Source organism: Hydra vulgaris, chromosome 06 (assembly GCF_038396675.1).
Source record: "Hydra vulgaris chromosome 06, alternate assembly HydraT2T_AEP".
In the NCBI taxonomy this organism is placed as follows: Eukaryota; Metazoa; Cnidaria; class Hydrozoa; order Anthoathecata; family Hydridae; genus Hydra; species Hydra vulgaris.
The window spans coordinates 2,451,209-2,523,297 of NC_088925.1; the positions used below are offsets into that span (position 1 = coordinate 2,451,209).

Consider the following 72,089-nt stretch of genomic DNA (forward strand, 5'->3'; position numbering starts at 1 on the left):
AAAAAAAGTTCAGTGAAATAATGAATTGTAAATTTATCAAATTAGTTGTCCATCTTGAACTTTTTTAATTAGAGATTTATTTAATGACACCTTTATTATATATATTGGTAATATGTTGTTTTGTATATAGGAAAAGTATATTACCCGGTGGAGAAAAATAACAGCAGAGGTTAATCATTTCACATCATATTCAAGCAGTTTTAATAGTTGTAGCAGTCAGGAAGGTAGACTGATTTTATTTGATACCCACCTTGAAAAAGAGGATAATGAAGATTCTGTATCTATCATATCATTCAGAAGTGGTTCACTCAGATTGTATTTTAGTTCTTCAGAATCAACTTCTGACATTGATGAAGTAAATAGTAGTCTACCTACTTTGAGTGAACAGCTTGTATCATAGGCTACTAGAAAAAAATGTAGGCATGACTGTGCTAATGAAGTTTTGAATATTTTAAGACATAATGTTCACTCTTCCTCTCCCAAAGATCGTTGCACCCTACTTCAAACTTCAAAATCTACATTATAGATTTAGAAATGTGGTGGCACATACCCTTACTTTGGGATTGAAAGTGGAATTATGAAAACCATATTTAACAACATTTTATTTTTAAAACAAAATAAAGATATTGATTTAATAATTAATATTGATGGTCTTCCCATTTTAAGTCTTCAAATTTACAGATGTGGCCTATTTTTGGCTAAATTTGATAAGTATGATGTATTTATTGTGGCAATTTTTTGTGGAAGCTCAAAGCCAACATCTTTAAATGACTGTTTGCATGATTTTAAAATGGAAGTTATTAATCTTTTTCAAAATGGATTCTATTTAAATCAAAAAAGTTAATTTAAAATTTTTTGCCTGTGATTCTCCTGCCAGATCATTCCTTAAGTCAATTGTAAATCATTCAGCATATCATTCATGCAAAAGATGCGTGATAAAAGGATCTTGGAGTGGGAGGGTTGTTTTTGATTCTAAAGCTACACGAGATTCGGACAAATCTGAAATTTTCTGCCATTGGTTATCCGGATCATCAGATAGCCTCAACACCTTAGATAGATTGTGGCATAAACTTTTTGATTTGATGATTAATAATAAGCATACACACATAGAACATAAACAAAGTAAACATACAAAAATCATACTCTGATGATAATGATAAAAAATAAACAAACAAGAAGTTAATGATAATAGTTGTATTAATCATAATTAAAAAAAAAAAAGAGTATATTTTAAATATTTCGTGGAAATCATGTCAATAAGTTAGAATAAAATTGCTCTCAGAATTTTTTTAAATTGATTTTGTTTTAAATTAAGAAAAGTTGATAAAGGTGGTTGGAGTGGTAGTTTTTTGAACTCATTCACTATGCATACAAGACTCTTGTTCCATTCACAAATGCACTCATAAACAACAGAATGTTTACCATACTTCTGAGTTTTAAATGATGGTGCACTAAGTTTTCCATTATATATGTTTCTAGTAGAGTATGTATGAACTATTCTACTTTCTGTAAAAAAAGTCTGTAATAGAAGAGGGTAAATTTTTATTTAGTAAGTCAAAAACAAAAAGAAGATTAGCAAATTTTGCAAGCGCTGGATCAGTAGGAATTTTTAATTTTGATGTTTCTGACTTAAAAGGTTGGAAGTTTATAATTCTTATGGATTGACGTTGAGAGGACATCAATTTTTTGATGTGATAGTTGTCATTTTGACCCCAAATTTGACAACAGTAACTAAGATGGGATAAAAATAATGCACAGTAATTATTCTTTAGTGTGAATTTATAGACGTAATAACGAATTATTGAAAGTGCTCCGTTAGCTCGAGTTAGTTTCTTGTGTAGCTCATCAATATGAAAATTCCACGAGTGATTGCACTCAATTAAAACACCGAGATGTTTAATAACTTTTGTAGGATATAACCGTTTATTATTAATTTTAATTTGAATTTTACCTTTTAGATCCGAATTTATATTTTTACACAAAGAATTATACGATTTGTTAATATGCAATAGGTTTGTGTCTTCAGCAAAAAGATGAATTGACGAGAAGCGAATAGAGTTGTTTATGTCATTAACATAAATTAAGAACAAAAGAGGATCTGAACCTTGAGGAACACCGCACTCAACAGATTTATTAGTAGAATTATAACCATTAATACTTACAAATTGTTTCCGATCTGTAAGATAAGAGCGAAATCAGTCACTTACAACACCACGAATACCATAGTGTTCTAATTTAGAAATCAAAATGTTATGTAAATCTATAAAAATACCAAAAACAATATAACCAGCGTCGAGAGCTTTCCTGATTTTTTCAGTTATACTTATATCAATGCATGGCAGGTAGAATGTTTTGAACAAAAAACCAAATTGAAATTCATTTAAACAGTAAAAAGAGTTAAGAAAAGAGTATACTCTAGAATACATAAATTTTTTAAGAGAAATAGGTCTGTAGTTAGTACATAAAAGTTTAGAGCCGTTTTTAAATATTGGAACAACACAAGATAATTTTAGAACATTCGGAAAAGTTCCATTTACGAATGATATATTAAAATAGTTTAGAAAGAATATTTGAAAATTCATAGTTAAAATCGATAAGAATGTTTTGTGGAATGCTATTTGGCCTATTGATTTTCTCTGCTTCAAATTAGATATAAAAGATAAAACCTCAGGAATATTTGTTGGAGTTTATAGATTTACATAGGAGTAGACTATGTAAATTTGGATATTTAAGATATTTTGTATAGTTTATATAAGACGAATGAATATTGGATTTAAGTTTTTGTGCGAAGTTCGTAAAAAAAGTGTTAAACTTTTCACAGAACATTTGGTTCAGTTATATATGTTTCATTATCTTGTAAACAGTTGGGAGATGAGTTTTTGACATTTTCTAAATTATTAATTCCTTTCGAAATTTTGCGAAGATTTTTACATTTTCTGTAAACTACTTTTTAAAATGCATTTTTTTACTGAGCTTAGTTAAGGTAATTATCATGTATTTATATTGTTCGAAAGCACTTTTAAATTTGTTTATGTTCCTAATATCTTTTGATCTTAACTTTTTTTTTTTAAAGATTGCGTATTTGAATCGATTTTAAGATTCCCTTTGTAATCCAAGGTTTAAATCGACGCTTGAAGTTCTTAATACTAATTTTTTTAAGTGGGGCGTAGGTTCAAAATCAAGTTTGTTTCATAAATAAATGTTTGGAAACCAGAGTTGACATCACTGTTCTCTATAAGATTATCCCAATTAATTTTTAATAAATTTGATTTGAAGTTTATTTTATTAAAGTTTTTAAGATTTCTGCAATATAAATTGTGATTGCGTGGTATAAATAACTTATTAAAATTAGGAAAAAAAAAAAAATTGAGGTAAGTGATCAGAAACTGAAGTTGTCAAGTTTCCTGAAATAATTTCATTAGTTATTAAATTAGAAAATATATTGGCAATGATTGTAGCAGAGTTATTAGTAATTCTGGTTGGCAAAGTGATAATAGGGCAAATATTATAAAAAGAAAGCAAGTTTAAAAAATCAGACGTTGCAGTGTCATTATTTGATTGTATTAGATCAATATTATAATCACCTAATAAGAAAACCAATTTATTTTCAGCAAACATTATTTAAATGTTATTACTATCCATAGCTGTCCGCACTCCACTTTCCACAGCTACAAAAAATGTTAGCAAGTGAAGGATTTTTTTTATAAAAAGGTTTGCTTCTTTCATTTAAAGACTATTTAGAGACATTTAAAGACTCTAATTTTACTGGGATCATCCCCAACATATTTTACTGGGATCATCCCCAACATATTTTACTGGGATCATCCCCAACATACTTTACTGGGATCATCCTCAACATACTTTACTGGGATCATCCTCAACATACTTTACTGGGATCATCCTCAACATATTTTATAGCATAAAATAAATAAAATATGTATAGTTATATTGAATTTGTTAATAAGATGAATAATCATTTAATGAGTGATTTCAATGTTAATAAGATGAATAATCATTTAATGAGTGATTTCAATGTTAATAAGATGAATAATCATTTAATGAGTGATTTCAATGTTAATAAGATGAATAATCATTTAATGAGTGATTTCAATGTTAATAAGATGAATAATCATTTAATGAGTGATTTCAATGTTAATAAGATGAATAATCATTTAATGAGTGATTTTAATGTTAATAAGATGAATAATCATTTAATGAGTGATTTCAATGTTAATAAGATGAATAATCATTTAATGAGTGATTTCAATGTTAATAAGATGAATAATCATTTAATGAGTGATTTTAATGTTAATAAGATGAATAATCATTTAATGAGTGATTTCAATGTGAAGGGTTGAAGCATAGAAAGCTTTGTTGCTTGCCTTTATGAAATAATAAAAGGTAAGTTTTTATTTAATGTATAAAACTTAACGTGTATATATATATTTATATGTATATATATATACATAAATATGTATATATATTTGTATGTTGCATATATATTTTATACTGTATATAAAGTCGGACTAAGGAGGTGATAAAACCATAAAATAAACTACCTTAAAAGGCAACAGTGCTGGTAAACAGATAACTTTAGACCGACTTTCTAATTTCATTGTTAAAAAGTTAAAAATAAATAGATCCTTTTTTTAAGTAAACGCTCTTGATTTAAACAATTGCAATCAGAAGGATGTTGACAATGCGATTTCAAAGCACCTTAAACATGCGCCAAAGAGAAACGGTGGACGTAAATTCACTGAATAAATGTTTTATAACAATATTTTAAAATGTTTGTGTAACGTTTTTTTTTTATACCTGTAAAAATACAGTTATATTTTAAGTCAATATATATTTCTTCAAATTTATTTTATTTTTAGTATACTTTGTTGTAATTATAACTCAAAAGTATAGTTTAAAGTCATAGTATCATAAAAACTTGCAAGTCGTTATTTAACTTTTAGTTTAAGGAGACTAAATTCGGGCTTTTAAATCCATACGGCGATTAGTTTCAATGTTGTTTCTACTTACACTTTAAACTAGTGTGCGACGTTTAACTCTAACCAAAATGCGACGTCAATGTTTAACATCCATAATGCGTAATGGTTTTACGTTATTTTAAGTTTAAATATTATCATGTATGTGACGTTGAAACTTAACAGCATTTAGACGTCAAATCATATTCGATTTTCAACGTCGAAAATAGACGGTATTTAGTTGTCAGACCTCGTCATTCCGTCTTTCAATTCATTACTAATATTCAACGTCAATTTAACCTAATTTCGACGTTATATTTACGTCAAAATGTTTGCTGGGAACTAACTTTCAAGACTAAAGCAAAATCTTAGGAGTCAGCATGATTAAATAAATTCTTCATTTATAGATATACTGATAGAAATTATGTTGTTTGTTTTATATAATTTTTAAAAATCATTCTTATTAAATATAATTAAAACAAATTTTTAAAATATTTTTATCTTAAACACCAAAAAAGTATTATTTAGTTCAAAATACCTGTATTAGTAATTAAAAAACTAGAATAGACTTCAAAACAAAAGGAACTTTGACAATAAAACCAAAGTAAACAATAATTTAACCACAAAAACAAATTTAATTTCTGTAAATCATGTTAAATAGATAAATTTCTTGTTTTTTATTAGTTATTTTGTTATGAAAGTGCAACTTTGTTATTAAAATATCGTTTTGTTGTAAAAATAAACGTTGATATATATTTCTAATATTTTAGGATTGAATAATGGCCAGAGATAAATATAGTACCTTATTTAAGCAAAAAATAATTGCTGATTTTAGTAATGGAGTTCAACAACATGAACTATCTGTTAAGTATAATGTGGAAAAGTTGATGATCAACTGTTTGATCAGCAGATACAAAGTCAGAGACACTGTCGAAACAAAGCACAACGTAGTTTGTCCCCCTTAAATATCAAAAGCTACTAATTGTAGGATAGTGAGATTTGTGAAAAAGAATTCCTTTGCTACTGCTCGAGATGTAATTAAGGAATTAAAACCAAAAGTTTCAGAAAATACTTTAAGAAGACGTCTTGATATAGCATGGCTATTTAGTTACAGAGCTGCAAACAAATCGTTTATTTCAGAAAAAAACAAAAAAGCTAGATTAGAACTTGCCCATGCTCATAAAATCTGGACAGTAGAACAATGGAGCCACATTTTATGAAGTGGCGAATCAAAATTCAACTTACATCATTCAGATGGGGAAAAAAAACATAAGACGCACAAAATGCAAGTGATTAGACCCAAAGCAAAGAAAAGCTGCTTTTAAACATGATGTTGGTATAAGAGCAGTTGTGGCGCAGTGGTAGCGCACTTGCCTCAGAAACAAAGGATCCGTTGGCTTTAAGGTGCCCCAAGAAGACCGTAAGGACTTCTTGCGGCATCTAAATAGAATTAAAAAAAAAAAGTAGTGATGGTTTGGCGATGTTTTTCGGGTGTTGTTGGTTTAAGATCATTATTTCAAATCAAAGGCATTTTGGGGCATTTTGTACACAGAGATATTTTGGATAAACAAATGATTTTTTTTGCTGATGATAACATGTTTTTAAGGTGGCAATTCCAACAGGACAAGTAAACTAAACATGCATCTAAACTTATTAAAACCTGGTTTAATACTAACCAAACCAGTTTAATGAATGGTTAGTTAACTCACAGGACCTCACCTCATTAAAAGAAATTAGACGCAGGGACAGAATCAGCATTTTTTGGTTTTTGATATAACTAATTTCCAGACATGAAGCAAAATATTTATAAATATTTGTATATTTATACTTTCAAATAAGGATTTTTTGTAAAATATTGCAATGATTGGAGGCTGGGAGCAAACAATCCGACGTTTCTAGGGTACCGAACAGCCTTTTTTGCTTGTTTTTTTTTAAACCATTATTTTGATTAAAAAAAAGTAAACTTAAGTATAAATTTTGGCGCCCATAATCTGTACATATACTTAGTTGTTTACATATAAGGGGCGCCAAAGTTTGAATGCTAAACTATTGAATTTTTATATTTTTCCTTAGCACTTCAATGAAGAAATAATTAGAAAAATAATTTTTTTTTTTTTGCTCTGCAATAAAAAAGTTGTAATAGTAAAAAGTAGTTTGTTAACTATTAAAAGAATAAGTTTGTGAATCATCATAGCGGAAAAAATTAAACCTTTGGGTTTCTTCAATAGAAATCACAACTCAGATATGGAGAGAGAAGACAAAAAACAAGCAAAGACTTAAATTTTTTTTCAGATTGGAAGAAAAAGATCCAAACAATAATCAGTATTAATTGCAAGTAAGATATGATTTAAGAGAGCATTTATTACTATCAAGTTTGTTTACAAATATAAAATAATAGTAAGTTAAAGAGATAATAGATTATCCTTTATTTAAGTGTTAATAACTATTGTGTACTGTTATATAATTATTTTCTTATGTTGGGTGTTGAGGGTACTTTTAACCATATTTAAAATCAAAACAGATAGAAAATAAAACAACTTGTACTCTAGGAGTGAAATACTTCAAAAGAAAATTCACAATTTCAAGACTTTATTTGGCATTATTGATGAACCAGTTGAAGCTGAATCTTATTCTGTACAAGAGCGCTTTAATTTACCACCAAGTACCAGTATGAGTGCGGCAATTTCATTTTCATATAAGGTTTAGCCTTTTCTTTTAAAAATAAATTAAAAAAAAATACATTACATAATCTTGTTTTAAAACAAAAACTTTAAATTTACCTCCTCTATTTGTATTGTGCACTCAAGGATTAGCTTATCATGGAATAAATAATATAGTGAACTGAACTCCTAACGTAATTCGTAAAGAACAAATGATAACTGTATTTCGGTTTGTGTATGTAGCTCCAGGAGAAGAAGTTAAGGCGAGGGAACGTTTTCTTGGATTTGCTCAGGTCTTAGATACATCTAGACAAAGGTTAACAGCTTGCTTGTTAGACGAGCTTTCAAAAAAAGAATTATCCTTACAAAATATGCGTGGCCAAGGTTATGATAATGAATCATGCATAAAAGAAAAGAATGTAGGTGTGCAAAAAAAAGATCCTTTACCTTAACCCAAGAGATTTTTTTTGTTCCTTGTGAAATCCATTCACTAAAACTTGTTGTCAATGATGCAGCATTTTGCAGTACTCCAGCTGTTAACTTTTTCAGCAATATTCAGGCGGTTTAATAACTTTTTTTCTGGATCAACCCATATATGGAGTATATTAACAAATCATGTAAACAATTTGATTGTTAATCCTCTTAGTAAAACCCTTAGGGAGAGCAGGATAGACGCCCTTTAATCTTCGCGATACCATAAAAAGGTTTATTACGCTGTCAATGAATCCACGTTAGATTCGAAAATTAATTCTTTTGGAAAGTGTACCGTTGTCTATAACAAGCTGTCTCAAAACAAGGTTGTCAAAGGTGTTTAATTGGTATCACTCCTAATGCGTATGTAGCATTGAAAATTTTGGTTTTGCTCCTGTTATCAGTGGCCAGCGGAAAAAGAAGTTATTTTAAATGCAAAATTATCCAAAACTACCTTCGACTGACCAATTCTCAAGACCGCCAATGTGGATGGCCACATTATCAATTGAACACCAGGTTTTGAGTACAATTGAAACTGATTCCTTTTTCAAAGACTTTGCCAAGCATAATACCAGAAATGTTTGTTACTTGAGGATACGTTTTATTTTTGTCAATAAAAACTTTATATGTATTTGTTAATTTCTTTGTTCAAAAATGTATTTATGACGCTTACAACACTGTAGTCAGTTTTTATGTAGAAAACTGTAAATATTTATTAGGATATTATGTTTTTATTTTATTTTAGGGGTTTTAATAAATATGTGCAATTTACCAAAACATATTATATGATAAGTTAATGAAAAATACACCATTATGTTTTGAATTTTTCATATTAGCGAAAAATTATTGGTTTAATAATTTGCTTTACCGTTAATTTTAATTTTCAAGAAACAATCATTTCAATAATACTTATTCTATTATTTAAAAACTTATAAAAATATTAAACCCTCAAAATACTTTTTTAGAATTTTCAAAGAATAATCTTTTTTATTTTGATAGGGGACGCCAAACCTTGATCTCGCATATACCAAAAAAATCCTTGAACCGGCCCTGCAAGAAGTTAACTATCTCAAAGACCAATAAATTACAAATTTATAAATTGATTGAATTATTGTAGAAAAGTTATAAAAAACAAAATTGATTTTTGATATTAAAATATTTTTGAAGTTTTAAATCTTATAGAGGAGCGTTATCAGCAATGTTTGAGTTAATTTTTTAAAGTTGCTTTAGTTTTGGAAGCAAACAGTTTTACTTTTTTTAATTGCTTTTTATTTTCCTTTACATAAATATATTTTTTTATTGATTTTTTTATTTTCTAATTATTGCTGACTATATTTATTTATTTAATGGAAAAAAATTTGAATTAAAAATATATATTCTTTCTAAATTTTTGTGTGTTTTACATAAAATGTTTAAAAGTTGCTTTAGTTTTGGAGTACATTGTAACTGTTTTCAAAGCTACTCCTAAAAGCAGCATCTAATAAAAATAACAACACATAGTGCAATAAGATCATAAAATAAAATACACTTAAACACATGTTATGTTCCATAGCCAAAGAAATTCAAAAAAAATTTTATTTATCAAAACATCGTTTTTAATCTTAAAAGTTAATCAAACACAATAATAAGCTAATGAGAATACCAGTGAAAACGATACATAGATTTGTCAACTCATTAGACTTTTTTTTCTTCTTTAGACCATTTATGATGTATTCTGACAAAATAGTGTCTGTTGTCAGTCTACATATATAAAAAAGATGTTAAAGGTCATACTGTAAAACAATAGTGTTAAAATTCAAACTTATGCTAATTACGTGAGCAAAATATTTTTAAATGTATCAGTTGGATATTTTTTACTGCGAAATAATGATAACTGTTTTACCTTAAAAGAAACAATGTGAAAGAAACATTGAAAATATTCATGACACCTTTAAAAAAATATTGTAATATTATATAACATATAAACGATAAAGATTAAATTCATGCATACAAAAGTGATGTATTGGATATCTCCATTTGCAATTTTTCTTTTCAAAACATTAAGTTCATCTGAAATTTTACATTATTTAAAACTTTCTTCCGGATCATTAGAGAATTGTGCAGTTTTATCTACCAACATGTTTTTTATTTCAGCAAGTTTGAAAGTAACTTTTCTCTAAAACTCTGAAAAGTAAAATATATAATTGAAGCCATATAAATAGTATATAATGTAGTAAATAGTAAGTAGGACGTTCTATTTATAGTTGGAAAGAGGTAAATTTAAATTAAATAATGGGAAAATAATCAAGTTTCATGCTTGACCTTAAAAAAAGATATAAACAACCCAAGTTCAAGAAAAATATAAGGTTTTTGTCTAACGTCAATAACTATATATATATATATATATATTATATATATATATATATATATATATATATATATATATATATATATATATATATATATATATATATATATATATATATATATATATATATATGTATATATATATATATATATATATATATATGTATTATATATATATATATATATAAATATATATTTATATATATATATATATATATATATATATATATATATATATATATATATATATATATATAAATATATATATGTAAGTTAGTAAAAACACTTATCTAATTCTCTTCAACCTGCTTTGACAAATTCTTGTCAAAGTAGGTTCCATCAGTAGCTTCATAAGGAAGCTTCCTGATGAACCTACTGATGGAGAAACAAGCTGTCAAAGAGAATTCTCTTAGATAAGTGTTTTTACTAATTTATTGTTGCTCTGTTCTTTAAGAGCATTGAGTACTCTATTTGTAGAATACACTAGCATAATTTATATATATATATATATATATATATATATATATATATATATATATATATATATATATATATATATATATATATATATATATATATATATTAGGTAACCAAAAAAGTTCGTGCGGTTTTTGGTAATTGAATTGTTTTTATCATTTTTTACAACACCCACATCGCACAAGGCAAGTAGCTTTGTTGCGTAATAGAACGCGTGTGTCACGCGCAGTTGCTGCATATATAGTGTAGGCTTGTAACGAGCTTACAGGAAAGGTTTTGTGTAAAGAAAGGATGGCAACCCAACCAACGATTATTCGATCTTGCTTACTTTACGAGTTCAAACTTGGAAGGAATGCAACACAAGCGGCCAAAAACATCTGCACAGCATTTGGAGAAGGTACAGTAAGTGAACGCACAGCACAGAAGTGGTTTCAGCGATTCTCTTCGGGAGATGAGTCCATCGAAGACCTGCCGCGTTCTGGACGCCCATTGTTGGTTGAAGAGGATAAACTGAAGGACGCTGTCGAGTCTGACTCCAGCCAAACTTGCCAAGAACTTGCAGTGAGGTTTGCTGTGAGTGTTGAAACCATCCGCCTGCATCTGCATGTGATTGGGAAAGCGTGGAAGCTGAGTCGGTGGGTTCCGCACAAATTGTCGATCGACAACAAGAAGCAACGGCTTACGATCTGCACATCACTCTTATCACGCCACAATGTTGAGCCTTTTTTTGATTGTTTATTGACATGCGACGAAAAATGGATTGTGTACAACAATACCAAGCGTTGCTACCATTGGTTGTCCCCTGATGACCCCATCCCAAAGACACCCAAGCCCAATCTCCACGAGTGGAAGGTTTTGCTCTGCATTTGGTGGACTACAGCTGGTGTGGTGCATTACGAGCTGCTTTCAACAGGCCAAACCATTACTGGACTGGTCTACTCAGCACAGCTGCAACGAGTTCACGACCTGTTGCTAGTAAAGCAGCCTGCACTGGTCCACAGGAGAGGAGTTCTGCTTCTCCACGACAACGCGAGACCGCACACCGCTCGCGTGACTCAGGACAAGCTCCAAAGCCTTGTTTGGGAGAGTTTGCCTCATCCACCATACTCGCCAGACCTCTCCCCTACTGATTTCCATTTTTTCCTTTCCCTGGGAAATCATTTAAAAGGACAGCAGTTCCGAGACCAGGACGCGGTTGAAATGGAGTTGAAAGCTTTTATAGACTCAAAGGACCTAGAATTTTTCAGAAGTGGAATAAATAAGCTTGTTTTACGTTGGGAAAAGGTTTTAGATGCTAATGGTGACTATTTTGATGAATAAATGTACTTACTTTTCTCGTTTTGTGTGTTTTTATTATATACGGAAAAACCGCACGAACTTTTTTGGTTACCTGATATATATACATATATATATATATATATATATATATATATATATATATATATATATATATATATATATATATATATATATATATATATAAATTATAAATTATGTTAGTGTATTCTACAAAAAGAGTGCACAATGTTCTAAAAGAAAAGAGCAATAATAAATAAATTAGTAAAAACACTTATCTAATTTTTGATTACATCAACACTGTGTTTCACCATCAGTAGGTTCATCAGGAAGAATGATTCTTCCTGATGAACCTACTGATGGTGAAACACAGTGTTGAAGTAATGAAAAATTAGATAAGTGTTTTTATCTATATATATATATATATATATATATATATATATATATATATATATATATATATATATATATATATATATATATATATATATATATATATATATATATATATATATATAAATAATTAAAATAATTTAAGTGAAAAATATACATCTTTGTAATTGAACTTAAAGTTTCATGTCGTTTGGAAATCAGCCATATTATTCAAAAATATAAACCATTATAAAAAAAACCCTTATTGTTGCAACGGCGCCTGACATCAAATATACATAATCCGACATTTGCTGAAATTACAGCGATATTGTGAAATTTTATTTCCCTTTTAGTGTTGTATTTTCAACAGTATACAATTTTTTTTTATATACATACATTTATATAAATACCCACGATGGAACAATCAACAAATTAAATGAAAAAACACAAGAACTAGGTATCAACATAAGTAATAATCTGAATAATTGTATATACAACCCATAATAAAAGAATAATCAAATTGAATGAAACAACACAAGAAGGAGACCTAGGCATCAACATAAGTAATAATCTGAAATGGAAAGACCACATCACAGCGATAAATAAAAAAGCTTACTCAAAACTAGGTACACTAAAGCGGGCATTTAAATTCTGGTCAACTGACTCGTTTACTAAACTATGTTAACCTGAATGAGAATTTTGTGCTCCAGTTTGGAATCCACACTTGAAAAATGAATCAAAAAAACTTAAAAGAGTTCAGAATAGAGGTATCTAGGTTGTACCAGGTTTAAATCACAATTCATATGAAAACATTTATCAAGCTTAGGGTTTGAAAATCTTAAAACCAGAAGAGTTATAGGGGACCTCATCCCATACTTTTAAATAAAAACAAATTTAAACAAAGTAAATTGGTGTTAGTAGCATTTAAATACGAAAACTTTTTCTTTAACACTAAAAGATCTACTTTCAAATATGAGAGAAAAACCACACAAAGATAATGCCTTATTATAAAAATTTACCTAATAAGTTAGTAACATCAAAAATAGTTAACAAATTTAAGAAAAAATATGATATTGCACAACAAACAATTAACTAATTGCTACTCTATTAGGATTACAAAAATCTCTGCAAAGATATGTAATACCTATGCTGTAGAAATAAATAAACAGTATACATATATATATATATATATATATATATATATATATATATATATATATATATATATATATATATATATATATATATATATATATATATATATAAAGGTGATAACTTGTTAAATAAACGAAATGAGTTGATTTCAAAATGCAGACACAAGAATAAATTCCTCTTATCTTTTTTTGACACCGGTGATTAGCTGATATTTTGTTTTTTCTTAGCGACGTTAAGATCCCACTACACAGTATTTTGTAATTTTAGCGGTTTTTTTGTTTTTTTTGTTTTTGAATTTGTATTCAATGGCTGATGATTGCCATATAGGCATGAAACTTAAAGTACCATAGAAAAAGTTGTTTTTTCTTCGTTAATATATATGTATATCGCTCTATTTGAAGTATCTTTTTAATATTGACCCAGCAAGCACACAACGTTGAAACAACGTTGAAATAACGTTGATCGACGTTGATCGACGTTAATTCAACGTTGTTTCAACGTTGTGTGCTTGCTGGGGAGCACTCTTTTACGACTATTAGTTTTGTTTTATTATTATAATACAAAACAGCCTTAAATATCAATATATACTCTCCAATTAGTTGAGCACTCTACTCCAAGTCGTCCACACAATGGAGAAAATAAACTTTAATTACTCAATCAAAAATATTCCTATTCCAACGGAAAAAGAATTCTTATTACAGTTACTGGAGAAGACTGAAGCACTCATAAAAAGAATGAGGTGGAAAGCTTTATTCTTTATGAATAAATTTTCTGACGAAACTAATTCATCCAAACCCGAGAACTATGGCATTAAATCTGCAAAATGTCCTCCACATATAAAAGAAATGGCTATGTTTGAAAATGATTTAATTAATCTAGTTAAAAATATTAAATTTCGTAAAGTGAACAACAAGTTTCAAGAAAAGCTTTCTAGCGATATAAAATCTTTGCGCAAATCACATAATACTTTAACTCAAGCCGACAAATCCTCCAATATGTACAAAATTTTCAATGAAGAGTATAACCACCTCCTTAAGAACGCCGTTACATCTACATATAAAAAGGCTGACCAAAATCTGAAAGATCAAATAAATATTGAAAGCAAACACCTTTTAACTAATCATGATGTTTTCAACAGAATTGAACTAAATGGCACCTCCAATTGTTTTATCACTCTAAAAGACCACAAGGATAATTTTTTAAACAACCCTACAGTTCGCCTATTAAATCCTGCAAAAAACGAAGTAGGTAGAGTTTCTTAAGTTATTCTATCAAAAATAAATAGTGATCTTAGAAAAAAAGTTTGCATTAATCAATGGCTAAACTCACAGAACGTTATAGATTGGTTTCAAAGTATTCAAGAAAAACATTTATACAAATTCTTAATTTTCGATATAACTGATTTTTATCCTTCAATTAATGAAAATTTACTGATTAACGCTATAGCCTTTGCTGAAAAATACTTAATTATAAAACAAGATGAAAAAAAGTTAATATACCATGCCAGGAAATCATTATTATTTAACAACGGTGAAGCTTGGATTAAAAAAAGTGGAGGCTTATTTGATGTCACCATGGGAGCCTTTGATGGCGCAGAAGTTTGTGAGTTAGTTGGAATATTTATCCTGTTTCAATTATCACAATCCTACGATAAAGATGAATTCGGATTGTATAGAGATGATGGTCTAGCAGTGTTTAAGAACCGGAGTGGCCAACAGATGGAAAAAATTAAAAAGCACTTCGTGAAAATTTTTAATAATAATGATCTTCATATATCTATCAGCTGTAATTTTAAAATTGTTAATTATCTGGACTTAACGTTAAATCTTAATGACAGTTCTTTCCAACCTTACTGCAAGCCTGGTAATTCCATCAGTTATATAAATGCTGCCTCTAACCACCCTCCTAGTATACTAAAAAGCCTTCCTCAAACTATAGAACTAAGATTGTCAACCAATTCTTCTAACGAAAATATTTTTAAACAATCCATCCCTCCTTATCAAGATGCATTATTTAAATCAGGTTTTATCTGCTAATTCACCTACCATTCAAATAAAAAACAGATCCCATTCAAAAATCACAAGCGAAACATAATTTGGTACAACCCACCTTTCAGTACCAATGTTGCAACAAAAATAGGAAGTCGTTTTTTGAACATGGTAGACCTGCACTTTCCGGTTGGTCACAAACTTCGTAAGATATTTAATCGAAATACCATTAAAATAACTACTCATGTATGCCAAACATTAAGTCCATCATTAATTCGCACAATCTCAGGATATTATATAGCCAAGGTAAAGATAGGGAAAAACATGCAACTGTGTCAATAAATCCATCTGTCCCATGAACAATCAGTGCTTGTCGAAGAACATCGTTTATCAAGCGACCGTGTCGTCAAATGAACCTGACTACAAAGAAAAAGTATATTTTGGCTTATGTGAAACTCCATTTAAATTTCGGTATGCTAACCATCTAAAATCTTTTAACATTAATAAATATAAAAATGATACCGAATTGTCTAAAGAAATTTGGGACATAAAAGTCAAAATGTTTACACCCTTAATTAAGTGGAAAATTGTAAAACGTTGCAATCCTTATAACACTTCGTCAAAAATTTGCAATCTTTGTTTATACGAAAAATTCCTTATTTTAACATATAAAGGTGATAACTTGTTAAATAAACGAAATGAGTTGATTTCAAAATGCAGACACAAGAATAAATTCCTCTTATCTTTTTTTGACACCGGTGATTAGCTGATATTTTGTTTTTTCTTAGCGACGTTAAGATCCCACTACACAGTATTTTGTAATTTTAGCGGTTTTTTTGTTTTTTTTGTTTTTGAATTTGTATTCAATGGCTGATGATTGCCATATAGGCATGAAACTTAAAGTACCATAGAAAAAGTTGTTTTTTCTTCGTTAATATATATGTATATATATATATATATATATATATATATATATATATATATATATATATATATATATATATATATATATATATATATATATATGTATGTGTGTATGTATATATATATACATATATATATATACATATAATATATGTATATAGTATATATATATACATATATATATTATATATATATGTGTATATATGTATATATATATATATATATATATATATATATATATATGTATATATATATATATATAAATATATATATATAATATATACATATGTATATATATATATATATGTATATATGTATATATATATAAATATATATATATATATATATATATACATATATATATATATATATATATATATATATATATATATATATATATATATATATATATATATATATATATATATATATATATATAAACACAGACACACAAAATATCATTATTTTCTATAAATATATATATATATATATATATATATATATATATATATATTGATAGTTTGTGTGTCTGTGCTTATATATATATATAAACACAGACACACAAAATATCATTATTTTTCTATATATACAAATACAAAATTGCAACGTCTTGTTGCAATTTTGATATCTTTTGTTAAAATTCCCTCACTATACTGGCAACTTATTTACACTTAACAACTAAATTCAATTTTTTTTTATTTAAAAATTGTATAGATTATAGATTATAGAGCATAGAATATAGAAAATTGGAAAGTAACTTTAAGCGATAAATAACCAACCAAAATTAATAATCAACCAAATCAAGCAGACATTTTTAATTAATCAAGTTTTTTGAAGACGTCCTTTAAACGTCTTTTAGACGACTTATTTGTCAGGTAATAAAGTTGGTCTTAAGGCCGTCTATAGTAGGTCTTAAAGCCGTCAATAGGATGCCTAAATACGGAAGTCCTAATAACGTCTTAATGTAGACGTCACAAGGGCATTCTAATAAAGACGTCTTTACCGGACGTCTTTTGAACGCCTTATTTTAGTCTGAGACGTAGCGACCTAATTAAGATGTCCGTAAGACGTCTGATTGACGTTTGTACCGGTAGGGGGGTTATTTCAACTAGTCAGGGAGCAAAATAATCTAGGCGTGAACATTATCCAAAGAAATGAATTTACAAACCATAGCCTTATTGCAAAAGAAATTTTTTAATTAAGTGAGGATCAGTTGAATTTAACAGCAGATGGGACTTACTTGTATGGTCAAAAAAGTAGCAATAACGTTTTTCAGCGTAAAAAGTACTGTGTTCAAGAAAAAAACTTGGTAAAACCATCTGTGATATGTTCTTCAAACGGATATATTTTAGATGTGTATGGCCTTTTCAGAGCAACAAAAAATGATGCGGCTGTATTAAGTAAGATTCTAATTTACGACCAAAGCTTAACTTCTTTAACTCGACCAAACGACATTATTATATTGGATCGCGGATTATTGATTGTATGGAAGAGCTTAAGAAAAATTACAAACTTGGTCCAAAAATGCCAGCTTGTAAAAGAAAAAGACCAGAAGACTAGTTAACAACTTTGGAAGCGAATCAATCACGCTTTGTTACAATGATTTAATTAGTTATCTAAGTTATCAATAACTTTCTAAAGCAATCATTTCGAGCCTTGGATAAAATTTGCAACATAAACTTGTGCATTTGGCAAATGATTACCGGATTGCTCCCGCGTTGGTTGATAAATATTTTGAAAGATTACTCTCCGATTAATGGCAACATGGTGGAAATCATTAAAATTCTGAAAAAATGATTCCTTACAGAAACTGTCACCACCAAAAAATTTAAAACTTTTCAATCACCTTATAAAAAAAAACAATCTAGAATGGTTCTTCTTAAAAGTGCCTAAATTAGGATCTAAATGAGCAATAAAGTCTAATTCAACAGCTCTAGTTGCTGATAACACATGTACAAAAGATTTTATTTTATCTCTTTGGACATCAGTTCAACCCGCAAAGAAGCAAAAACTATTGGGTAGTTGAAATCTGAAGGATTCTACCAACTCTATGTATGGATGTATGATAAGAGTTTTTCATAAAGTATTTAACTTAAGCGGTAAACAGATTCTATCTGTTGACCAGTCTCGCACCCCTTCTTCATCTATTAGGCTGGCGCAGATGCAACTTTAATACATTATTTCCAGTTTAGGATGTTGAATGCTGGATCTTCTTGACTCAATGCATGGGTTTTGTTTGTGTCTCTGTTTTTATGACTTCTAATGAGGGTACAGCTCTAAAACTCAGTTTATGGTTCTGAGGCCGGCTGGTAGTCAGGTTTTCCCGAACTCTGTTGTGGCTCTCAGAGAGACTGATTCCATCAACAGCTGAAAAATATCAAAGTATTAACAGTGTCATGTTGCGTATGGATGGTGACCCTGTTTGAACTTTTGGTGTGCATTGCTAAGGCCACATTTGGAGCCCTTTTTTACGGCTTAGAGTTTATCAATAGTAATAAAGCAATTGCTTGGGCTTTTAAACAGTGTACTGAGTACTATCTATTAGGGATGCACCGATGTATCGGCCACAGTATCGGTCTTAGTAACCATCGGCTAATGCCGAGTGTTTAAAAAAAATAAGTTTTTTTAGTTTTGTGTTTCTATATCTTTTAAAAAAATATAATAAATATACTTTTTTATACAATATAGAAACAAAAAATGAGTCTTTTTAATATTGTGTTTCTATATTGTATAATATATACTATATTGTATAATATATACAATATAGAAACACAAAATTAAAAAAACTGATTTTTTTAAACTATCTGCACCGGTTGATGGTTACCATACCGATGCCGAGGCCGATGCATCGGTGCACCCCTACTATCTATGCTTTGAGACAAGTTCTTTAACAAATTTAAAAATGAATAAAGTACCAAAAACTATAAAACACGAAAAAACCATCTTCATCACCAAGTTCTCTAAACCTATCATTCACTAATATTCGTGGTCTTTAAAGTAACTTTTCTTCTGTTGAGTCTTATCTCTTGCAAAAATCACCAGACCTACTTGCTCTTTTTGCGTCAAATTTGAGTTCAGCTGTCTCATCTTGTGATCTTAGTGTTGATGGCAATCATCCTTTGATTCGTAAAGATTTCAATAGTCACATGCTTGGCCTGGGCAATTACATTTGTAAGAATTCACCCATTTGTCGTGAAACTAGGTTTAAATCCACAGACTACTTTTTATTTGCTTTCGTTTAGCACAACTTCACTCTATCGCATTTCTCTTTGTTCTATATTTATCTCCTTCATCTCAAGACTGCAACCTTTTTGATGTTATTTCTGATCATATTGACCTAGCCCTCTTTCTTTATCCATTAGATAATATTGTTGTTGTTGGTGACTTTAATGCTCATCACACTGAATGGCTTGGCTTTAGTGTCAGTGACTGTGCAGGCATTAAGCCCCACAACTCTCAATCCCTAACTCAAATAGTCAAATTTCCAACTTGCTTTCCAGACAACCCGAATCATTTACCTTCTCTACTCGACTTATGTTTTGTTTCTGATCCTTGTCAGTGCCCAGTTTCTCCACATTCACCCTTTGATGATTCTGATCACAGTTTGATTTCATTCTTCTTCATCATCTGAATCCCCCTATCATTGTACCTCTTACAACTACCTGGAACTCTTTCCGTGATTTCATTCGTGATGGTTCTTGAGTAGAAATCTTTCGTCTTCCTGTTCACAAATGTGCTTCTTACATAACTTTGTGGATTCAGAATTGCATGGATCTTTTGTTCCTTCTCGACAATTCCAGGTCAAACCCACTCTTCTCCAAGGTTTTCCTCACATTGTGCTGCTGCGATTGCCAATCGAAACCGTTACTTCCATATCTATCAGCAAAATAATTCTTCAGAAAACAGGCGTCTGTTTATTACTGCTTGAAACCATTGTAAAAAGGTTTTGTCTAACGCCAAAACCCGTTATACTCAGATCATGAAATCACAAAAATTAGGCCTCGTGAGTTCCAGAGAATCTTTAATAGTATCAATAATAAGGGCAAATCTGTAATTCCACCTCTCTTGTAAGGGTCAGACTTTGTTACCTCACTTAAAGAAAAAGCTGATTTGTTTGCTAAGAACTTTTCACCAACATCATCTCTTGATTCCATTAGTTGCGTTGTACCTGATATAGCCAACAAACAGGTTGATCCATTACTTGACATTCGTATCACTCCAGCTTGTGTATCTAAAGTGATTTCCTGCCTAGAATCTTTTACAGCTTGTGGCCTGGACAACATACCTGTTAAAGTCTTGCAAAAGTGTTCTCCGGAACTGTCGTTTACACTTTCAAAACTATTTAACAAGTGCTTATCAGAGTCTTGTTTTACAGCCTGATGGAAAGCAACATCTGTTATCCCCATTTTCAAAAATTCTGGAGAGCGATCTGACTGTCAAACTACTGCCCCATTAGTCTTTTTCCTATTATAAACAAGGCTTTTGAGTCTTTAATTAACAAGCATTTAATTTCTCATCTTGAATCTAATAACTTACTTTCTGACCATCAATATGGATTTTGATCTTATCGTTCTACAGCTGATTTGCTAACAGTAACAACAGATAAGTTTTATCGTGCATTAGATTAAGGCCATCGCTCTTGACATTTCTAAAGCTTTTTATAAAGTTTGGCATGCTAGTCTTCTCCATAAGCTTTCTTCTTACGGTGCATCTTGTATTATCTTTAAGATTATTGAATCCTTCCTTTCCAATCGTAGTATAAAAGTTGTCCTCAATGGACAACACTCTTCTTCTTATTCTGTAACTTCAGGGGTTCCTCAAGGTTTAATTGTTGGCCCTACACTCTTTTTTATTTACATTAACGATCTTCCAGATATTCTCATATCTAAGGTGGCATTGTTCGCTGATTATCAAACCATTTTTTCGTGTCGTGATATGAAGTTAACACTTTCTGATTGCCTGGAGGAGGTATTTGAGCTTGAAAAAGATCTCACTTCTGACACAGCATGGGCTCACAGTGGCTGGTAAACTTCAACTCAGATAAAACCTGCTCTTGCAGCCAACCTCCAAACATTATCACAAAAAAACTTTAATTGATTTACAATCTTATGAAGCCACAAATGTATGCAAAAACTGTAAAACTACTTAAGAACAGACTAATAAAAAAACTATTGAAGAAAATTATTGCGTCATGCTCTTTTTAAATTTTGTTTCATACTATAATTATAGTATAGATATCAATCTTTTTCTATGTATTCTATCTTGAATTTCTTAAGAAATTCATTGAAAAGATGGAAATTGAAAATTATTTAAAATATTTTTAGACTCAGACTTGGGTCAGTGTTCAATTGACCATGTTGCACAATGAATTTGAAAAGATAAAATGGTTTATCATCATAGGTGGTTTATACTAAAAACCCATTTTATAAAATAATCTTTTAGTATTTGTAACAATTGCTTAAATAACCATTGATTCGGATGGTTTGAGTAGTAATATCCCAAAGCTCTAGCCATGAAATTTTAGTTCATTTTTTTTAAATAAACTACTTGATGATTAGTTTGGATTTTCCAAGTTTTTGATTTCAGTTTCATTTGCGCAACTTCAAATCAAAACTTTAAAAATTATTTTGCGCAACTTTAAAGCAACAAACACTGCAAACTTTTAAACAACATTTCACTGCAAACTCAGCTCATAAGTATTACTTTTGTGCGCAAGAATGTTGGTAAATAAAAAACGCTACTTTGGGTTAATGCTAAGCCAACAATATCTTAGGACATAAGAACATTGTATAGCAAAATATAGCATGAAGTTTAAATTAAGTTAAAAAAAGTTAATTAAACTTGCATTAAAAAGTTTTAAAACCGCAATTTAAACTTATTTTACACAGCTTTAACCTGTGGTTTTCATATTTATTTAGCACGATTGCATTAATTTTGCAGGTTTCAAATAATTTTGCAATTAATTTTAGAATTTTTAAATGAATAGAAAGTTTAAACAGCAACTGCTAGAGATAAATCAATTGGCAGCATGGTGGGTACAGTGTCGTCTTTTTTGTAGCTTCTACTACTATTTCTCCTAGATCGGCGTCCTAATGAATCAGGTTTACTTTGGTCATCATAATATCTTGAATGACGAATATTTTTATCTTCAATAATTTTTGAGTTTCGAAAATTTCTATCTTCAATAACTTTTGAATTACGAATATTTTTTTCATCAAAAATTTTCGTTTGTTGAATTCTTTTATCATTATTAACACCTGATTGCAGTATACTTTTATCTTCAAACGTTATTGATTGGCGGTTACTTTTGTCTTTAATAACATTTGATTGAAGTGTTTTTGTTGTTTCAAAGTCTACTGAAACTGTAATACAATCTCCTTCATTCTTACCGTTTGATTTTAATAGACAATTTTTTTCACTCATTACCAACTTATTATTATTTTGGTTTTTATTTTTTTGAAAGCTATGAAAATTGCTGTCAAAAGTAGCATTACTTGCGGAAACGCTACTCGTTGTCTCGAACATTTCAACGTTCATAGTACTGACGTAATTTGGTAATTTTTTAAAGTTGTTGGAATCTGATTTGAATGGATCTGCTAAAACATTTATTGAGCGTGTACTTTTGTTAAACGTTTCAATTTTATTTATAATGAGAGTTTTTTGTCTGTTCATTTTTCTGAATTCTTCCCAGTAGCGAGAAGTATATACAATAATTGTTAAAAAAATAGCTCCAATCAGAAACCAAAGCAAGCCGAGCGATAAACCAGTTAGTGTTACACTTCGCATCATATGGGGTATAGCTGTTGGCTCAGATACACCAATAAAAACTGCACCGAGAAATTGAAGAATTAAAGTTACGTAAAACGATAAAGTTATAAATAGAAGTGCGGCATCTCTTTTATCCATGCTTGGAAACCTCAGCTAAAACAAATAAAATTTCATCTAATAAAAAAACATAATATTTTAGTAGATCCATTTAAACAGAGTAAATAAAAAAGCTAAATTACTAAAATTAGTTTGAGTTGTATATATTACGTAGCTCCTAAAAGGAGGTCTGTATATTACGTCGTGCACCAAGGTAAAAGATGGGTTGTGTTTTCTTACAACTCGTTATAAAGGATAGAGAAAAGGTTTTACATTTTGTGATGCAACAATTTTTGGTGATGCAATAATAATAATAATTAAAGTTGTTTTAAAAATATAGTTAAACATCAAGAATATGTAAATTAATGTAAAGGGAGAAGTTTGAAATACAGCATATATAACATCAAGAATATGTAAATTGATGTGAAGGGAGAAGTTTGAAATACAAAACATAAATCTTTCATTTATTTCTATTATGGCTTTTTAAAATGCAATTTGTATCAATGACTACTTATTTAGTTGCTTTTTAAAAATATTTTTCGATATATGAAATCACCTTAGTAAATTAAAAATTTGAACAATAATTTTACTATGCAGTACAATTATGTTCAGTACCATTATGTTACGAAAGTCTGAAATTTGTTTATTTTGGTCTAATACATTGTTTCATTTACTGTTCCAATATTACGGGATAGAGCTCAAGCAACAAAACTTAAAAAAATAACTTTTCTCTCCCTATATATTATTTTTTACAAAAAATATGGTTTTTATAAATAATATCAGATATTTAAAGGTCAAAAAACATAATAATAGCTGAAAAAATGCAGTGGTTGAAGATAAAAATTCACTTTTTTAAAAATAGGTGCTGTTTGCACGGGTTATATATCTACTAATAGTTTTAACAAAAAAAAGAAAGAAAAAAAAAACCGGCCACATAGCTCGAAAAGCAGAGCATACCAGGGTATTCACAGCGTTAATTTCAAAAATCTCCCAACGCGAATTAGTTTCGCAACTATAAAAACTAAGTGTCGTGTAGACTGGAATATTTTTATGTTTTGTTCAGCCTACACTAAAATATGCACTTAAGTAACCAAGGTTTATAGCTTAATTAATCAAAAAGCGAATGTTTTAATGTGTTAACATGTTAAAATATAAGTTATACTTTTTGTTCATTTCAACATATTCGTTGTTTAGGCTGATTTGGCGCTAAGTCATCCATATTTAATTTACTCAATCTTCGTATTATTTAAATCATGATAAATTAGTCTACAAAAAGATGCTCGATAAACCACTATGTTAGTGGTTTATCGAGCATCTATACACATAGTTTTACATTTGAAATTGATACTTGCTTTAAAGTCTTTCTTTTTAAAGTGAATAAGTAATACGTTTTTTTTCAGAAGTTGTATTAAAATATTTGTATTAGAGTTTAAGTAATAGTTGTAGTTATAATTAAATAAATAATGATAATATAAAAGATAAATAATAATAAGTTGAAAATACATCCTTACACCGTTAACCACGTTATTTAACGTTTTCCCGAACAAATTCGATCCAACGCAAATCTCGTAATGGAGCAATAAAAGTTTTTCTATAAAACTGGTTAGAAAACTGTTTAACAGTTTTATAAATATTTCAAGCCTCTCACTACGTTCCCATTTTTCTATAGTTTTGTTGTAAATGTTCAAAAATAAACATGTTTTTCAAGCTTTCAAATCACAAAAAGTGCATAACCGTTCTAAAAATAAAAGTGCATGAACCCGCTGAAAAATTTTTTATGACAATTTTATTTTTTAAAATTTCTGAAATATCAAAGATGATGAAACCTTTATGAAGTACGATTAAAAGCAATTTCTTGATGCTGTCTATTATAATGCCAGATATAGAGGAAAAGCAGATAAGAAAATTAAATACGCTAAACATGATATGCTTCTTTAAAAGGCCTTGATTTGGCAGGCTATTTGCAGGTATGACGAAAAATTAGCACCCATGTTTCTAAGTCCTCACTTTCTGATAAAAAATATGTTAAAGTGTGTTTAAAAATACGTCTTTTACGTCTTACTAAGTCACATTATAGTAGGCATGTGTTCTGGTCTAATTTATCATCGAGTCATTATGGCAAACTGGCTTGCAATAATATAAACAAAATGACGTGAATGTTGTGTTTAAAATAGTGAATTCTCCAAACCTATAATTCAAAATTATTGCAAAGTACTATATATATATATATATATATATATATATATATATATATATATATATATATATATATATATATATATATATATATATATATATATATATATATATATATATATATATATATATATATATATATATATATATATATATATATATATATATATATATATATATGTATGTATGTATATTGAAATATTGTATTTTTTTTCTTGTAATTGACATTTTTGATTTTCATAAAGTCTTTAAACCTAAAATAATAAATTATCTTTAAAATCTCTAACTAAATATTAGTCTAACACACTAAGGATGATTTGTGAAATTTTTTTATAAATGAAGTTAAAGATAAAAATGAGTTTATCTTTGATGTTTCTATGTGACTTTAGCTAACTAAATCAGAAAATACTTGATTAAAAAAAAACTATTTTTAATAAAGACTTTATCTTTATCTAGAATGTTAAAATGCAATTGTTAAATTTTTTTTATTTATTTATCACTTGACATATAAACAAATTTTTAAGAGATTAGTTGATAGTTGATAAAATATATTTTGTTAAAATGATACAAATATCTTAACTTGCAACATATAACTGGCTACTCATCAGTGTTTTTATGCTTAACCGAGAAATGCAATCAGATCATTCTATGAAGTAAGTTTATGTTTATTCTGTTTTATCATGTTATTAGGATATTCAAACACACTAAGTATATCTTTTCATTTAATTATTATATTATTAAGTTGTTATTAAATTAATAAACTTATTATTAAACATGTTAATTATTTAACAATATGATACATAAGTTTTATAATTGAGAGACTTCTAGGAATGTAAAGACTGGGTATTACTGTGAATAAAAAGTATAAACAGCTACAAAATATATTTTAGTAATTAAAATTAGTATATTTAAACAGACTATTTGAATGTACTGTTACATTATATTAGTAATGAACTTAAGTGTAAACAAAATTTTTAATTTTTACAGAATTTTCTAATTTTACAGATTTAAATGTTTTCTATTAATAACTGAAACTTTTCATACATATGCTGGTGTATATCTTAAAACAATGTTTCCCTCATTTATATTCATTTCGGTAGGATTGAAAAGTCTTGCTTTTCAAAAGGAATAACCAAAGTAAACTAAACTGGAAAAAAAACTTAAAACGTTTTGAAGGGGGCAATAATACCTTACCTACTACCTATAAATATCTATTTAATTTTATTTAAAATTAAGTTAAGCTCAAGTTTAGCTTAACTTTAGTTCAACAAGCTATGCAAAATACAATATGTAGAATTATGAATTAGAGTTTACAAATTGAATGAAAATAGAACTTGTATAATAAATTGATAGGGCAGTAATAATATTTTATTTTTGTTTTTTTGGTATTGGCTGACTACACTTTACAACTTACCTCCTGCAATGAGGTTAAAACAAACTCCAATTATAAGCCAAAGTAAATTAATTTTCATAGCAGCATAGTCTATGAAGATCTTGCCTTTTAGATTTACTAATTAAATTAATTATATTTCATAATTTCTTTAAATTATTTTTGGAGATTGTTTAATGCTGGTCTTTTGCCAAACTTTAAGTTTACAAAGTTATTTTCCATATAGATTTTTAGTTTTTTAATAGTTGGTTTTTATTCAGGAGTGTAATTATAGTTGGATATGGATTATATATATAGGATTATATGTCCATTTTTTGTAATAGTTTTTCTGCAAATATCAATTATATATTATATTATCAATGTCAAGGTATAATCTCAAAATATAATTTTAAAATGATAGAATGAGGATATACACCTGCTATAATCCATACACTTGTTTTCTTAAAAATCAAATTTAATACAAATTTAGCCCAAATGTCTGTACTGATTGAAACCACTTGCAGAAAACTTTCGATATTGATTTGCCTAATAAAATTTTATAGTTGATTTTACGAGGTTTCCACTTACTATGACTGTTACACGCGCAAACTGGCGATCGGGAGATTTTTGGACAAAAATTAATGCCGTATTAGCTAGGAATATATTTTTCTTACCGCGTTTTTGCAATATTGGGAATATTTATTGTTATTTTTCTACAAAATATTGTAATTTATTATTAATACAGTCATACTACTTCAAAAATAAAATTGAATTTTGGAAATTTTAAAGCTATTGGGAATTCCGCGGTTAACGCGGTGCCACATGGCTAGCTAATACCCTGCCTATCTTTCTAACCAAAGGTGCAAAAATGTTTGATGATACTTTATCTGATCTCTGATTTGCAAGTTTTTATCAAACAAATTTGACTGTTTGAGTCTAGATATCCAAGGCTCAGCATTTGACTCCTAACCTTAATCTTTAAACGGTTCGGTCGTTCTGCGATTATTTTATTATATTTAGTTAATATGCATATTTATTATTGTAAATATGTCCAAATGTAAAAATTAAGTTCATAGAACAAATTATTAATCTTTTTCGTGTCGAAGTAGCAAATGAGTTTTGTTTTACTGGTGGGTGATTTTATTTTTGATAATTGTAATTGCAATAAATTGTGGACAGACACTTACTATATATAAAATATTATATCAAAAAAGTAGATAGATATATATGGCTAATTTTGTCACTCCATGAAAAACGTCTTGTAAGCGTGTTTGCTCTAGACATTGAAATATCATAGCACGGCTTTTTAAAAATGCTTTTAAGTTTATGAAGGTTTTCATCTTCTATTTTAAAACGGAGTTATACATAATACTTTAAACAACTTTAATTTATCTTAGACTTCTAAAGCCCACGTAGGGGTTCTATACAGAGACTGTAGTAAATTTAATCGTATTTACTTGAAGTTCCGACTTGTTTTTACAAATCCGCATTTTTATGCAAACATATTTCTGTAATTTTATTATCTTATTATATGAAACGTAAAATATATAAGAAAAATATCATCACCGATCTCTAACTTACTCAACATTTTTTTTACTAAATACTCATTTGTAAATAACTGTTCATGAATAAAATTCTTTACGGCCTTAAAAAAAATTAAATTCTTACCGCCCAAATAGGGTTGAATGACGTCCTTATATTATATTTTGTTTTGCAAATTTCACATTCATTTTTATTTTTCAAGGTTAGCCATTTTTCTAAGCATGACTTGTGAACAAACTTTGAACTACCAGAGCAACGACAAGGAGTTATAAGGTTTTCATCTTCGATGTTGTAACAGTAACGACATTTTATACCTTCGCTAACAATTGTACTTGTTTCGTGCATTGATTGTTGAAAGTTTTGATTATTTGGAACGTTGACTACAATAAAAGGAGGAATGGATGTACTTGGTGTAATAATTTCATCTTTTTTACAATAACTTGAACGAAAGATTTTTTCAAAAGGTTCTTTTAAGTTTATGCGTTTCTCAGTAGATTCCCTAACTGTGTAATTTGTGCTGCAAGATTGCCTGCTAACATAGTTTGTGGCTACTGGCTCACTAATAAGAGAGACTCCATCTTCGTGTAAAGGATTGGGCTTCCAAGCATGACGCTCAGGCATGCTTGTTACACTGCCACATCTACTCGATGAAAATTTGGAATGACGATGTGAAAATTTCCTATAAATAATTAACAAAAAATAAACGTATAGCAAAACGTCAAAACTTTAACGTCAAAAACAAAACGTCAAAAACAGCGACTTTTACCTATGAAAAGTTTGCAAATAGCATCAAAGAATTTATTTCAAAAAACAGATTTGACAGTTTTTATAATATGATTTTAGTTCTGTTTTTTATTTCTCAGTAAAATTCAGTAAAAAGCGTTTAAATGGTTTTTGTCAAAATGTAAATTTTATCAAAATTTTTATTTGATTTGTAACGCTAAAACAAACATTTGCTAATTATAAAAAAATACATTTGCAAATGAAATAATATTTGACTTAAGGATTAACTCCAATAACTTTTTATTCATTTATATGTCAGAAGAGCTTCTTAATTCAATGGAAATTCTATAAAACAAAAAAAAAAGGAAAATATGGATGTCATGTTGAACAAAGAATTACTTTCAGTAGATATTTAACAGTTGTTTAATCTCTTCGATATCAAAAATTTTTTTTTTAATTGCTACAATATTTTAAAATGAACCCGGTGAGCTAACGACAATGTAGCGAATAATCACTTTTATATCAATTGTCTTTTACGTCATAAAAAATTCGATTTTTAGTATTAGATCCAGTAAATTTACTATAATAATCAGGAGCAATTCTAGGAATAAAATAAAAAAAGGAGGGGCGGGGCATTCTTAAGAACAGCCAATTGCTTACAAAAAAAATTACACAAATATATTACCCTTTCCCCCCCTCCTCCTACCCGTAGGAGTACGTATATTGTATTATTTATATTTATACGTAAATGTGTATCAAAAATCATTTAAAGACACAAAACTCATAGGGATTTTAAAGACTTTTGTTTTATACCAGTGTTTGCGTTTCCGAACGAAAGTTTATTTTCTCCAAAATCGATGCCGCGACCAGCTACCAAAATGGTAGCTGGTCGCGGCATAGATGATGACGTATTTCCGGCCGCGAGGATAAAATTGAGATATGTTGCTATGGGATCGTCCATAAATTACACAATAGGCCGGGTGAATAAAGGTGAGCAACTGCTTTTACTCAGTAATTAGTCAGCTTTACGTGAATAAAAAATTTAGGAATTTTCCATAAGTTTTTATGCACGTAAAGCTGAGCAATTACTGAGTAAATTGCTTAACTTTACGTGAATAAAAATTTGAGCAAAACTGCTAAAGTTTTTATTTGCGTAAAGCTTATCAATTACTGAGTAAAAGCAATTGCTCATTTTTATTCAACCAGCCTAATGCAAAATTTATTTAAAAAGCAGATGCAGAAGATCTTAAGTTCTACTACGTGGCGATTTTCATTAAACTTAATGGGCTATTTTAATTTTTTATTTAGCCCAAGGCTCTGCGAGGGAAAAATTTTGATTTTATCGGTTTGTTTATTTGTAAAATTTAGCGTTGCGTAATTTATGGACGATCTAGATATTGCAGCTTAGTAGTTATCAATATTACTGCGATATATCGTTAGTTACTGTGTTGTACTATTACAGCTTGCTGCAATACAGCGATAAATCTGTAGCTAGTACATGCATGTATATACAACTATGTATATATATATATATATATATATATATATATATATATATATATATATATATATATATATATATATATATATATATATATATATATATATATATATATATATATATATGTGTGTATATATATATATATATATATATATATATATATATATATATATATATATATATATATATATATATATATATATATATATATATATATATATATATATATACAAATATATATATATATATAATCGATAAAAAACGCATAACTGATGAAAGGTATAGAAAATATCTTACCAGGAAATTCACACCTACAGTTTTTAATCAACGCATGTTTTATTTTTAACCCATATTCCATCATAATATTTTGTCTAATGACATTACCCGTGTTTTCAAAAGTTTCGCAACTTTTTGATTTTATCCACACAAAAAAATAAAACATATAAATGCAACACAAATATATCGTTTTCTTGACTGATGTTTGAAATATTGTCAAAAAAAACAACAACAACAAAAAGAAAACATTAAAATTTTATAATTAGTTATAAATACAAACGTAAAATTATAAATAAGGTAATGTGTTAAACAAGATATGCGTGTACTGCTTTCAATTGCTTTCAAAACAAAAATCAGTTCCTCAAAAGTTTTCAACTCAGACTGCGAGACGCCATCTTTTATAAATCATAAAGATGTTTTTAATACGCCTTCTTTTATGAAAAGTGTTTTTGATTCAAATATGGATAGTTTTAGTATTATATAAAAAAAAAGTTACAATTAAAATGGAAGAACGCTTTTCTAAAAGGCGACTTAGCGCGTTTCAGATATTTTTATTGTTATGAGAAAAATTAAAAAAAAAAAAAAGGTATTCAGCGAAGTATTTTTTAAATATCAATAATTTTAAATCGCAAATAAAGATAATGAACATTTTTTTTTTAATTTTTTCTCACATAGCTAGACTGGTACCTTTTTCAATAAAGAATCCAAATTTAAAATATTTTGGAAAAAATAGTTTCGTTAAGAAAAACGCTGTCGTTTGTGTTTTTTGCCATCTAGAGACGGACACTCAACTATATTTCAAAACCTACCAACAGAAATACTAAATGTGCAAATGTGCCAACTCAAATGCATATATAAAAGCTTTGAGGGGATGAGACAGCATCTACACCCCCCGTTTGGGACGACCCTGGCTGTAGAACAACTTGGTGTGCAATTCCGCAATTCCGCTACATGCGGACTTACTGTTTGATAGCGGAGTTGCTAAAGCACTTTCACTAAAAAAATTTTTCAGAGAAGTAAGGTCGCTTCAAAAAAAAAAAAAGTCTAAGAAATACTTCGCTACTATTTATATTTAGAAATATCATTTGAAGTTGTTTAAGTTACAGGCTTTTTCATTTACTGAAAATGTAGTGGAAAAAAAAAAAAAAAACTTTTTAAAATATCAAAAATTTCCAGTGTTATTAAAAATTTTTCAAATGATTGCAATTTGGTTTAAAATCTTTGAAGAAGCGGCTTTAAAGAAAATGTGAGTTTTGTATAAATGCTTGCAACTAGCTTGATACATTAACTATATTGAACATATATATGCGTTCATCCGACTTTTCTGTTATCTCATTAGAGTAATCTTTATATAAAGTTAAACAACAATTTAAAAAAAATGCAGAACAACGGCAATTTCTTATAATGACAAATTATAACAATAAACAATGCAATGTATTCAATGTTCCTTATATTTAGAATTTGTTCAAGCAAAATAATGATCGTGCTCGTTACTTTACTGTGTGGTGTACTTTAGTTTTTCAAATATTTTTGTTTAACGGCAGTATTTTTTGTTGTTGTAGTTTTTATTCTCAGACAGACTTAAGGAGTCCAAAGTGGAGAGCCCTTAGCTGACGTCATGTCCGACCTGGGTTAGTATTTTAGTATAAACGAGAGAGTTTGCAGAAGCAATTTGTTTCAAAACCTGTCAACTGATATCTGTGTCTAGTTCTAGAACATATTTTGAAAATTCAAAAGTTTTGTAGTCAATTGAAATTTGGCACTTAGTTTTTTTTAATCCTCACGTTATTGCAACAACTGAAGACAATGATGATATCATTCTTCCAAAGCAATGTCGTTGTGCAGCTCAAACAACTTTGAGGCTTGTAATGATACCCAGAAAAAGCCGAGCTGAAATTCGAGTCCCAGGGCATTGTTTTTAATGCCAACTACAAAGATCCAGGAAATGGAATGCCCAAAATAAGAGGACTGTGATGGCAAACGATATCAAAGCAGCCCTGAAGTTGGCGACACCAGAAAACACAGTTTGAACTTCTGCTATGATAGGTTTAAATGCCTATCAATCAAAGCACATAATTTTCATTATTTTTTGTTGCATATGAAAATAATAATCTAAATTTTCAAACATGTTTACATTTGAACTGTATTTTTACTTTTTAGTACATTCGTATTAAAAACTGCCATTTGTCAGCTACCTCTGCGATGAATTTCGCACAGTGGAAAATAAAATAGTTGGAGTAAAAAGACTATTAATTTTTTTTAATTTTATTATTTTTTATTTTAGGTGCCCCAAGAAGTCCTAACGGTCTTGTCACAGAGCACCGCGGAAGTGCATTTAACCAGGAAGTTCACGCCTCCTTCCTTACCGTGACACAAAAATGTACCCAAAGCTCGTTTCGAACCTGGATCTGCTGCACATAAACAAGCATTCTAACCACTGCGCCACGGCCGCACAATTTCTTGCATCAACACCAAAAATTTAAATTTCTTACTAAAACCTATTGAGACTCACCAAGCGAATGCCTTTTTAAATTGAAATAAGCCTACCCCTTGTACTCCAATTGGAAAACAAATATAAACATATATGCTAAACACGTATGTTTAACATCAGCTCTAAAGAAAACTGAAAATCTTAACCCAAAAGAATGGAAAAAGGAGAGGGGGTTAACTCAAAAGGAATTATCTGAAAATCTTAAAATTTCTGTTAAACTATTAAAAGATTATTTTAGTATATCAGTTAAAACAAGCTTAAAAAAGCTTTAAAATACAAAAAGATCTCACGCATCTCTAAATGTTTCACTTGTGTAAATGGACTTACACTTAATCACTAAATACAATTTAGTTTGTTGTTTTAAATGATATTAATCGTAACAATACGAAACTAAAAGTTGTTCGTACCTTTTACATCTAATACAGTTCTTGGGAGTTTTTATTGTTATATCGTTTCCACTTCTTAACTGTTCATAAAAGTTGTGGTCTCCAGATATTGTAACAGAAAACGTTGGCTCCATTGTTTTATATTTAATGATCAAAAAATTTCAGTCTTTAAATCAATTATCTAGTCATAGATAAAGAAAAAAAAAAGTAAACAAAAAAAGTTATTTAAAATCTTATCAACAAACTAGTTCCTGGATAATCCACAAGAAATCTTCGTTAGTTTCAAAAAATTTAGACGGAAAATTTTACACCTAACGCATATGTTCTATTTAAAATATTAAAACACGTGTTAAAAATATGTTTTTCAATTGGTTAAAACATGTGTCCTATTTAAATAAAAAATCTGAATTAATATAAAGAAAAAACCAGGTACACAGACAAATTCACAGAAAATAATATAAGTAGATATTTTAAACGTTACAATAAAGCTTTTGAAAAGATAAACAAACATAACGCTATTCTTTATGAATATTAACACTTTGCGATTCTGCGACTACATAATTCATTTTTCGTGAATTAGCAAACAAAAACCATAGAGAAAAATAGAATAGCATAAAACAAAAACCATAGAGAAAAATAGAATAGCATAACATGGTGAGAAAAAAAATAGCTACAATTTTTTTGAAATATTTATGATAAGAAAGATATTTTTCTTAAAAAAAAAGTTTTATAGGAGACAATTTTTATGAAAGAGTTTTTAAAAAATATATTTAGAAAAGTAAGATCTTGGTTTTCTAAATTTAAACAATATTTACTTAGTTAAATTTTGCGCGTATTTAGTTATATTGTCAAAGTTAAATTTTCAACAAGAATTATTTATGAACGGAACGCCGACGGTAGATTTAATTTATTAATTACTTTAATTTACAATACTTTAATTTATTAATAAAATTGTTGACATAACTAAAAAAATCCTACAGGTCATATTATTCATAACGCAACCTGGGAAAATTCTGTTTTTACATAGTCCTCTCCCAACTTAAAGTTGTTATTTTTCCATAGTTTTTTTTATATTTGTGTTTTTTTTCTTATATATTAGTTGGTCAGTCATGATCAGTGCTGGATTACCCGATAGCCCCGACTAAACAAAGCCTAGGGACCTTATATAATTAGAAGCCCCCCAATAAATTTTAAAAACGTATTTTTTTGATTTGAATAATAATTTAATAAAATATTTTATTGTGAATTAATTATTCACAATAAAATATTTTATTAATTATTTATTATTATTCTACTTTAATTATAAAAATAATTAATTTCTGCGCAAGGTAATCTTGCAATTAAGCAGCGTATCTTTATGTTTTTTGTGCTCTCATCTGAAGAGACTTGAAAACTTCCAGAATGTTTAGAAAAGTGAAGTAAAAGGATACTTTGAAATTTATTTATATTTAATAAATAATTTTAAGTAAATAAGTTTCAAACTAGTTATTTTAATAACTAATTTGATATTTAATTACTTCGCTGTTAATGCTATTATATATTGCTATTAATAATTTTTATTAACAGTTTTTTATTTTATCTTTGGCATTGTTAAAAATTTGTTTTGAATTGTCTATTATTTCTTAGTTCAAAATTTTAAAACTGCGCGCGAAAAGTTGATTGCAGCGGTTTAGAGCTAAAACTTAAAATTTAAGTTTTAGCTCTCAACCGCTGCTCTCAACCGCTTAAACTACATTGTATTGTTATGATTTAAACAATGTAGTTTAAATCATAACAATAATCCATTGCAAGTTCTTTAAAGAAGGTAAGTGTTCGTTTCATTTTTCATGTTTACACAAATAAACTTATTTAATTGATGATCTTTTTCATCTAATTTTCTGATTAAGTCGGATTTTATTGGAACATTTTTAATTTTTAATTTAATATGAAAATTGGCAGCTGTTTATTTATGCATTATCATAGATTAAATCACGACACGATCTTACCTAAGTGAGTCAAACAAAAGAAAACTAGCTGAAAAAATCAATTATGCTGCTAATTTAGCAAAAATTGTAAAAAATAACTTCATTTTTGCGTCTGTTACCATGTCTCTATATCCCAGTGAAAAAATTGAAACTGTTAGTAATGAAATTGTTATAAATTATTACTTACTGTATGTTTCATCAAATGCTAAGCATTTTGTAATGAATATTTATAGCAGTGTTAGTAAATGTTCAATCACAAACATGTAAAATTGATTATATCGACAGCAGCGATTCTCCTGCTCATTAAAATAAATCAACCTTCAGAATGATAGCTGGTTGAATCTTTAGCAACACATAGTCAAATTTTTATTTTTATTTTTTAGGTGTCCCAAGAAGTCTTTACAGTCTTATCACAGAGCACCGCAGAAGAGCATTTAATAGAAAGTTCACGCCTCCTTCCCAACCGATGTCGCATAACTTGCTTAGAGGTGGGGGTTTGAACCACGTATATAACGTTTCTAAGGCAAGTCCGCTACCACTGCGCCACGGCTGCATATTTGATCCTCCTGCTTGCGGAAATAAATCTACTATTGAGAAGGACTGTCGTTCAACCAATCCTGGAAAGTCCTTCAACCAATCCTGGAAAGTCCTTCAACCAATCCTGGAAAGTCCTTCAGCAAATCTTGGAAAGTCCTTCAACCAATCCTGGGCTTTTTAATAAAGATGACGTTAGTTTTTGGATTAACCGTGGTTCACAAGAGTGTCAAAATCATTCTGGACCGTTTTAGTGTTCTCGTAGATTTTCCAATACAGAACCCAAAACACGATGTTGTTCAGAGCACATTTTATGGGAAAAAAGCAAACTGCTAAAGGTTTTTGCGAGAATGGCTCAACAACTAGGTTTGTGTACTGTTTCCTTTGTAAACTTTTTGCGTCTAAAGAAGAATCAAACAAATGTACTAGCAATGGATTTAATGATTGGAATAATATTTTTCAAATACATCAACCTGAAAATGAATTTCCTCACAAAGAATGCATTTTGACATATATTCGGAGAAAACAAAGCTCTGTTGTGTGTGACACCCTTTAACTTCATTTTTTTCTAAAGTTCTTCCTTTCCTTCTTCATTTCTTTCTAAAGTTTTTCCTAAAGTTCTCTTCTAAAGTTCACACTTTAGCTTCCAAATGGTGCAACATTACTGAAAGAAAGTATTGAAACGTCACATACCGGTCATTATAACATTATTAGAACAAGGTTTACCTTTTCGGGGGACAAACGAGCATTTTGATGTTCCTAATAATGGGAATTAATTGGTTTTGCCGGAGCTAATGGCTTAGTTTGACCCATTTTGAAAAACCACATTGCAACATATGCGGAAAAAGGTAAAAGAAATCCATCTTACTTATCAAAAACAATATGTGAGGACTTGAATAATATTATGGAAGAAAAAGTGCAATCTCGCATTATATAAAAAATTTTAGTTGCTCGCGATTTTATTATTTCAGTCAATTCAACTCCAGACATTGCTCACATTGACCAACTAAGTATAGTTGTTCGATACGTTTTGCCTAAGTATGTATAAAATGAACTTTTGAATTTGTCTTCATGCTCGTATTGTGGAGCAATATTTGATTTAGTTTTTGTTCGATAAGCAAAGCTCTTCAGTCAGAACAAATTGATCTCAAAACTTGCGCGTTGATATTCTCATTCTTAGAAAGTATGTAAGACAAAATGAAAGATAATTCTGATGAACTTGAAAACAAATTCAAAATCAATCTTGCCAGGTATTTATTATGCAAATGTTACAACGCGAGCTGGACTAAAAAGAAGAACTTCTAAAGAACTTTATGCTCCGTATATTACTTCTAAAAAACTTCATGCCCCGTGATATTACCTGCTCGAGATAACTTTTGTACCAATGGGTTTATAGTTATTATTTATAAGATTAAGACAGAAATTAATGAGCAAAGCAAAGTTTAAACTTTTCCTCGATGTTTCGATGTTTTATTTTTGACTAACTTCGAACTATTGAAACATGAATATCGACAGAAGGTTTCTAATTTGGTTGATTTTTATTCTAACAACTTGAGGCAATATCACAGCTACGTCAAGTTAAAATTTGCATCAAAAACTCAGTTCTCTTATTCTGAACTTTACGAAACTTTAGTTCATGACAACCTTCCATCTGTTTTTTCAAACGTTGAAATTGCTCTTCGGATTTTTTTAACACTTGTGATTACAAATTATTCTGCGGAGCTCTCGTTTTTAAAAATAAACCGAACTAAAATTGAGAAAAGAAGTACCATGCTTTAGGAGAGATTACACATGCTGAGCTTGATGTCTATCGAATCAGATATTATTCAAGAGATCGATTTTGACGATATAATAAACGATTTTATCGATAAAAGATATAGGAAGAAAAATATGTCCTAGTTATAAATTTCCTAATTATAAACGTAAAAAAAGATATGTAAAATATATTTAAAAAAAAAGTAGTATGTTTAAAACAATAAAAAATACCAGATTTATCACATAATTTCTTATATCTATGAAGAAGAAAAGGTTTATGTACATTGGTAAATATTTACATTAATGAATGTACGTAACCTTATTACTCAATAATCCTACAAAAACAACTTTTTTTATGCAAAAATGGGGCTCCCTAAAAGTTTTGAGGAAAACTGGGACTCTAGTGCCTAGGGCCCCGGTTTTCCTTAATCCGGCACTAGTCATGAACCTAATAATCTTTTTTTTTTCAAACAAAAAAATTGATTTTTGGTTGATAAAATATTTTAAAGCATTTAGTATGTGATTAGTCTGTATGTGTTTGTGTGTATGTGTGTTTAATTTTTAGAGTAAAGCAGGATAGAAATAAAGGATATAATGAATTATCTAAGACAATTTTAACTTTTTTTGATTTTAATTTGTTCTTTAATAAATAATTTTTGATCATGTTGTAGAGAATCTATTTTTTGAAGATACAAGATGATGTAAAGTTTTTATAATGAAAAAAAACTTTTTTGATAAATTGGCAAGTTTTTGGCCACGTTATAACTTTTTTTCTCTTTTTTTGAAATATGCGACTCTAATTCCTAATTTAAAACTGTAATCTTTATGTCATTTTAAAAAAAGGTCTTGACTACGGTCAATAATATTTTTTTTATTCTAAAATTAATTTAATTCTACTATTTCAGTTATGAGTTAATAAAAGAAACTGTGAACTATGGAGTTAAATAAAACACGCTAACTGTTAACTTGACGCGTGGATTTTTCATTAGTTAATTATATCCAAAGTGGCCTAAGAATCTTTAAAAATTCTTTATATAAACTTATTATTAAATAAATCTTATTATTAAATCTATTCTAACATAAAAAAAGCTGGGAGTGGTTTAAAAAAAAGATTTCCGCAATAACTTGGATCAACTCGAATAGATACCCTTATCAAAATATCCTAGTAGGGCTTTGGTAATATTAACAATGACGTCATCACACTAGCTAACAACTATTTCCAACACTATGGTCAACCGCATTTGTTTTCAAACCATCCATCAACTCATGGAGTTGATCATCAGAGCTGTTGGCAATATTTTATCACTTCAAGCAGCTTTTTGTATGCAAGTAAAAAAGCATTTCGTCATTATGCAAAGTTAATTTAACGTGGCAGACATTAAAAGAACGCGGGAAACTTGCAGAAGACCAGATGGTCTTGTCATCAAGAAACCGCTTGTACTAGTAATATTTTTTGTATTTTTGTTTTTACATGTTTCTAGTTTCACAAAATATAATGGTAGTTCATTTTATATTGGATTCACATATAATAAAATGTAAGATAAAAAATAATTGATAAATGCTAGATTTTGCACACATAAATATATGATTAGGCATAAATAAAATTATTTTTGATTTACATATTTTTTATATTAATATTTGTTATTGAAATTTTTTGGGATTTTCGTTTCAACGTTAATTTTGGCTCTAGTTTCAGTATTAGTTTAGTGTAAGTTCATATAATTGTTTATATTTAAAACGAATTTTTTTAGTAAGATTTTCAAACAATTTAGGTTATCTAATTTTGTAATTATGGCATTTCTGGATATTAAGTTCTGGATATCAAGTTTTTCAAGTTCGATATTCGTTGTTTCAAAGAGTTCTTTAATAAACTGAGATGAATAAAATAAATTAGTATCATCTGCAAACATTATTACATCAAGTTTGTTTAAGACTTTCAGAAGATCGTTAATGTATATTAAGAACAATAAGGTAGCTAGAATGGAACCTTGGGGAACGCCACATTTAATCTTAAGCAATTTTGAACAGACATTTTCATCAGTATTAACACATTGCTGTCTGTTTAGCAAAAAAATTTTAAACCAGAGTAATGCAACATTTTTTACGCCATATTTTTCCAATTTTTTGAGCAGGATAGCATGTTCAACAGTATCGAATGCTTTCGATAAATCTATAAAGATTCCTAAAACAAGTTCTTTATTAACAAATGAGTAGTTGATGCTATTTACAAGATCTACGATTGCATGTTCGGTTGCATGTTGCTTTTGAAAGCCGAATTGTTTTGTATTTAAGATATTGTTGTTTGTTATATATTGGTATAATTTATTATAAATTATTCGTTCGAGGAGTTTTGAGAATACAGGAAGAATTGAGATTGGTCTATAATTGTTTAGTAAGTATGGTTCTCCAGTTTTATATATTGGTACAATTTTTGCAATTTTCAATTTCTCTGGAACGGTTCCTGTTGTAATTGAAGATTTAAATATTTCGAAGAGAGGTTTCTTTATTATCGGAAAGATACTCATTACAATATTGCTGCAAATTTCATCAATTCCTGGTGCTTTGTTGATTTTTAAAGAGTTTTTTGCATTTTCGAGTTCTTCATAGCTTAATCCGTTGAAAGTTAGTTCGCTATTTAGATCAGTAAAATAATTTTCAAAGGAGTTATTTGCGGTTTGAATTTTAGACGCCATGTTAGGGCCAATATTTGCGAAGAAATTGTTGAATTGTTCGGCAATAGAGTTCTTATCGTTGTGTTCTATTTCATTTATAGTAATTCTATCTGGTAAGCTATTTGTTTTTATATACTTTTTTCCGATTATTTCTTTCATGATATTCCATGTTTTTTGGTATCTCCATTTGTTTTTTGAAGTAATTTAGAATAATAAACTTTTTTAGAATGTTTTCTGATTTTTTCGAAAAGATTTTTATATTGTTTATAAGTAGATAGGTTTTCTTCATTTCTGTTTTTCAAATATTTAACATATAGTCTTTGTTTAGTTTTTGAAGATTTTTTGATTCCGCTGGTGATCCATGGACAGCTCAAATGTTTTACTTTTAGTTCTTTTTCTTTGATTGGAAAATGATTATTATAGTGTTTTAGAAATATATCTGTGAAAGTATTATATGCAGAGTTTGTGTTCCCAAGGTTACATTCTTGATACACTTTAACCCAATCTACTGCCGATAGTGCGTCTTTAAAACATTTAATAGAATTTTTATTTATTTTTCTTTTATAAATTTTTTTTTCGAGTTATTATTTATTTTTGTATCATGTTTTATTGTAAAGTAAATTGGAAAATGATCAGTTATATCAATTTTTATTATTCCTGCTTTTAAGGAGGTATCTAGAAATGAGATTGTTAGTATGTTATCTATAGCAGAAATAGAATTCGAGGTTACCCGCGAGGGTTTATTAATAATTGGTAAAATACAATGTTGAAACATGTTATCAAAAAATAATTTAGTGATCGGACACTCTTTGTATTTTAAACAATCTATGTTTAAGTCCCCGATACAGAACAACTTTTTTTGCTCTTTAATGATTTTAAGAAAAATTTCTTCTAGATAATTAGAACATTTTTTAATATTACCTTCAGGTGGCCTATAACAGGTAGAGACTATAAAATTTTTAAATTTGGAGTTGATGATCTCTATTGTAAAGACCTCACTATCGGGGTTAGAAATGGAGTGATCTTTTCTCACTTTTATCACTTGATCATTCCGAACATAAGTTCCAATCCCTCCTCCTTTTTTGTATGCTTTCCTTTCAGAAGATAATAATTTTTAATTTGGAATTTGAAAGTTAGAGTTATTTTGGATTGATTCATCAGAACACCAAGTTTCTGTTAGGCAAATCATACTGAATGAATAATTGCAATCAATTAGGAAATGTTTAAGTTTGTCAAAATTTTTATTTATGCTTCTTATATTTATGTGAATTACCGTAAAATTATTTTTATAAGCTTCAAGTTCAGTTTTGAAAGTTTCTGTTTCAAAATATCGAGAGTTAAAATTTTACATTTGAAAAATTTGCGTATCAGCGTCATTGAGTATATTATTCGCGGTTTCAAAGACGTTAAAGCGCATCGTTTCAAAATCTATTGTTTTATTTTTTATTGCCATTATTTTAGAATCTAAAATTTAGAACGCGTTTACTCAGTAAAACAAAAGTGTGTTGCGCTATTTTTTAAAATCTCGTGTAAATATTTTAACTTCTTCCCAGAGCTTTCTTCGATGATATATTGTTTCTTGAGCGAAGTCTTCATTTATGTATAGGCCAGTTCCTTTAAGATACTTTACAGCATTGAGAATTTTGTTTTTGTCTTGGAAGTTTAAAAGTTTTATAACTAATGTTCTTGGTTTGTTGTCTTTAAATTGTCCGATTCGATGAGCTCGTTCAACCACTACTTCGCTTTGTATTTTCAGTTTTGTTTTGAAATTTCTTTAACAGCTTTTTCGCAGTCTTCCCAACTTTCGCCTAGTGTTTCTTGTATTCCATCTATTCTTAAGTTGTTTCTTCTCGATCGATTTTCTAGATCTATGGATTTTTTATATAATGAATTGATTTCTTTGTCGTAGTATTTCTTTATTTGTGATATTTTTTCCGAGATGTTGTTTTCTTGAAAATTTAGGCTGTCTTTAATGTCAGGTAGGTCTTTTTCTATATTTGATATTTTACATTTGTTGTTATTAATGTCATTCTCTAGCATGTCTAATCTATCTGTGATAATTTTGAGATTTGCACTTATTATTGAGGTAAATGATTTTTCCTGGTCTTTTAATAAGCGTTCCGTTTCTTTGAGAATACTTTTTTTATGTTCTTCAAGCTTACTAGAAATCATTTTTTTGATGTTTTTCATCGTAATATCCATTTTTTTTTATGTAAAAACTTTTCGCTATTAAATAATACGTCTTTCTTCCGCAAAAGCCAGAGCGCCAAAAAAAACTTCATATCAGTGCTAGAAACTTGATGATGTTGGCGTCTCTGTTAACCACGGTAAATACAATTAAAATATAAACTACAGATGTTCGTATTTTAATCGTAGATGGACACTTGATTAATGTCACCGATCGGATGTTAATTTGCTTACAAACTTCTTCGTTAAACATTCCGCGGTTCTTGATGTTAGTGTTTATTACCGTTTCAAAAGGATTTAGTACAAAATGTTACATTTCTATTCAGAGACGAATATTTTCAATTTATCAAAGGGATGCTTTAGTGAAATGTAAGCGAAACCTTTTATCTCTGGTAAAGTTTAAAAAAAAATTGGTAAAAATCAAAAAATTGCTAATATCTTTAAAACACTGCTATCTTAACCTAATTCTTAGCAGGCCCGTAGCAACCGAAGGAGGGGGGGGGCAGGGGAACAGGGTTTGCCTTGCCCCCTCCCCGCCTCCAAATAATTTTTTAAATAAATAATTTTGAAATTTTTTAAAAAAAGAAAGCGATCACAAATTAAGAAAAAAAAAGGATATAGAGGACCTAATTTGTTATCCGTATTTTCGGCGTACGTTCGTTTGACAAAAAATATTGACCTACTACTATATACTACTACAATGGTGATATAATTTTTGTTTCTACGGGCCTGCTTCGTCAGCTTAACCACCAGAATTTAAACCAGAGGCATCAACAGCAACACTAGTAACAACAACATCTTAGTAAATGTCATACGAATCTAAATCAACATCTAGTATCTGCCTACTTTGTGTAGCACCAACCATACAATGTCAACTTTAAAAACAACTTACAACCAATTTTTAGTGTTGTTCAGAGCTAGGAAATAGCTCAACTTATTCCTCACCTCCGCAGCACCGCAACATGTGAACTCTCTGTATGGTAGCGGAGTTGCGAAATCGTTTTCTCTCAGCATATGGTAGTGGATTACGGTTGCTACAACAAAAGAAATTTAAAGCGGTCATCCACTACTATTAAAATTTAGAAATGATTTAAAATTTCAGACTTTATTTTCATTTATTGAAAATAAAGTCTGAAATTTAGAAATGATTTAAAATTATAAATTTAGAAATGATTTAAAATTTCTTTTACTTTATTTTCATTTAATATAATATTTATAATATTTTAATAAATGAAAATAAAGTAAATTTTATAATATAAAGTAGCGAAACTTATTTTTTTATGTACTTAAAAGAATTTCGATCTAAGTTATAACGATGCCATTATTTTGTGCTGCTATAAACTGTGGAAATAAAAGTGTAAAAAACTGTAAAGATATTTCATTTTTTCGTTTTCCTAAAAACGAAAAAAGGCAAGCTAATTCAAATATTATTTATAATAACTTTTTTTTTCATAAAAAGTTTATAAAATTATAATTGTAGTATTTTAAAATATATTCTTTTATTGTTTAATTTTTAGATGTAAACAGTGGGTCATCAACTGTCGTAGGAAAGATTTAGACGAAAAAGATTTTGTATTTTTAAACAAAAACTTTTATTTGTGCAGTAATCATTTTGAACATACAATGTATTGTTCTACAAATAATAATGGAAAACGTTTGTTACAATCAGCAAGTCCTACTATTTTTAACATCCCAAATCCTCCTCCACTTGTTGGTTGCAAAAGAAAATCACCAGTTGAACGTCATTCATTTCCAGCAAAAAAGCAAGTTGTTTGTTTACCTGTTAATTCAGATAGTAATTTAGAGAACAAAATGTCTACTAATAAAATAAATTTCAACAAACTTCAAAGGTTACTATTAACATTGCGAGTCAAAAATTCTAGACTACATAAACGAGTTCGACATTTAAAATCCAAACAAAAAATCCCAAAAAACTGTGATGGGTCTATAAAACATATTTTAAATTTATCCAGGAAATACTTATCTCCTATACAAGTTAGTTTTTTTAGAAGTCAATTAGAAATGAGTAAACGAGTCAATAAAGGAAAACTGGGCAGTTTGTGACAAAGTTTCGGCTTTGCGAATTTCTTTTTCATAGTCCTCAAACTTTTAACGTCTTGCGAACAATATTCTGTTTACCAAGTCAAACCTGTTTATTATTATTTTTGTCCCGTGTATTTCCAGATCTTCAGGAAGGGTTTCCTACTCGATTGTTTTCTTTATTAAAGTTACGTGCTGATGCAATGAATCCACATGATTGTAATGTCAGTCTTGTTATGGATGAAATGTCATTAAAGCAGCATTTAGAGTATGACAGGGTTTATGGTATGAAAAATGGAAAACTTTTAAATCAGGCTCTTGTAATTATGGTTAGAGGCTTGGCAAATAAATGGAAACAACCAATAGCTTATTTTTATAATAATTCAACAGTATCAACAGCTGACTTGGCTTCTTTACTATGTGGAACCATTTCTAAGGTTTAAGAAACTAATTTACACATCAGATGTGTAGTTTGTGATCAAGGATCTACTAATAGCTGCCTTACGTTTGCTTGGGTTTTCCAAAAATTTACCCTACTTTCCTAATCCTTCCAATGATAAAAATATTCATGTTATTTTTGATCCTCCACATTTAGTAAAAAGTATCAAAAACAATTTACAATTTTCAGTTTGTTTGTACTTCTCGTTTTAATCAGGACTGCATTGAGAATTTTTTTTTCATTATTCGAAGCAAAGATTGTTGGAATGACCGTCCAAATGTTAGAAAATTTCGAGCTGCCTATAGAAACGCTTTATTACTTTTATCTGAAGAAAAAAGCTAACTCAATAGCAACTGTATAAAGGATTCAAATTTTGAGACAGCTTTCAATCTAAATGATTTTATGAAGTGTTGTACTCAAACAACCACTAATTGTGGAATTTATGAAACAGAAAATAACATACCTAAAGGAATATCTTATTTTCATCCAGGATCATTTTATATGTTTACTGGAAAAATTTTAATGCAACCAAAGGATCAAGCCTTTTTACACATGGCTGGATGGTTTATTCAAAAGGTTAAGTTATGTCATAGGTGTGCAAAAGTACTCTTTCTTAGTTCAGCTGACAATCCATCAGCTTTTATGTCACTAGTTTGTGAAATGGAAACAACTTTTATGAAATTTATTGATAAATATCTTGAAAGAGATGGACTGGCCATGATTCTCATCAATAAAATTAAAAAAGTCATTTTCAGTTTTTGCACAATCAACATAAAGAACATGCGCTTTATTTGAAAAAAAACATTGTTCTGTTTTTTGTTATTACAAGAATTTTTTATTCATAAAATTTTTAAACAGAGACATAAACCCACGCAATAAGTCAAATGCAAAAAAAATTGCACGTATTCTTCATAATTAATATATTATGATACTATTTTTTTAATTTTTTTTTTTGTATTAAGATGTGCTAATAACTTTTTAAAAAAATTATGTTTTTTGTTATTACAAGAATTTTTTATTTCATAAAATTTTTAAACAAGAACAAAAACACACCCCATAAGTCAAATTGCAATTTCAAAAATATTGTACATATTGCCCTTTGATATATTATGATATTATTTTTTCAATATAATTCTTTGTAATGAGACTTATTTATGTTATAATGTATAATATTAATAACTTTTGTTAATGTATAATGTTAATAACTTTTATTTTTAATAAAATAATTTTATGTTCTAAAAAAATTACACTAACTTTATGTTCTACAAAATATTTTTTCCCCATTATTTTATTCTTATTGAAACATTCTAATGGTAATCTTAACAAAATTGAATTATCTTAGTTTTACGAAATTGATATATCTTTAATACAAAATTGAGATTAGCAACAAAGTTGATTAACTAAAAAAAAAACTATTTGTGTTAGTTTCGGAAGAGGTCATGCAGGACATCCCAGAATGCAATTTCGATCAATTAACAGGAGTTTCGCAAAGTGGATAGGCTTTGGTTAAGAACTTGCTCATTTTCTACAAGATATAGATTTACGAAATTTTTTATAGATTAATAATTTTTATAGCCTGATTGCGCTAAAAATATTTTACATATTAGTGAGTAATTTTCTAATTGTTAAGGTCAGTGTGTGTGTGAGTAAGGGTAAGCGGGTCAGAAAATTTTCGAAAATTCAATAAACACGTTTCGCTGCCGGGGATGAACCATCTGCAAGTATCAATGTTGTTTATCTGACTAGTGCATATATAAACCTTAAACTGGTTTAAGCCAGAACTCTAACCACAGCGTCATGGTTGCATAAATTATTCTTGTTCTACTAATCGTTAATTGTTTTTGGTATAAAGTTTTAGATATGTTTTTTAGATATAAAAATTAATTTTTAAGTAAAAAATGGTGAATTGTTAGATATAAGAAAATGTTTGTGGCGGACTAATTGTGGACAAACGCTACTAGTTTTTAAAATTTGAAAAAGTACCGGTGGAACCGCAGCGAATTCTGGTTGCCATAGAAGCGGAAGGTAGCGGTAACGCTTTCAAATAATTTGTGTTCTATTATAGCAACTCCGATTGTCGATTATTCCGATTGTTTGCCCCAGATTTTCTAACAAATGTTTAGCATCCAGCGTGTTGACACAAAAAAATTTGAAATATAAACGTGCTAATATTCAAAAGGGAGTGTTTTAATAAACATAAAATACTAGTGAGATTACAGCAAAAATGCAGCAAAACAAGATAGGAAACGACCTATGTTTAACTTTGACGATGAGCAGCAAATTAAACAAGCCAAAACAGCGAATCCAATGACAACAACTGCAGCAAACCAAGTTGAGTGTAAAAAGTTCCGTAAAGTTAATGCTTCAACAAGTCAAAATAGTGAAAAATATTAGTAGAGAATTTAAAATACAAGGTTTGGTTTTCTCAAATATGCATGCCAAATCCATATGTAAAAGACACCGAGTTTAATTACATTAAAAAGCACCGCACAAATGGCAACTCTAACTCTTTTAATTACCCATAAATTTGCATATTTTATTTTTCCAAATATACGATCGAATAGAAGTTTTTACTTCCTTCAATTGAATGAAGTTTCTTAAGAAAACTAGAAAGTTTTTTATTTGATTTGCATATTTTTAAATACAAAATTCTCAAAGTTCGCTACAAAAACAACAACAACAAAAAAAATAAAAAATTTTTCCCTGTAAAAATAAAAAAATAAAATTTAAAATTCTTAAACAACTCCTTTTTCACCTCATTTTACTCACCTCATTTTACTCATTTTTTTGCAAAAAAAAAAAAAATCAAATTAAATTGATTTAACGATACTTTTATTTTAATAAAGTATAAATGTTTACAGTCTGAAACTTTATTTGAAAGTGAAGACAATTATAAAGATTATCGATTTAAAAGATTAAAAATTAGTTTTTGAGAAAACTTTTAAACAAAAATCTTCTTAATGCAGTTGTCATTTGCTACCATTGTTGCCATTACCATACCATTGTATTGATATTTGTAGAAAATCAGTGGATATAGTTTTATGTAGTTAATAACATGAATTTTATTTTATAATTTACTTTTTTTATAATTTCATATTACTTTCTATAAACTCATATTATTTTCATACTTGTGTTGGTTGTGAACTTGGACTTTCGTTAGGATTAATTGAAGGTATGATGGATAATATTTTTTTTTTTACTATTCACCTCTCCAAGGCCGAGAAGGCCACTACAATTGAGGAGGCTACTTTTTTGTGGTTACAACCCTCTCTCAATACTATAACTTCGAAACACGAACCTCGACGAACAAGGCCGCTGAGCGGAGAAACAAGTTGAGCGCGGTTTCTCTTTTAGGTAAACAACCAGGGCTTTATGACTCATCAAGGGTGGGGTTAGGGGAGATCTAACTGAGAGGCGACTGAATAAGTGCAAATTTCATACCTGCAAATCTACATAAGGGCAAAGCACTTGCAAACACTGGCATAAGTGTAAACTGGCATAAGTGTGGCAAAGGAATTTGGAAACACTGGCTTAAGTGGGAATCAATTGCGAAAACAGGCAAATTGACATAAGTGTGAAATGACATAAGTGCGCCGAAAGAATTTGCAAAAACTGAAATAAGTGTTAAACTTCCTTTAATATCGAAATACTGAACGGGGGTGGATGTAGAATAGGTTTCGTAGACTGAAAAAAATTTCTTTTATATGTTTAATATACTTACAAGCGCAAATATAATTTAAGGGCTCCACTATTTATTATCTGTCATCATTTTATCGCAAATATCTCTTTAAACAATAAATTTTTGAGTTCAAGCATTTATGAAATAACGAGTGAGAAAATAATATTTATATGGAATCACTGGATGTTATTCCTGATTTTTAACAATCTTTTTACTTACACATTTGACAAAAGGAGCAAAAAGGAATATTTTCCACATTTTTAGATAAATCAATCACTTTCAATGCATTGCATGCTATTACTCTTTGGTGCCTAATGGTTGGGGGGGGGGGGGCGCTTGGAATGCTCTTTGGTGCCTAATGGTTGGGGGGTTGGAATAAGCGGGTGGGGGTTGAAAATATCACTAAAACTTAATAAGCAGGGGGCTGGAATAAGTGTGTGTGTGGGGGGGGGGGGGGGGGAAGGGTTTGGAAAATTTCGAGTTTTTTTAAATACTTAAAGCAATAACTAAGTAATGTTTTTGTTAATTATTAACATATATATTAGCGTTTGAAAACAAGTAAATATAAAATAAAGAAGTACTAAAGTCCAAAGAAGAAATATCAACTGAAGTCCAGAAGTCTGAAATTACAACGTATACAAGTAAATAAGTACTGTAAATGATATGACGTGACGATAGAAAGAAGAAAATTTCTTTTTTAATGAATAATGACGTAACGATAGGAAGAAGAAAATAGAACGTTCTTTTTTTTAAAACAAAGTTTTTTGAATGAATGATATTACGAACGTAAGTAAGTAGTGAAAAAGAAAATTTTTATAAAAAATTGTCTTGTCATGGATGGAATTTTTTCTAAAATTTAATAGCCGGGGGGTTGGAATAAGAATGTTCTGAATGAAAAATTTTTGAACAATTAATTAGCAGCGAAGGTAAGGGGGAGGGGTGGGGGACGTCTATTAGGCACCAAAGAGTAGTTGGTGGATTTTCATCTCTGTTGCTTCAAGAGGTTCCAAACTACAATATTTAGGAAAATATTGTAGTTTGGCTGGTTGAAGAAGACCCAGTCTTGAATTGAAGACAGTCATCCAACTTTCTTTTATTTCTTTTACCCTCTTCAGTTGTTTCTTCCTAAAGAAGTTCCTCTTCAGCATCTTTCTCAATATTGTGTCAAATTTTCAAACAAATTAAATTAAAATAGACTGGAAAAAATTGGCTTTCAAATGACAAAAATTCAAATTTAAATATGAGTGACGAAAGTTTAAAAAATTGGTTTTATGAATTTTGGAAATTGGCGTTCTAAAAAGCTATTTCAAAAAAAAGTTTTATTTATAAAAAAAAATATTTTCATAGTAGTTTTTTTTACCTGAATACAAAGGTATTTTCTGGCACACTTGGCAATAAGAGGATACTCTGAAAGATGCCTTCTTCACCATTGCAGTACATCGACATCGGCTGGAGGAGGATTTGTCAAGTTGAGGTATCTGTTTATTTCCAACTGCATGGGGCTAATGGCTGCCTCAAAAAGTGACTGAGTGGGCTGACTAGACTGAGAAGATCTCGTTTAGTCCTAAAAACAATAATGACTATAGTAAAAAAAAATGTATATACAATTTTTTTCTTTTAATTAAAAAATATTCGAATTTAAAATTTGAATTTCAATTACCTAATCTCACTAGCTCAACTTCATTCTCCTTGATCATCAGCTCAATCATTTCCCTCTAATTTGGACTTTCATTATCGGCAAGTGTAAGTCCATTGTAAAATGAGTGGAGAATCGCTCCATAAGCATAGAGCTCGTTTTTGGTCCCACAAACCGGAAATTTCTTTTCCAACTTTGACTGTAAGGTTTTGCAGAATACTTTGGTCCCCTTGTTGATTGTTAGTTTATTGAGTTAAGAATTTAGATAACTATCGAAAAAGTTTTAATACTACATAGCAGATGGTTGGTTTTTTGTCAGAAGAAAATAATAAAGACATCTCTTCAATCTTGGTGAGTGGACCAATGACGGCAACAATCTGAATAAAAAATTATTATATTTATTATTCAACTAGTTTATACGAACCAGGCCCTTACTCTTCTTAAAAATGGCTTAGACAAATTCGAAATTTGGAGGCCCTTGGTAACAAGTGGGTTCTAAATTTTGGGACTGAATTAAAAGGAGAAGCATTTTGTCCCCTTTTAATGCAGGCCTGGGCCAGAAAGTCTTCCATACCCCGTAAAATAGGACCTGATATTTAATAACTAAATAATTCAAAAAAAACTGAAAAAGCAAATTAATTTAAGAAATATTTAAAATTATCGGGAATAACAAATCTTATTAATTCGGAAAAAAATCTCATTCAACTGTTCAAATTCCTCTGATGTAGGGATTTTTTCTCTCAACTTGGGATCAGTTGCCTTGCTAAAATCCTCTCTGATCCTCTCAAGAGCTAGCTTTAACTTTAGAATGGGTAGCATCATCATCAAGCTGGAATTCCAGCGGGTTTCAACAGGTTCAATGACAAATTCAACTAAAAGAATTATTGTTAAAAATTTGGTTTAGAACTAGTCAAGCTAGGTTTAAATGCAACTTTATTCAAATCGTGAAATTAACTGTCTTATAATATACAATATACAATAATATCAACGATGAATTAAGGAGGGGGGGGGCGGCGGCTAGCGAATAAAGCTCTGAGCCCCGCACACTAAGGACTAAAACTTTTTTAGCGGAGTTTTTTATCATAGACTTTTTTAGAAATAGCTCCGGGCCAACAACAAAAGTCTTATTTTGGCATGTAAAAACCAAATTTGTATATAATAACTAAATATAAACATAAACATATAATATATACAAAATATAAAATATATACATATAACGAATGTATAATCCAAACTTAAAATTGAAGACTTTTTCAATTGAAAATTGAAGTTTAAACAAATTAATTACCAGTTTCAATGTTTGAATCATCCTTACATTGATTGTTTATCCTGACATACTCTTTCTTGATCCTCTGTCGATCAATGCTGTTTTTGTGAGTTCTAGATGACAGTTTCCTAAATGCATCAACAGCATTCTTCACTTCGAGGATGCTGAGACACTCAGTCACCACAAGGTTAAGTGTATGGTCAATACACCCAAGGGCTTCCTTAATTTTCTTTGTTAGTTTTAGGATGGCTGCTAGCATATTAGCTGCATTATCACTTGTCTCCCCTCTGCACTTCCACAATACACTAGAAGCTTCTCTAGGGTCCACTTCTTTGAGATATAGTGAAGTGTCAAACCAAGGAGTGGATCGAAGTTTCTAAACAAGAAAATGAATTTTCTTTTATATTAAATTTTATTACTAACAGGTTGTTTTATGCTAATCAAAAGGCCGGTATTTACCTAAAGTATGACTAGACCGCGACCTAGGGCCCTACGACTTTCAAAAAGTTGTCATTTCTCTTTTTATATACAAAATCATTGCTATTATATATTTATATCAAGTAATTTTCATTGCTATTATATATTTAGTAAATTGAAACATTTCTAAATAAATTAAAGAATAAATAATTAATTTAAGTTAAAAAAATGTTAAAATTCATGTCGGACGAACAAAAAACAATATAATGAAGAAGAATATTGCAAAAATTTAGATTCTATGGAGCCCAAAAAATTCCTGAAAATTATACATTTAATTTATTTTTTGATTTTGACGTAAACATTTTGCAAAATCTTTTTTAGGGCGCCAAAAATTGATTTAACCTAGGACGTCTTAGTGCAAATTCAACCCTGGCCATCCGATGTTATTCCCTCCCCGGTTAAAAAACTCACAAAATCCTGTTTTTAATGGATTAACAACTTTTTCCAAATGACTTACTTTGATGACCACAAATCAGTTATGAAAGCCACTCCAACGCCGTTGTCTTTTAGATCTGTTACAATCTTGTTTGTCACTGCCTCCTTGACCAGTCGGTTAAAAAAAGGAAGTTTTGCTCTAACCATAGTTCTGGCGGACTTCACATGGAACTTTGGATCCAAGTATTTAATAGAGTTTTGAAATGCTGCCTCTTTGACATGGTTGAAGGCAAGATTACTGACTGTTAAATACTTCATCACAGCCAAATCAAATTTCAGCTGGACAGGTGACCTCACATTGTGTTTGACAACCCTCTGAAAGTATGGTGGTGTGGTTGTGACAAATGACGCCCTACCACGAAATGGAGACTTCAGAAAAAGTTTCTTTCTGGTTTGCTTATTGTTGGGGTGAGCGAGACCTAAATTAAATGATTTAATGATACAAAATCGGTATATTAAATAATTAAATTTGATAAAGATTTATATTAACGATGAAAAATCATTTCATTTTAAATTATAAAGTTTGGCAAAAATTACTATTTTACTTTAAAATCGAATTTAGTCAAAATTAAATTTTATTTTACTTTGTGAAGCATCAACGTCAGTTCCGGAATCAGAGAGAGTTGAATCTGAAAGGCCAGATCGGTCTGTCTTGTTAGAAGTTTTCTTCTCAACTTGATTGTATAACTTATCAAGCTTTTTAGTATCATCAGTCTGTTTTGATTCCATGCTACCTCAAATGTAATAACTGCTCTGGATGTAAAGATCTAATATGAGTTCTCAGGGAGCTAGTATTTGAGTTAGGTGTAGACAAAATCTTTCCACAAATTGGTCCTGTTCCTACAGGCACTTTAATCTGACAAGTTACCTTGGAATTACTTTTGTCCTTTTTGTTAAGAGGTTGGATTTTTTCAAAATAAGACCACAATTGGTAAGTTTCTTTAACCATGCTGACTTGATTTTAGCTTAATTTTGGTTTAAAATGAACTAGCTTTTTCAAGAAGTAGTAAAATTATAAGTTAAATTATTTTTATTTATATTGTAATGATTGCTACATATATAATTCCGTATGGACATTAATATACGATTTGCTCTTTAAAGATGTAACAGCGATTGCAACATTACAATTCCCTTGGACATTATTTACGCGCAAAGGAAGTTGTTTTGAATGCGTTTAGAATTATCGCAATTTTTTCAATGAATTCAGAGTTTTTAATTGTTACATTCTATTGTTTGTTTTGTTTGAAAATGTTCAAGTTTTCAATACCAACGAATAAAAGCATAGTTTAGCGCGCAAAAATAGAATCCTAATGTTTTAGAATTTTATTATAAAGCTTAATTTTGTTGCAGTGCTTGGAACTATTTTATAACTGCTTAAAAAACTGTGTCTTTTGACTTAATTATAAATTCAATTCCAAGTTTGATCAAATTCGAAACTCAAATTTGAATTTCAAATGTTTTCAAAGTTTTATCCAATTAATCAGAATTCGAAATTAAAAATTGAATTCAAATTAAGATTTAAAAAATTTGAAAAAATTTGAATTCGAATTTGACCCCAAATTCAAGTTAGTCAAATTTTTTTGAGTCGAATTCAAAATTCGTCCGAGCTTACGCCTTACCACTACACCGCGTTTAAAGAGGCGCACAACAGGTGGGTAGAAAAATTTAAACAACTTTAATGTTAGTTATTTTTTGGTAATTTAAAAACATTTCATTTTGGTGTTTCAATATGTCATGAATAAAAACTAATTAATATGTGAGAGTTTTTTTTTTTACATGTTGTTAAGATGCACTAAGAAAACCTTTTTGATTTGAAATGATTTAACGTTGCAAGCGTTTTAATGTCATTTTTGATTACTATGTTCCATACTTGAGGGCTAGTTTTATCTTTTAAAAAAAATTTGGAAACTTCAAAGTGAGTTTTAGTTTAAATATAGTTATTATTTTAATATTTAGTTGGGTATAAGTGCTGTATTCCTGTAAGCAAAGTTTTGAAAATAATGAGAACTGTTTCTTTATTAACTTTGTAAATAAAAATTAAAAGATGATAAATATTTATTAGCTAAACACTCAGAAATTTTAGGTTTGTAGAACCATGGTTTGATAATCTCAATGGGTTTTTTTATTGGTGGTGTACTTTTAATTTTTATTTATGTATTTGTTAAACACTCAATATAAAGGTAAATTAAAGTTTCGTTCAGGATAAACAAAATATTATTAAATTTTTTTTGCACTAAACTGCACATTTTAGAATTTGAAGATCCGATTTAGGAATTACATTTTTTAATTTTGCATTTTTTTCTCTAGATTTAGTTCATGGTTATTGCACAAACGCTTGACACTATCTAAAAAAGGTTGTGGAGCTATTTTGTTTTTCCGTTGCGACTTAACAATATTAAATGTCTTTTTATTGTTCATCATGCAAATAAATAAATTTAGCTTGTTTTGTTGTGTTATTATTGATATATCCTCAATAAAAAATAAGGGATGAACATGATTTTTGTTATGTTTTGAAACGTTGAGGAGTGACTTCAGTGCGTTTTTTTCCAACATCAAGCTTTTGCATTAATATTTTTTATGTTCACAAAGCTCAAGACCATAAATTAGTGTCGGAACAAAGTTTTATATAACGGAACAATGGAGTTTAAGGGAACGAAATGGATTTCTGATTAATTTAAAGTTTGGATTACTGCCCGGATTTTGGTAATTTTGCAATCAATACTTAAACAATTATGTTAGACAAAAGTTAAACTTTTTAAGTCTAGATGACTAGTTTTATTAGTTAGTATTTACAGTTTTTAATTTGCTTTTTTTTGGTGAACAAGAACTTGGATTTGTCAGCATTCAATTTTATTCATTTTTTTTTTGTGTAAATATTATTTATATTTATATTATATTAAATATTATTAAAAATAGGTATTAAAAAGCCTTTATAGGCCACAGAGAGTAGTGCTAAGAAGTATAATTTCATCAGAATATATTACAACACATAGTTTCCATTTACTTATGTACCTACGATGCTTTCATTTTGTAATGTTTCTAGTAGGTTTTGAATGTAAATGTTATACAAATGAGGCGAGAGAGTAGATCCCTGTCTCACTCTTTTCAATAAATAGAATGGATATAATTTGCAACCTAGATAAGAAACAGAAGCATTGCTTTCATAGTAAAATGAGGGTATGGTATAAATAATATACAAAGTTTTAAAAATACACATAACTTTTTATTTTTGTACAATCTCTCAAACATAATGTCCCAGTTGTAGCTGTCAAACGTTTTTTCAGCATTTAGGAACAGAGATAGACAGGTGAGTTGTTGTTGTTGTTGTTGTTGTTGTTGTAGTGTCTGATTGTTTAAGTAATAAAAAATTCAACGTGTACGGTTGAGCTATTTTTAGTAAAACCGAATTAAAGAGGATGAGCTTCTTTTATTTTTAATAGAATACCTTATCCTTATACTAATCTCTATAGATTAGTAAGATAAGAGATTTTATTAGTTTCGTAAAAATTGGAATGCTAACTTCAGGGTAGTTATTTGGATCAATTAAGGATTTTTTACACGATTTAGCGAGTGGTATAATAAGTGATGTAGATATCGGTTTTGGAGTCTGTTCATGCTTAATAGAAAAGTTAAGGAATTTTCTGAGCCATTCTGATAGTGCTTCACAGTTTGCATTCTTTAAATGTTCAGCTGAGATTCCAAAGGCGTCTTTGGATTTGTTTAATTTTAGGCGAAAAATAACCGTTTTTATATTTTCATCTGATATAATTACCTCGTCAAACTTTGTAAAAGGTGGAGTTTTAAAATTTATAGAAGTATATGTAAATGCTTTAATGTTTAAGCAATTTTCAAAAACGAACGATACAAAAATTTCATGTTTGTATCGTTCGTTATATTTTTAAAAGTATTCCAAAAAATTTTTGTATTTGTATTTTCAACTTTTAAACTTTTATGTATTCTTTGTTCAGGTTTTTGTTTTAAGCATTTTTGACAACGTTGCGGAAATTTTTTCGTGCCATCCGGTATGGAATAAAAATTAGCAAGTTTAAATCATTTACAAACCCAGTTTCTTACCATTTTTAAAAATAAAATGCAAGAATATTGTTCCTCGGCTTAACTCGGGTGTCCACAATGATTTTGAATGCAAAGACGATTTTTTCTTAAAAAACCGTCTTTGCACTCAAAATTTTTGAGGACACCCAAAAAATCTTTGTGAGGCAATTAGCCAAGATAAATATTGGTTAAGTGCCTCAGATGTAGACTTTGTAATAATAGCATATATTTTGATAATTTCTTCATCGTAATTGTCATTCGTAAAATTGTAACATTTAAAGTTAGTATTTAAGCGATCATTAAGTAATTGTAAAAAACCAAGATTATTCCAGGCATAGTTTGGAATGCTGTACTTGTCTGTTATTTTATCAATGTTTTCTTGAGGAGGTTGCCCAATAATTCCAATTTCAATTGATACTGATAAATAATCACTCATGTTTTGAGATAAAAAAGGAATTACATTAAACAGCAGTGTTAATATAATTGGGAAAAAAAGTGAATAAAGGCAAAATAGCTGTATTTGAAGCATATTTGATTTAGGTTTTGCCTTATCAAGTTTATCGATATTTTTAGAAGTATTATCTTCGATTAAGTTTATGTGATTTTTCCACGTGATATTATCATCAAGGAGAACGCTTTAAAACCTCATTGTGTTTTCTCTTTTAAAGTTATGACTCTGAATGCTAACATTTCGGGAGTGTTATGTCTTTGATAAAAGCGATTAAAAAAGGTATATTTAGTTTTAGTTAAGTTTACTTACAGTTTATTTGTATTAAAACATTCAGTTATTTTAAAAAAAATTTTGTTGACAGTTTTAAACAGCGCTTTTATATCACTATGGGAATAAAACATATTAGTGTCTTCAACAAATAAAGTTGAGTCTACAATGCTTGAAGCTTTATTTAAATCATTCGTGTTAATTAAAAACAAAAGCGGTTCTAATATGGATATCTTAATCATTTTTTGGTTTTTCCATCATCTTATTTATTTCCTATCAAATAAATAGTTTTTAAACCAAGTTATTCTGGTATTTTTAAACTAAGTTATTTTGGTATTTTGATTTCCGTATTTTACTAACATTTTATTAGAATATGATTTTTATATTTGCAAAGGCTTTGCTAAAATCTATAAAAGTTCGCAGTTTTTTTCAAACACCTGAATCAGGAACAAGTTTATTTATAACATGTTCAGGTGATTGAGCTCATTTGAATCCAAGTTGTTTGTTTTAAAGATTCCATTCTAAAAATGAGAATAACTTACGATTTAAGAACTAGTACCGAGTACTAGTATAACTCTTGCAGTTATAATTTTGAAGAGTACTGGAAATATTCCTTAAGAAAGAATAAAAATAGGCAACTTTGGTATTGATTTATAATGTACAGATTTTATTACAACGTTACTGCTTATATCATCTTCTCCTTGTCTTTTGTTTCAACAAACAAAAGACCCAAAACAACTCTTTATCAGTTAGCTTATTTTTGCTGAATGTTTTGTTGTCAGAAGTTCAATATGACTTAACCTTAGATTTATCAGGTTTTAGATTTAGGGCTAATTTGGATTCCGTACTACCAAAAATTTGAATAAATCTTCATGCAATTTTTGGATCACAAAATATCTTTATATGATTAAAGTTGATTGTTTTTTAAAAAATCATTTTTTATTACTTTTTTTGACTTATTAATTCTGATGAAAATCCAGGTTTTCAAAGTCACCTATGAATTTCAGTAATTGTTTAGTATAATTTATTTACTTAGAACAATTTATAACTAGTTCAAAATTATATTTTTTAAATTCGGATTCATTTTCAATTCAAATTAAAATCTACTCTTTTTGACATTACAATCAATATTGGAAGTACAAAAAACATGTCAATTATATTTTTAATATTTATATTTGACGCAAACCAGCAACATTAAATAACCGTCTTTTATTTCATTCTAACAAAATGAATTAAAAAAAAACAAACAAGTTTAGCATGGAAATACTTCATTATTGAAGCAAACAATCCAAGAATAGTTCAGTGCAAAATATGCAACGACAAAGTTTCGAGAGGATCAGACGACCCCAAAAAACAAGGATTATATGGGCTAACGTCACACCTGAAGAATCATCATCCTAACATCAACCTTGCGCCAGAAAGTTCAGGAAATCCAAAAGCTAACAAAGAAGCTGAATTGAAATTAAACAAGAGAAAGACAGTTCCAATTTTCAATATTTGATCAAAAAAACAAAGACTTGACATGTTAAAATCCACAACTCCGAAATGGGTTCAAGCTTCTTCAAAAATTAACACTGGTTCTGAAAAAGGTTAAAAATTTCACAAGTCAATATTTGAAATGATGATTCTTGACCTCCAATCATGGTCTATTGTCAATGATGCTGGGTTTTCGAGGCATCATGCTCTTGTTGCTCCTAATTACGAAATTGCAAGCGAAAAATACCACAAAAGTTTACTAGATCTAAGCTGAAAGTGTGTCAGTCTGTCTTGATGCATGGTCATCATTTTATCATGGCTACCTGGATAAAACGGTTCACTTTATTTCCAAAGATTAGAACCGTGTTAAATTCTGCATCTCTTGTTACCAATTTGATGAAAGGCATACCGCAAAAAACATTTTCAACAAGATCGAAACAACAACACAGGAGTGGAAAATTTTTTCAAAAGTTGTAGTTTGCTTAAGAGACAATGGAGCAAATGTAAAAGCAGTCTTTAATGAACCAAGCTGTAATTATATGTCACCTGAATGCCTAAATTACTCCCTTCAACTTGTCATCAAAAAAAATCTATTTTCATACCCAATCATAGACGAATTGATTGCAAAGAGTCGAAAACTCCGTTCTTACACATCCCATTCTACTGCTTTCTACACTGAACTTTACGGACAGCAAGAAACCCAAACGGATACAAAACTCAAACTTGGCTTAAAAAGCGATGTTGCCACAAGATGGAACTCTACCTATTATATACTTGAGCAAACTTTACACCTGAAGCCAGCCATTGCTCTCACCTTATTCAAATTTCCTTCAGTGGGAATTGAATTTTCTGTCCAAGATTGTAAGTGGTAAACATTTTATGTGTTTTTGACGAGACAACAAAAATGTTGTCAGGTGTTGACTCTTGCACCAGTTCCTGTATTCCAATTGTGACAGCAATAATTAAAGTTTTGGAAACAACCTCTATCAATATCAGTGTTCAGGAGTTTAAAATTGCTATGATTGTTTGCTACATATTGAATACACTTGTATTGTATGCTAGGTTTCAATGCAACGTTTTCAGGGATGGCGGATGTGTTTTTCCAACGGATCAATAAAAATAAATAGGAAAAAAGAAGAGATATTTAATCTAAACTGAATAAAGTAAAAAAATAATTTGATGAACAAATAGAAAATAAATAAGAAAAAAGAAAAAAAAAAGAAAAAGGAAAAAGAAACGGAAACAATATTTTTAAATTAATACTCAATTTATATACAATTTATATAATTTATAACCAAAAATATAGAAAAAAAACGTTTACTTGTTAACAAAAGAATCTCGAATTCGAAAAAGATTTGAACCATTGAAATAATCAATAAAAATCATAAAGAAAAAAGAGTAAAAAAGAAAAAGAGAAGAAAACGTTATCTATGAAAAATGGAAGAAAAGAATTTGATTAAATTTTTATTTAACTTGATTTTGTTGTAACTTATTTTAATTATTTTAATTTATTTCTACTATACATTATTATAAACATATTATTGTTAAATATATTACTATTATCTTTTATTTAGTTTTTAAGATATTATTTTTACTTTTTTGTGTGTTTATTTCATGTCGTTTCTGTTTTTCTTTATAATTTATTTTTAATATAAGATATAATTTTTATACAATTTTTAGTTAATTTATAATTAGTTATATATTCTTATTTTTGGTTATTGATATAATATTACTTATTATTGTATTATTTTATTATTATAAATATTACTTTATATTAATTTGTTCATTAATACTGCTTAATTTACGGCAAATATTATTATCATTATTACTATTATAATTGTCGCTATAATAATTTCTATTTATAATATTGTATCGTTATTATTTTTTATAGTTATTTTCATAATCATTTTCTGTTCTTTTCTTTTAAAACTTAGCAACTTCAAGCTTTCTTATAAATTTTGCAAATTTTATTCTTTTTCATTAGTTTCACAATTCTCATTAGTTTTATTATGACCTTTAATTTTAGGGGAGTATGCACTGCATGTACGAAAAAAGTTAGTGTAAGTTGCCGTGCAACTCAATGTGATGTATGTTTGTTTTAGACTCATTCAAAATGTAGCAGGCTTTATGATCATGAATACAATTTAACTCATTCAAAACGTTCAACATGGTTGTGTGTAAATTTTACCAAAGGTATATTTCCAAGGACTAATGTATCTGATAATGAATTTAAACTACTCTTCTCTTCAAATAAAGTTATTATAACTGATGACTTGTCTTTATCAACTAATCTTTTTCCAGCATCGGGATTGAATAAAATCTATACTCAATTTAATAAATTTATAATATCACATGCTTCAGTCTCTGATGAGGAAAACTGTTCATCTTTTGATGTAGATTGTCAATGTTATGATATTAATAAATTTTGTTCTTATAACTTTAACATCACAAACTATATGTCCTATTTCCACTTAAACATATCCTCTTTACAAAAGCACTTTGAAGATCTGAACATATTGTTATCATTAATTAGTTTTGAATTTAGCATTATTGGAATTACAGAAACAAGATTAAAAAAAGAAAATCCTTCCACACATCCAACTATTATTCAAAATTATAATTTTGAGCACACACCAACCGAATCTTCTTGAGGAGGAACCTTGTTATATTTATCAAAAAAATTGATGTATAAAAGAAGAGATAATTTGATTATATACACAGCAAACTATTTAAAATCTACTTTTGTTAAAATAATTTTTCCCAAAAAATCAAATATTATTGTTGGTTGCGTATATAAACTAGCATGAATGTAATAGATTTCAATAATAAAATGTCCGTCCTTTTCCAAAAAATATCTTCTGAAAATAAATCTGTTTTTCTACTTGGCGATTTTAACATGGATCTGATACAGTTAAACTCTGATTTTGCAATTTCTGAGTTTTTAAACTTACTTCTTATAATATTCGCCCATTTATTACGCTACCAGCGAGAGTTACTGACCATTCTGCTGCAATCATTGACAATATCTTTTCAAATGTAAGCACAATCAAATTATTTCAGGAAACCTAACAACTTCTGTTTCTAAACACCTACCTCAATTTCTTGTTTGTTCTAATTTCAACAAATTATTTATACCACACAATCATAATTTATACCGCAGGAACTTTAAAAACTATAATAAAGAATTATTTCAATCTGAATTATTAAAAGTTGATTGGAATGACATTACCAATAAAAACGATGTTAACTCTAGTTTTAAAGAATTTTTTTCTCAAACAGCATTGTTGTTAGATGTTCATGTGCCACTCAAAAACATTACTATTAAAAGCTACAAGGGTCAATTCAAGCCACGGTTTACTAAAGGAATATAATAAAATCAGTTCAAATTTGAAATCTTATTCAAGGGAAAATGTTAAGGATAAAAGATCCAACAAATATAATTAAACTAAAAACTATAAATTAAATTAAAACTATTTAAACGCTATAAATATGCCTTAAGTAATCTAATAAAACTGAGTAAAAAAATACATTTCAAAAAGTTCTTTTCAGAAAATATAAAAAATCTTTGTAAGATCTGGATAGGCATAAAAAGTGTAATAAGTGTCAAAAATGTCAATAATATACCTCCAAATTGCTTACAAGTTAATGAAACATACATAACTGAACCAGCTCTAATCTGCAAAGAATTCAACAACTTTTTTACAAATGTTGCTCATAAACTTAATTCTAAAATTCACTCATCTTACATTAGCTATAAAAAGTTTCTTAAACATCCATATCTTCATAGTTTACAAATATTTCCAACAAACCATTCTGAAATCTCATCCCTCATATCTAAATTAAAACCTAGAAAATCCATAGGTCTAAACAGCATCCCTACAAACATTCTTATTGATTTTTATTTTGAATTTTCTCATATTCTCTCTAATCTATTTAAATCTCCTTCTTTAATGGAATTTTTTCTGGCATTTTGAAATTATTTTGTGTCGTTCCAGTATATAAAAATGGCTCAAAGCTCTCATGCACAAACTATAGACCAATTTTAATTCTTTCTAACATTAGCAAGCTCCTTGAAAACTAATGTACCCTAGATTATGCTCATTTTGAAATTCCTTTAACTGTTTAAATGAATTTCAGTTTGGATTTCGATCAAAACACTGTACTTGCCACGCTTTAATAAGTATAACCGAATAAAATAAAAAAAGACACTGGAAACTGGTCATTTCGTAGGTAGTATTTTTATCAGCTTATAAAAAGCGTTCAATACCGTTAATCATACTATTTTAATTTCTAAACTTGATCATTACAAAATCCTAGGAGTTACTTGTAACCGGTTTCAATCTTATTTTCAAATCGAAAGCAGTTTGTTAGCATTAATGGTTAAAAATCAAATAACAAACATATAGTTTGTGATGTTCCCCAGAGTTCTGTTCTTGGCCCTTTATTGTTTTTGATTTATATTAATGATCTAAATAAATCTGTCCACTTCTCATCAGTCCATTTGTTTGTTGATGATACAAATATCTTGCATATTAAAAAGTCTCATCGTTCCTTGTGTAAGAATATAAACTTAGACCTAAAAGGTTTAGTTCATTGGCTAAATGCAAACTTAATTTCTCTGAACTTGGAAAAAATTGAACTAATAATTTTTTCATCTCAAAAAATTTAAACAACAATCTTCTAACTATACTTAAAATTAATAATAGACGTTTATATCCAAAACACGTTGTTAACTATCTTGGTATTTTTATAGATTTGAACCTCTCATGGAATTTTCATATAGATGCACTCCGTAAAAAACTTCATCGAGTTTATGGCGTGCTTTCAATAATTCACCATTATGTTGATAAAACTACCCTTTAAAATCTGTATTTTGCAATTTTTCAATTTCATCTCATCTACTGTTGTCAAGTTTGGGGACAAAATTGGCAACTGTAATATTATTAAATTGTTAGCAGCTCAGCGCCAATCAATCCGAATAATTAATTTTCAACTCCACAATACAGAAATTTAAAAATTCGTCATAAAATTTAAAATTCCTAACTTATCAGCACTTGTTAGATTTGCTAATCTTCTTTTTGTTTTCGACTCCCTTAATAAAAATTTACCTTCCTCTATTACAACATTCTTCACTGAAGCTTGATTTATACATTCATATTTAACTAGAAACAAAACCTTGAGGTATGGTAAGTATTCAATTACATATCAGTGCATCAGTGAATGGAATCGAAGTCTTGTGTGGATTGTAAATGAGTTTGAAAAGTTAAAATTTCAAAATAATTTATCTTCATTTCTTTATTTAAAATAAAATGAATTTAAACAAATTATAAAAAAAATTTTATTAAAATTTTTTATTATTATTATTATCATTATTTTATTTCAATTTTTTATCATTAACTTTTTCACTTTTTTTTCTTTTTTTCTTACTATTTCTATAAAAACTTTATAGTTTTTGCCTTTAGTATTTCTTTCTTTCATTACTGCTGTTTGTGAGTGACTCCTTTCTCAATCAATTATTTATTCTTAATAATTATATTTTGATTTTATTATTTATAATACTATAGATATTCTTATTCCTATTATTTTTATTGTTATTATTATTATTACTATTATTATCAATAAAATATGATTGTAATAATATGATTGTAAATTTTGAGGAATATAAATATCCTGTTCTGTTTTTGTTATGTTTATAAAAAATGCAATAGGAAAATGTTTTTCAGCAATTGAAACGTTTTTCAGCAATTTTCAGCAAAAAACAGAACATTATTCATTTGGTACTCTATTCGATCCAAGAAAGAAATAGTATTTTTTCAGATTTCAAGGTGCTTTGCGAAATGCTAAACACGTCGTCATGTTCCAAATGAACAATTTTGAACCTCTAGATGAATTGGCTCCTGCAACTCATACAGAAAATTTGGAAAAACTTCTTTTTTGTCGAGAAAATCTTCCAGTTGTTGAATTCTTTTATTAGTTATTTTCATTAATCTAATATTTTGTTTAAATTAAAACTAACTTTAAAAAACAATGTCTATTATTGATATTCGGTTAGGGTTTCAGTTCACGTTCCGGTTTAGGTTTATTTTCTGTTCCGGTTCTGGTTATGAATAATAAAAATCGATTAACGGTGAAAAATCAATTTTTATCATTCGTTAATTACTCATAACCCTCATGAAAGCTACAGGCTTATGTCTTGAAAGTAAGCTTAATAGAAAATAAGCTTGCTTGAAGAATATAAAAATTTTGAATAATATAAATGTGTATAAGAGTAATAATAATAATGCAACAGATAATCATCCTGTTAAAGGTAAAAATAATCAATATGACAATGATCTTCATAAATTTTATTTCCAATCAGATTCAGAAAATGAAAGTGATGTTGATAACAATCCTGAAGAAAAAGGTGTTATGTATTCTTTAGCCGAGTGTTCTTTTATTTTTAAAATTTCTTTGATTGCTATCGAAGCACTTCTTTTGTTGCTAAGACCATACTTTCCATCGCTGCCAAAAGACCCAAGAACATTACCAAAGACCCCTAGAAAACATGCAATTAAGAGACTTACTACTGGAGGAGAGTATAGTCTTATAGGTTTAGAGAAAGGAATTCAACAAGTTTTACAAGGCTGAGTGCTCCCTGATGCATATTGTCTTGAAATTCAATTTATTACGGATGAGTTACCTCTTTTAAAAAGCATTAAGAAAAGCTTGTGGCCCATACTTGGTATGCTAAAAAACAATATTTTTAATACAGCGTTTGTTATCGGAGTTTTCTGTGGTAAAGAAAAAGCAGCAAGTGCAATCGAATTTTTTGAGGATTTTGTTACAGAGACTTTGTCAGTTCTTCAGAATGGATTGTTAATTAATAAAATACGTTTTTCTATAAAAATTCACTCATTTGTTTGTGACTTAAAATCTTTGAAAAGGGCCTTTGTCAAAGGTATCTAGTGCCATTCAGGTTACAGTACTTGTCAAGAATGTCTTAAAGCAGGTCATTTAATTGGTAAAGTGATTTTACTCAACAAAACGCTCCTTTGAGAACTGATGTTTTATTTAATGAAATGTCTGATGAAGACCATCATAAAAGTTTTCATACTTTAAAGCGTCTTAATATAGGTAGTGTAATTGTTGAATAAGTTGTAGAGCTATGTTGCAAATGTTTCAGTTGAGTTTGCAAGAGAACCAAGAGCTTTAAGTGATATAATGCGATGGAAAGCAACTGAGTTTAGATCGTTTCTATTGTATTTAGGTCCATTTGCACTTGATGGGGTTCTACCAATAAGTTTACTCAATCATTTTTTATTGCTGTATGTTGCATCTAGAATTCTTACCAGTTCTGAACTTTCGAAGGACTATACAGATTTTGCCAATTATTTACTAGTTGATTTTGTCAGTAGGGGCGCTAACCTTTACGGACAAGAGATTTTAATATATCTTGTGCATTCATTAGTTCATATCGCAGAAGATGTAAACATTTAGAACCATTAGATAACCTCAGTAGTTTTCCATATGAAAATATGTTTGGCCAATTAAAAAACTAATTTGAAAACCTCAATCACCTATTCAACAACTACTGCATCGACTTGAAGAAAAACAAACTTTTCAGAATATGTTAAAAAAAATTTTCAATCTTAACAAATAAATATTTTGAAGGAAGTCTTATGCTACATGGAGAACCAAACATAAGACAAGATTTACAGCTCAAACAGAGAAGTGGTATTTCAAAACATCTGAAGGTAAGAACTGTTTTATTGGAAAAGGTGGAAGTGTCAATCTTATTTGTAATATTAATGAAAAAAAAAGTGGTGTAACTTTAATATGTCAAAATTTTAGCAAAGTTTCTGATGCCTTCTCTTTCCCTTTGCTTTCTTCACGAATAAGTATTTTCAAAGTACTCAGAAACAAGTTTTCTGCATTAAAAAGTTGTTACATAAAAGATATTGTTAGTAAATGCATCTGCTTACTGAACTCAAAGGATTCCTGCATTATTATTCCAATTTTGCATAGTTATACCTTTAATTTTAACAGTAATTGGTAAACGCCCTTCAAACGAAAAGATGCAAGTTCTGACATTTTTACTAAATCGAATAACAAAGAGTGTTCAAAAATCAAAGTTCCTCCTAAGGAAATTAAAGAATCAGGATTCGTAAGGAAGCTAAGCAGTCGAAAAAACATTATTTTTGAATATGTGTGTAGTTTGTACGAATATTTTAACGCCATTATTATGATTAGTACAACAAATTTGGTTTTTTGTGTTATTATGAAATTCAAGTTCCCGGAGGAATTTGTATTTATGTCGGCGACGTCGAGTAAATAAATCCAAAGTTGTCATTACGTTAGATTTTTTACATCAAAGTTCGCTCGTCGTTTTAACGTCACATTAACGTTGGTTTTGCTAACGTTATTTTGCCAAAACTAATTTCTGCAAAATTATAAAATTCAACGAACACGCGTGAAATAAATATACCTAAGGTTTGTATTGAAAATGTGCCGAAAGTGTGACCACTACTACTACACCAATTTAGTTCACTCAGGAAACAAATTTATTTTGTCACATGTTTTAAATAGAAAGTGTAAAGATGAAAAGTTATTAAAAGTGAAAGTTTCCAGCTGAAAATTTCGGAAATGTCTTAAATGAGAAAATGGAGAAATAGAAACCGTTTATTAAATAGTCTGCTAGATGAAGAACTCGAAAATACAACCAATAAAAAAACCAAAATTATTGATGATTTTGTGAACAGACCATTTAAATTAAGCAATATAATATAACAACAGCAGATACTAAAATAATATATTCTGAAATAGTTATTCCTGATGTAGAATATTCTGTCAGTCAACATACTCATGCAAACAATGTTACAGACGAAAATGTAACAAAAAATATTCCTGCACAAAAAATATATGAAATAGCTGAAGAAGATAAAGCTTTATTTAATAAATCTCTAATACAAAAAATAGCATCATGGGCAACTCGAAACAATTCCACATGTAGTTCACTTAATATGATTTTGATTATTTTTATAAAAAAATGGTCATGCAAAAGAACTTCCTAACGATGGTGGATGTCTTTTACATACACCTAGCATTAAAAATATTTGGCAAACATATGGTGGCCACTATGTTATTTAGGGTTATTAAAAGGTATAAAAAAAACATTTTTTGAAAACAAACATGTTTATTTTAGTAATAATATAGCTCTTGAGGTATATATAGATGGTGTCTCTTTATTTAAAAGTAAAAGTACACAGCTTTGGCCTTTTCTTTGTAAATTCGAGTGAGGAAGGCCTTTTATTGTTGCTGTTTTTTGTGGTGATAAAAAACCATACAGTGCTGCTGATCACAAGAAACAGTTTCATGATGAATGTAAAGAATTACATAAAAGTGGATTTCAATATAATTAAATATGTTATACAGTTACCTTGAGATATTTTGGTTGCGATGCTCCGGCAAGACTTTATTAAATCAATTAAAGGTCACAGTGGTTATAATGCTTGTGAGCGATGTACTGTTGAAGGTGTTTACCATGAAAGGCGTGTTGTTTTTGAAGAAATAGATTGTTCTTTGTGCACAGATATTAGTTTTAGAGACAGTTGTTACCCAGATCATCAGCTACAAAGAAGTGCACTTTCAGATCATGGTATACATTGCATTAAAATGTTTATTTTAGATTACATGCATTTGGTGTTATAAGGAGTTGTTAAACGCTTATTAAAATTCCTGAAGGAAGGTCACGCTCATGTCGTTTGTCGCATCATCATAAAATAGAAGGGATTTCTTCAGAGCTAGAAGCCTAAAATGGAAAATTGCCTAGTGATTTTGCGAGGCAACTTTGCTCACTTTTATTTATATACTAGGCCAATAGTGCTTAAAAACTATTTATCAAAAGATCTATATACCATTTTATGACACTCAGTAAAGCTATAAGGATAATGTGTGAGTCTAATTGTAAAACAATAATTCGATTGCTTACTTATGCCTATGACCTTATAGACTGGTTTGTTCAGAAATCAAAGATTTTTATGGTCCAACATTTTGCACGTGCAGTGTAACCTTGTACATCTTCGTGACAATCTTGTGAATCATAATGATAATTTAAATGCCGTTTCAGCATTTGAATTCAAAAACAAATTACATGAAAAAAGAAATGGTTCGATCTTCTTGTAATCCACTTTCTAAAATTATAAAACAGATTAGTGAACTAGAAGATGCCAGCAAATCATTTTCTCAAAAGTATATAATTGACAAGGTTTCTATTATTGAACGGATTCATGGTTTTTACTTAAATCAGGTAGTTTGTGCCAAAGAGATTTGTGCCAAAGAGATAATCAGTATTTGTGCCAAAGAGATTTGTGCCAAAGAGATTTGTGCCATAGAGATTTGTGCCAAAGAGATTTGTGCCAAAGAGATTTGTGCCAAAGACATTTGTGCCAAAGACATTTGTGCCAAAGAGATAATCAGTAATGATATACTTGTATCTCAATTTATTAATGAGAATCACGACATTAGATTAAAATTAGATTTTTATTATTAGATTAAAAACACATTAGATTAAAAAGAAGTTCGAATTTGCGTTTTTCGTGGCAAAGTATCACGCAAAATAACTCACATTTTGAAAGCAGATATTGATCGAAAAGTTATGTGTCTTTCAAGACTCAAAGATTTTGTTTTAGTAGCATATGTTCATGAAAGTTTATTGAGTTAGATTAATATTTTTATAATACAATTATCTTGAACTGTTAACTTATGTCAGTTATATTATGTTAGTTCTAATTGATAAATGAAACTAGTTAAGTATTAGTTGCGAAATTAGTAATATAAATGCTTAAATACATATTAAATTATTATCTATGATATATATTATATAATAATTTAATATGTATTTAAGCATATTATATATATATATATATATATATATATATATATATATATATATGTATATATATATATATATGTATATATATATATGTATATATATATATATATATATATATATATATATATATATATATATATATGTATATTATATATATATATATATATATATATATATATATATATATATATATATATATATATATATATATATATATATATATGTAAATTATGTTAGTGTATTTTACAAATAGAGTGCTCAATGTTCTTAAAGAACAGAGCAATAATTAATTAGTAAAAAACACTTATCTAACTTTTATCTTCAAGTCGAAGATAAAAGTTAGATAAGTGTTTTTTACTAATTAATTATATATAAATATATATATATATATATATATATATATATATATATATATATATATATATATATATATATATATATATACATATAAATATATGCATATATATATATATATATATATATATATATATATATATATATATATATATAAAATATATATAAATATTAGAGTGTATCGAAAAACTACTTTTATTGAATTTGAAATTGTAATAAGCGGAAAAGTTGCATAATGCTATAAAAAATTATTGTGCTAAATTTTTTTGTATATTTTTTATGTCTTTAGTTCGTGCTAGGGTTTTATTTTTCTAACAAAAACACGTTTTCTGACTTTTTTTACAAAATAAAGATAACAAATTCCTGCATATATTAGAATTGTAATAGAGTTTTAACATTACACAACGACTAAGTTAGATATGGTTACAATTTTTAAGAAAATATTTTATTGTCTTCAGTTGCCGCTAGAGGGCTGAGTTTTTACTAAAAAATATTGTTTCATGAGTTTCTGGCAAACAAGCTCTGCAGTCTATAATGTACATTTAAAGTTATGTGGAAAATGTTTTGGATTAAAAAGTTAAAGTTTAGCTGTAATAAAGTTCAACTATCTGATCTATTTGGATTTATCTCAAACTGTCTTTTTGTATTGAATAAAGTCATTTTTTTTTGCGATGCAAGTTTTGCACAAATGAAGCCGTCTCTATTGGCCAAACCGCAAACTTGATCTGAAGCTTCGGTTACAAGTTTGATGCATCTCTCTAGTATGGGATGGAAAATGCTGCACATCTGGAAGATAAACATTTGTTAACATTTCAATTACATTTTTATCTGAAATGTAAGTGGTAATCGGAGTTTCATTTAGTTCACATTTTTTCCAATCAATTTGGTATGTATACTCTTTTGCTTCAAAATTGATTTCTGGTATAGAGAACTTTCGGACTTTGTTTGTTTTCATCGATTTTGCTTTCATCATTTGTTGTAATGCTAATTTCCTCACATTTGAGCGAGGAGATTTTCTTTAAAATTGTAACCATTTCTAATCTGATTATTGTGTAATGTTTAATTTCTAATACAACTCTAGTATATGCATAGAATTTATTTTCTTTTGTAAAAAAGGTCAGAAAACGTATTTTTGTAAGAAAAACAAACCCTAAGGCGAACTGAAGATATAAAAAATATAAAAAAAAATTTGGCACAATTACTTTTTAAAGTATTATGCAACTTTTCCGCTCTATTGCAATTTTAAATTCAAAATGAACTGTTTTTCGATACACCTTCATATATATGTAAACATAAATATATATATATATACATATATATATATATATATATATATATATATATATATATATATATATATATATATATATATATATATATATATATATATATATATATATATACATACAGAGGTTGATGAACAGTGGGCTTTTGGGGCTTCCCCCTCACTGTTAAAAATGCAGGGCATTGATATTTTAGTTTTGTTTCCCCCTCCTTCCCTAGATTTAAAATCGGTTATTACG

The 72,089-nt window shown here is 28.7% G+C and overlaps 2 protein-coding genes and 1 long non-coding RNA gene across 4 annotated transcripts; 2 read left to right on the forward strand and 1 right to left on the reverse strand.

Moving 5' to 3' along the window:
• The first annotated feature begins 11,218 nt into the window (after nucleotides 1-11,218).
• On the forward strand, nucleotides 11,219-12,247 carry LOC136081115 (histone-lysine N-methyltransferase SETMAR-like). Its single transcript, XM_065798401.1, has one exon. It carries the CDS (start codon nucleotides 11,219-11,221, stop codon nucleotides 12,245-12,247), a length of 1,029 nt encoding a protein of 342 aa, XP_065654473.1.
• A 10,290-nt stretch (nucleotides 12,248-22,537) lies between these two features.
• LOC100201468 (uncharacterized) lies at nucleotides 22,538-34,373 on the reverse strand. Of its 2 annotated transcripts, none has more exons than XM_065798960.1 (3): nucleotides 34,032-34,373; nucleotides 28,760-29,312; nucleotides 22,538-23,583 (listed from the first exon to the last, which is right to left on the reverse strand). In XM_065798960.1, exons 1-3 carry the CDS (start codon nucleotides 34,142-34,144, stop codon nucleotides 22,654-22,656), a joined length of 1,596 nt encoding a protein of 531 aa, XP_065655032.1. In that variant the 5' UTR covers nucleotides 34,145-34,373; the 3' UTR covers nucleotides 22,538-22,653. The 2 variants fall into 2 exon arrangements, with proteins under 2 accessions (XP_065655032.1, XP_065655033.1); XM_065798961.1 differs by lacking the exon at nucleotides 34,032-34,373 and adding an exon at nucleotides 29,400-29,617.
• Nucleotides 34,374-40,035: 5,662 nt separating this feature from the next.
• Nucleotides 40,036-41,574, forward strand: LOC136081580 (uncharacterized). Its single transcript, XR_010638916.1, has 2 exons — nucleotides 40,036-41,048; nucleotides 41,264-41,574. It is a non-coding gene; the product is annotated as an uncharacterized LOC136081580 (long non-coding RNA).
• Nucleotides 41,575-72,089: the final 30,515 nt, after the last annotated feature.

Coding starts and splice junctions, on each gene's coding strand:
- LOC136081115 (XM_065798401.1), top strand. CDS start 11,219: ATGGCAACCCAACCAACGATTATTCGATCTTGCTTACTTTACGAGTTC.
- LOC100201468 (XM_065798960.1), bottom strand. CDS start 34,144: ATGGAGCCAACGTTTTCTGTTACAATATCTGGAGACCACAACTTTTAT. Junction 29,313..34,031: donor AACTGTATTAGATGTAAAAG/GTACGAACAACT, acceptor AATTATTTATAG/GAAATTTTCACATCGTCATT. Junction 23,584..28,759: donor CATTCAACCCTATTTGGGCG/GTAAGAATTTAA, acceptor TATTTGTTTTAG/CTGAGGTTTCCAAGCATGGA.